The sequence below is a fragment of the Myotis lucifugus genome, unplaced genomic scaffold (genome assembly GCF_000147115.1).
Source record: "Myotis lucifugus unplaced genomic scaffold, Myoluc2.0 scaffold_27, whole genome shotgun sequence".
Taxonomy (NCBI): Eukaryota; Metazoa; Chordata; class Mammalia; order Chiroptera; family Vespertilionidae; genus Myotis; species Myotis lucifugus.
In genome coordinates this window covers 4295667-4367755 of record NW_005871075.1, presented here as the reverse complement: position 1 = coordinate 4367755, position 72089 = coordinate 4295667, and the positions used below count along the sequence as shown (strand labels likewise).

Here is a 72089-nt window from a genome sequence, read left to right as displayed (position 1 = left end):
TCACTCCAAGGGCGGATAGGTCCCTCTGGCCGCCTCACTCACCAGGCGCTCTGCCCCATTGTTATAACTCTAAAGTGTGGGGTTAGACAGTACCTTGTAAAGTCCCTCCCATCTCAAGATTCCTTGGACAATTTACCTTATCCTTTCTTATTAAAATGTATTAACATCAATGAAAAAAACCCACATTTTTTGTTGTTCCAAAAATTTGCGTCAGGTTAGCATTGCCAGTGTTAATGTGCAAAAAAAAAAATTTATTTCTGACTTTTCATTTCATGATTCTGGGCTAAGCCGTAGTGAGATGCAAGATCCCCATCTGCAGACTCCGATTACATTTATGACATCTGAAAGCCTGTTCCGCGTTAGAAATTAAATTTTACTTGACAAGGGCACACCATGGCTAAGATGCCCGAGATAAGGAGCGTGCTTGCCTTTTGAACTCCCCGTGTTTTGGCTCTGTGGCGCTGGCTGACTTCAAGCCCTGAACTTGCTCTAAAGAAGGTACATGTTGCAAGTTCTTTGTTCCAGTCCCTTTGCTCTCCCAAGGACCAGCATGTGTGGGCTCCACTCAGGAGGCCGCTCGGCTTTATTTGACGATCCACACATGGCAAAAGGTAGATTGCAGAAAGCTGTTCCATGAAAATCTTCCCTCGGCCTGCATTTCAGATCTCACAAATGTCCCTGAACTCTCTTTAAAGGCTGTAGAAAATTGTCATATAAACCCAATATAGTGATAACAGATGAATCATTGTTAGAACAAAAAGCTGACGAATCACCTGCTGACCAATATGCCATAGAAATGCCAAAAGGTAAAGTGATGAAGGTGACACATTGCTTTTTACCAGATAACTAAGGTTTCCTAACCTTTCCTGATAGTCAAGACTACTTTTAGAGATGTAATTCTTAAAGTAACTGATGTGATCAAGCATTACTCAGAATTTAATTAGTGCCTTAGATGCGCTGACAATTTCTCTTCCATAATTATTTTGTTAATCCTCATTTTAATCCCAGGGAGGATTAAATGATCAGTGAGTGGATGTTGGGGCGCTGTGTACCCCAAAGATGTTTAGTAGATAACTGAGAAAACAAACACACAGACGAAAAGTAATTATGTGCTAAGTAGATGCACAAAATAAACAACGATAAAAATTGCAAATGGTTCTTTTTCCACTGTAGCAAATATAAAAATCCCATTTAGATGGGAACTCATTTTCAATATAAAAATATTCATTTGTTGTTGATTCAGTGCAGGGCAACCCTGTTGAGTGCAAGTGTTTCAAACAAATTAGTATAATAAAGACCATTAAAAAGGAACATTTTTAGTTGGTTGAAAAGATATACAAAAACCTTCTTGTAGTCCAGCTGGTGTGGCTCAGTGGTTGAGCATCGACTTATAAACCAGGAAGTCACGTTTCAATTCCTGGTCAGGGCACATGCCTGGGTTGTGGGCTCAATCCCCAGTGAGGGATATGCAGGAAGCACATGATCAATGATTCTCTCTCATCATGGATGTTTCTGTCTCTCTCTCCCTCTCCCTTCCTCTCTGAGATCAATGAAAATATATTAAAAACAAACAACCTTGTAGAAAAATCAACTGCATTACATAGGCAATAGTAAAATTGCAGGTGCCTAATGATAGATATTATATACGCTGCAGAGCTTTTAATTTGGTGGAATTTTGTCTAGAGCCACTACCCAAGGTAAGCTTGTCCTGCGGTACCTGAGAGGCCAGAGAGGGGTTGGAATGGAGAGGAAGGCCAGAGATCAGTGTGCCTTGGGTTGGTAAGTGTGCCAGCTGGTAAAACATTATTTCTGGGTGTGTCTGTGAGAGTATTTCCAGAAGAGATTAGCATTTGATCCAGTAGGCGTGGATAAAGAGAAGGTTTGCCCTCATTCATGTGAGCGTCTGAATAGAACAAAGAGATGAAGGAAGGGCAACTTCCTCTCTCTCTCCTTGAGCTGGGATGGCCATTTTCTCTCGCTCTTGGCCATTGGAGTTCTGGTTCTCAGGCTTTCTGGCTTGGACTGAATTACACCCCCAGCTTTCCTGGGTCTCTGGCTTGCAGGGGGCAGATTGTGGGACATCTTGGCCTCCATAACTGTGTGGCCCAATTCATATCATATAAATGTATGTCTGTATTGGTTCTATTTCTCTGGAGAACCCTGACGAACACGTAAACATTTGTTAAAGCTGTGATATTGAGTTGAAAGATGGGCTTGGTATTTCAAGGTTATTATTACCCACCTCTGTGCTTCGTTCCACTTGCCAAGACTAGATGTTTCATAAAATCTGCTGAACTCACCTACCCCCTACTATGTGCTAAGCACTAAAGATAGAAGTGATAAAGTCGTTATTGGGGTCATTGATTGCATCATTATTGAGAAGACATGCATTCACCATCTCATTGTGGAAGGTGCCATGGAAGCAGGCCTCTGTGCAACTGGGCTGGGGAGTCTATGCCTCAGGTCACCAATGGGAGGCTGAAGACAGGAAGGAGCCAATAGATTTCTCACTCCTCTTACCCCACATAACTGTTTGGAGTTACAGTAGTTTCATATTGCCTCTTGAGAGGTGTCACACAGGACTAAGCAATGAACTGTGGTTTTAGCATGCAAGCTTTATCTATCTGTTTTCTAGAGAATGGGAGCTATGAGATTATTTTTTAAAAATTTATAGAATATTATCCCTGAGTGGCATGGAGTACCTAAGGTAGATGAGTGGGAGAGGAGTAAAAGGGAGAGGAAATCATGAAGGGCTTCTAGAAGAAGGTGACCCTTGAATAGGGTTTAAAGGGAAAAGTAGTTGGGCAAAGTATGGTTGATGAAGGAAGATGAAATGAGCAAAAGGACAGACATGAAACTTATTCAGGGAATAAGGCTTCTACTTGGAAGGCAAGTGGAAAATGTGGAAATCTTGAAGTCTTACTAATATTTCAGTTACTGATTTTTATTGCCACTTAATAATATTAAGTAATGTTATCTATCTATCTATCTATCTATCTATCTATCTATCTATCTATCTATCTATATAAAAGGCTAAGTGACCAACTGCATGTCCGTCCGACTGACCAGCCGGTACATATGACGCGCACTGGCAATTTAAAAAGGAATGTTGACTCACGAATGTACAATACATATAAAGCTCTCACTGGTGCCAATCACATGCCTGTGTTTTGATCTGTCATTGTCAATCGTGAATTTGGTTGACACTTCTATTATAGAGAAAGGGCAAATAGCAATATTAAAATATTTCTTCTAATTAATTTTCTTTCAATGTGCACGGATCCAGGCACCAGGCCACTAGTTTCTTAATAACATTGACATTAAGTAACAACATTGCTTAATAATATTAATATTATTACTAATGATATTATTACTTAATATTATTAGTTACTTGAATATCAGTAAGAAGGTTGCTTTACTTTTCTCTCAATCGAACCTTCCACTGTGGAGCAGGTGAAAGGTGAGAGGATTTAGGGATACCCTGTTGTTTGCATACAGGTGACCTGAGGACTGAATGCATGTGCTCGTCAATGTTGCCCCACACGATGGGTTTTCATTTGTTTGTTTGAATTGGTTGCCCATCAGTTTCACATAAAACTTAGAATTCCTGTTTCTCTTGAAAAATTAGAACTTATGAGCCCACAGGAAACACATGGGCACACTTTAGATGAAAGTCTGACATTCCCACAGTCACCCCTACCCCCTGCCCTGGATCATATTACTCATGTTCATGACTTGCCTACTTCCTCTAGCATTTGCATTTGCAATTCCGGGAATTTACTTGCTATTGGGCAATCTTGGACCAGTGAGAAAATCTCTGCCCCCTACTCTCCCAAGGCATCGTCTCTGTGGCCAAGAGAGCTCATCTTGTTGAGACTGAGATGGTTGACACAGTGCCTGCTGCTTTTGGTCACCAGCTCCTGAGTCAGACTCGTCACCAGCATGTCTGATTGGTGAAGCTGAGGTCACATGCTCATGTTTTAACTGCAAAGGCAGCTGGGAAAGAGAAAACTTGTCATATAGAGCTTCTTTGATTGGAGATGGACTCTGCCTTTCCAGCAGGATTAGTACAATGTTTAGATGTTGAGCAGCCAAATGAATGACAAAAAGTCCACTAGAAAGGGGTTGGCTATCTAATTGTGGCACATCTACCAATGGGGCACCTGAGATGATTTCAAACAACCTTGCATGATTTTATATATATTTAGAAAAATACAAATAAGACATCAAATCTGTGAAGGACTCAAAAAGTTTCTAGAGTATGATAATTTTAAGAAAAATCTTGAGTAAATAGAAGTTTAGATGATAACTTGGAAATAAAGTTATTATTCACATAACTGAACTTATGGGAACTGATCTAGATAAATGCAAATCATTAAATTTCTCTTTGTGCCAAGTAATAATAATAACAATATGTTTACATTTATTGAATTCTATGGGCCAGGCAGACCCTATTCTAAGCACTTCACATTTGTTTGTTTAAACATTTCATCAACTTTATGAGATAGTGACTATTATTTCCTCAATTCTATAGATGGGGAGCCTAAGGCACAAAGTGGTTAAACAACCAGAGGTCCCTCAGGAAATTGTCACATGAGGAATCGAATTCAGGTCACTGCTCTCCACTTGACAACTTCAGAACTAGGGTGGGTGTGGATTTCTGGGCAGTGATTGTACAGAAAATCTTCAGAACTGATGTGGGATTCAGAGTCAGGAATTTGGAGATGCATGCTTTTGGAGAACTCATTTTTGTGTCAAATGGTTTGTAGTCTAGAGGAGAGATCTCAACCTCGGTACTGTTGACATTTTGGGCCAGGTAATTCTCTTTTTGATGGTTGGGGGCTGTCTATGCATTTCAGGTAGCATAACTGGCCCCTATCCATGAAATGCTGGTAGTAACTTCTCCAGTTGTGACAGCCCAAAATGTCTCCAGACATTGCCAAATGTTCCCTGGGGACAGAATTGCCCCCTGTTGGGAACTCCTGGTCTAGAGAATTCCGAAGTACCTCAGAATTCTCAGCGGAGCCCAGAAGTAATTCCGGCCTGATGAAATGACGTGACTAAGCAGCTCTGGTATGTTTTCCCGGCTGTTCTTTCACAGTATCATGTCATTATTTGCTAATAGCAGGTGTGTCTAGTTTCTCATTTCAGAAATAAATACACGGTACCAGCTTGTACCAGCTATTGGTTTTTAATGTAGTATGTGGTAAATCTTTAACTTTGTGGTTTATTATTATGAACAACCAGCTTCTCATTTTTTCTAGAATCCAATGGCTCTACACTTGGCAAGAAACTACAAGTGACCTCAATCTCTTTAAATATTTAAGCCAGTCCACGTTTTTTTTCTTGACTTAATATTTAATCATATAAAGAATTTTTTGGGGGGGTGTTCTATGTAAAATAAACTAGGTCCATTGTCTCTATATAAATATGTTTTTATTAGGATTTTAATTACAAATATCAATATTATGATAATGAAATATTAATATATCATAACATTTTAATGAGCTACGAAAGGACAACTCACCTCTCAGGTGGGGCGTTTTGGTTATTAAATCGGTGACATCAGACTCTAGAGCGTTAGCTAATCCTTTTTATTTTGGTGTACCTTGGCCTCCGTGGCATCTCTCTACCATTCATTCTTTGCCAGTCAAAACTCCTTCCCCATCCAATCCCTTCAGATCTCTCCAAGCGTTAAAGCCCAGCGAAACCCCACCTGCTCCATGCTTGCTTCCAGAATCCTTAATCAGAAGAGCCACTTCCTTCCACTGGACCTATGCATCATCTTGTACCTACCATTGTGGTCAATGTTTCATTGAATTAAGTACCTGGATTCTCAACCCAACTAGACAGTAAATTATTGCTTTATTCATCTCTGAATCCCCCGATACGTAGTCTAGTATCTTGCACATAGAAACCATTTAGCACATTTTTGCTGAAAGAATGTATCCTTTTATTAAATTAATCCTTCTCTAGAATCAGAAATCACTATTTGACAGCAAGACAAAATCAGTTGCTTCCTCTGTTTCTGTTGTGGGGCTGCAGGAATCATATTGTGGTGGGATCTAGGTGTCAAGTCTTCCATCCTCTCCCCCTGTTACAGAGGGAGGGATTTTCCTCTGGGATTTTCTTTAATGCAAAATGTTCCCTGCTTTGTGTTTCTTTCACACCTGGGGGTTAATCACAATCTTTCGTGTTCATTTCATGGATGGAGTCCACAGGCAAACTTGCACTCTATACTCTTTGTAGCCCCAATCAGGGTTATCTGCCTAAAAGAATCCTCCAGGATCTTAAACCCTCCCAAGGATTCACACTTCCCTTTAGATACAGGCCCTTGTGTAAGTCACAGTTTGAGTCCTCTTGGTCATTCTTTTTTCTGAGTCGCCTATGGAACCTGCCAGGCTCCCCCTCCGGACAGGCCCTCCTACCCAAGGTTTGCTACCCGAGGATGGTACTGTGTGGATCCTGATGCTCTCTTAGAAGGAACATAGTGTGTGACTATCCCTCCACTTGAGTATTGCCCCTTATCTCCAATGTGCAGAAAATAAGTCTTAGCTCAGACTACAGCTGGCCGTTGTCTGGGGTTGAAAATGTTCATACGTGACTATTTCTGTAGACAAAGAAAACTGTGGGACCTAATCCTCCTCACAGTCTCACCCTGCTGGGCTCTGTGTGTGTGTGTGTGTGTGTGTGTGTGTGTGTGTGTGAGAAGGGGAAGGAGTGGGAGGGGTGGAGCCTTAAATCCACCAATTAAGATACTCTTCCTGTGTAAATACGGTCATCTCATTGGGTCAATCAATGGTTTCTATTCTGCAAATGCCCCACCTTAACGATTCCAGTTTCCTCCCTTGTTTCTCCTTAAGATATGCCCATGGGAACGAAAATAATTCAGAAAACAAAGACTGGCTTTCAAAACTATGTTTTACTCAAACTAAAAATATCCTACTTTTTATTTCAAAAGGTGAACCTTTCTCTTCGCCTTTCTTCTTAATAATTATTATCTTCTCAAAGGCAAATGGATGGTGCTGGCTTTTTTATTAATTTTTTCCTGCCTTCTGCTTTCCTGGGCCTACCTTTTACCAGGTGTACAATTCAGTTGGCTACACAATCAGTTGGCTTTCTGTATTTTTTGAAAGAAAAACAACAAAAAATGACTATGGATTAAGGCTATACAAGTTCTGAAAAGATATGACTTCTAATGACATTTAACTTAATCTTCCCAAATTCTAGACAAAAAAGAGTTTCACATTTCTATACAGCAAGGGAACAAATGCTTACACCGACCTGGGCCAAGAAAGAGCCCATTTACCCCTTCCCGGGATCAGCTGTAGTGTTGCCAAGGAAGTATCCTCTGTCTCACTCAGATGTCATTGATAGAGGTCATGACACAGCCGTACTATGCCTGACCTTAATTCCAGATCACATTTACTCTAGTAGACAAACTCACATTTCTTGTTAGACAGTTAAGAGATTATGTGTTGCTAACAGTATAAAAAACAGAATGACATCATGTAGAAGGAAACAAAAAGATTTCATTTCAGCCAAGTTTTAAGCCACTGTGACAATGCACCCAAATAAGTTAAAAGGATCTGAGATGGACCAATGCCATATGTGTAACACAAACTCAGATAATTTCCATATTAGTCCCGTGGTGTGTAATTCTTTATTTATCTCATGGCTCTTGCAACGGTTATCAAGGGGTGGTGGAATTATTCCCTTGGTCTGCATGAATGTTGAACAGATAGATGCCAGATTAATTCTCGTACAAAAAAGGGGGATTACTGGGGGGATTATTTTGCATGTCCAAAAATGTATTATAGTTGGCTGCATAATTATCATTATAGAGTTAGAATGAATGTTAGAAGGTATCTTTGTTCAAACTCCTCATTTTGCAAATTCAACAAATGCTTATTAAGTACCTAAGTCCAGAATAAGCCTAATAAGTGCTTGTCAACTCTTGTTGTGCCTTGAATCGCCTAGATTTATTTTAAAAATATGCATACTGCTCTGGATGGTTGCTCAGTGGTTAGAGTGTCAGTCCATGATTGAAGGGTCCAGGTACAGTTCCCCATCAAGGGCATGTACCTGGGCTGCAGGCCTGATCCTGGCCCAGGCCGGCATGTGTGTGGGAGGCAGCTGATTGATGTGTCACTCACATCGATGTTTCTCTCTCTTTCTCTCCCCCCTCCCTCCCTTCCACTCTCTCTAAAAATATGCATGCCTGGACTCCAACTGAGGAATTCTGATAAAATTGCTCTGGTGGGAGGCCTGTATATTGGTAGTTTAAAAACTTCTCGAGTGATTCTCATTCTCCTAGGACTACCCTCTCCCCCCATTAAAAAACAAACAAACAAAAAACACCTGGCATTAACATTTTTATTGTATATCTTATCTACTTACTGAAATTAATAAAGTAATGGAGGAAAAAATAGAGGAACTCTCCAGCTGCCTCCTCGCTTCTATAGGCTTTCATAACCTCATTCCTTTTACCTGTGTATTTTTTCAGCTAGTCCAACCTCTTTTAAGATAAAAAATTGAATGCCTCCTGTAGAATGCACAAGTTCCATTCACTCAAAATGTGATTTTTACTCCTCATCATGGATACTGTGAAAACATACTCAGGTAAGGATAAATCATACTTTGTAGCTGACTGATTTGTCTCACCTACCTAAGCTACCAAAGGGCACAAAACTTCAGGCTCAATGATGACCTGAGATTGTATAAACCTCAGCTGGACCACTGCCCAGCAGTCCTAAATGCATCATTTCCCAAGAAAGAATTGACTGTATTTGGTGCTATCAGACGTTAGAGACCAATTAAAGAAAGAATTTCAAGGACTTTAAGGCCTGAGAGAATGGTTTGGATAAAAGTCAATAGTCAGAAATGGGGGAAAGGAGAGCTTGCTGTTTTAGGTAAAGAAATGTTGTGTGAGATCAGCCCCTAGTGGGCATCTTGAGTATTACAGTGGTTCAGCATTTGAGTGGAGGTGATGTGGCTTGATAGAGGAAAGTTCATTTCTACCGCAGACCACGAGTGTTCTAAACACAGACTGACTTCAGATGGCAGAATTACCACATTCTCTATATTATACATCAATATATAATACTAATCTTTCACAGGCTCTATGGCAAGAGGCTCTCTCTGCCTCTCTCTGAAACAGGCTTGTAATTCTTCAGTTGTTTTCCACCATTTGCAGAAAAGAGAAACCCCAGGAAACTCCATGTAGGAAAAAATGGTCCCACATGACCTTTCCCCTTCTCATCTCTCCATCCTCACCTCCTGATTCGTCAGGATTCCATTCACAGATTTAGGAGGAGGAGGAGTTTTCCAGGTAGAGAAGGAGGAAAATGCATTCAGAGAGGAGATCTCTGTATGCAAAGACCCAACGTATGGCAGGTTTAGGGAATTGTAAATGTATTTTTGAAGTGTATAGGGCAAGAGAGGGTGGATGGCTGGGCCTTTTAGTCTGGTTTTCATTTCCTTTCATTTCCACGCTAAATGACAATTGGTGGAACAGAGACAAGGGCACAGAAATATTTCTCTGCTCCAAAATAAATCCAGAGCAAGCAAGATGGTTTTCACAACAGACAGCATCCATCCAGAGGTGGTGGGAGTCATGGAGAATGTGCCCCCTGGGAAGGTCCCTGTTCCATCTTAGCCAGACGGCCCATCCTCAGCTCCTGTCTTCTGGGAAAGGGGGTCTGATGCTGTGGGGTTTTCCACATTTTCAAGAGAATTCCCAAATCTGGATTTTTATGAGAATTCTGCTCTCTCCGCCCCATCTATTCATTCATTCATTCATTCATTCATTCAATATTTATCGAGTGACTACTATGTCTTGTTCTAAGCCTAAGGACACAGCAGAGAACAAAACAGACAAAAACCCCTACCTCAGGGCACTTCCAGTCTAACGGGAGAGATAAATAATTCTAAAAATGATGTAAATTATTGAACACATAAGATGGTAATAAGTGCTATGAAGAAAAATTATGCAGGGCAAGCAGCTGAGGAGGGCTGGAGCTGTGTGACAATGTTGAATAAAGTGGTCAGGGAAGAGAACTGAGAAGGTGACATTTCAGAGCTCAGGTGTTATGTAACTCGTTCACTCATTCAACACATTCAGTATATTTATCTTGTGTGCAAGGCAAGATTCTAAATACTGGAGATAGGCTGATGAACGAGACAGACAAGTTCCTTCCTACTCAGAGATTATATTCTTGCTGGGGAGACAGACCACAAATAAGAAACCAGATAAGATAATGTCAGAAAGTGACTCCTTGCAACAAAGGAAATAGACAAAGGTAATGTGTTAGACAGAGGAGGAGGAGAAGTGGGTAGGCTGGACAAAGTAGTTGGAGAAGGCCACGCTAAATGACAATTGGTGGAATAACGGGAGCCTGCTATGCAAAGGTCTAAGGAAAAAGCTTGCATTCAAGGTCTAAGAAACAGCATCCTGGCCAGTATGCCTCTGTTGATTGAGCCTGGTCCATGCACCAAAAGGTCCTGGTCAGGACTCGAGCAGGAGGCAACCCATGCATGTTTTTCTCTCTGTGTCTCCCTCTCCCTTCCTCTCTGTCTCTAAAAATCAGTAAAAACAATTAAAAAAAAAAGGCCAAAGGAACAGCAAGGGCAAAAGCCACAAGGTGGGAACAATGGTGTTGAGCATCAGGAGGCAGTGAATTGGTTCATGAGAGAGAGCAATGCATATGGGAAACCCAAGGTCAAGCTCAGGCAAAATGGTGAAATAGAAAATGTTTCCAGTGGCTTCCTCCCCTCCCTTTCTTTTCTCTAGACATCATTGCCTCCCCTACAGGTACTTCTCTGGCCTCATTTAATCCTGAGTTCTTTCTCTTTCAAACTTTCAGAAAAGGATGTAATAGTTCATATATACCCACCCCCTCAAAAAAAATACCCCACAAAACAAGCAAACAGAAAAAGCGCACGAAAAGGCTAAAAAGCTATTATTCCTCCTACGGGGATTTACATTTAAATTATAATGATTTAATTAGGAAATTTAATGCATCAGCTGTTGGGGCGTTGGAGTAGTTTATTGTTGGGGAAGTATATTAATGTCCTATGGCTGCTGTAACAAATTGCTGCAAATCTAGCGACTCAAAATGACCCACATTTATTACCTTGGCGTTCTGGAGATCAGAAATCCAAAATGAGTTGGCAGAGCCGTGACCCTCTGTGAGGCTCTGGGGGCAAATCTCTTTCTTTTTCCAGCTCCAAGAAACTGCCCCCATACCTTGCCTTATGGCCCAAAGTCACTCTGAGCTCTGCATCACTGTCACATCTCCATCTCTGACTCTGACCCCTCAGCCTCCCTTTCGTAAGGACCCAGTGGGTACATTGAACCCACTCAGATAATCTAGGCTAATCTCCCCATCTTAAAATCCTTAGCTTCATCACATCGGAAACGGTCCCTTTGCCATGTGAGGGAACGTAGTCTCAGGGCATAGGCATTGAGACATGGACATCTTTGGGGGTCGTTATTCTATATACACACAAAGCGATGTTCTGGAGGCTGTGAAATTAGATCACCAGAAAGCTCCCTATGTTCAGGTTGTTTCTGCTCACTATTTTTGTTGGAATTTCAGGAATGAAACAGTTCGGTAGTCTGTCCGAGGGGCAGCTTGCCCAAGCCATTTGGGTAATTTTCCTTAGTCTCCGTGGGTAAAGTCAGATAAGATTGAATCTCATTGCCCTTGAATTTCCGAACACATGGTTCACCCACAGGCTCATTTGCACGGCAGCTTCTGGGAAAGGGCTTCTCACACTCTGCAGTTTCTGACCGCTCTGGAATTTGAAAAGGAAAGGGCTAATGAAGCAGAAATAGCCGGGCCTGAGTCCGGACCTAAAGGGATGGTCATTATTGTTGACCAGTGAGCAGTTGTTTGTGCTTCCTGCTGTTGGAGGGAGCAGTCCTGTCCTGAACTTCCCAGCAGAGGGGCCTTTGAACCCTGTAGGTTGACCTGTTGTCTCTCTGAATTGCTTTGTTTTCCAAACTCTCAAAGACAGGTCACCTTGGGGGAAATGATTTTCATAAGCCAAACTCTGTCACCAGAGTCTACTCTGAAGGGCTTGTCATGTGGATTCTTCCCACACCTAGCTTTGACCCATTACCATTTCCTCCTTCAAATTCTGCCTCTCTCAGCCACTTACTAAGTTAGAGTCTTTTCTATTTTCATTCTTTCTATTGTAACTACTAAGTCAGAGTCTTTTCTTTTCCTGGCCCAATTTTCAAAGGTCTGTGTCTCATGGATTCAGCGGGAGTTCATCTCCACCATGTCCCATCTCCTTTTGTAGTTCTCGATGTGTCCACACTGTCTTCAATATTGTTGATAAAAAGATGAATGTAACAGGCGTTTGTCTGCTTAACTGTTATAATTAGCTAAAAGTCGTTGTTTAATAGGGGTTTAAAAATGATGTCGACTTTAATTTTTGTTGTTACTTACATTGCATTAAATCAAAGTTAGACTTTGGAAGAATATGGGTTCTATACTTAGAAGCATTAAAAATGATCTTTGAGGGCGATTTGTGTTGTTGACTTTAACTGGACATTGTCTGAACTGGAACAAGAGGCAGGGCAGTTCAGGGAGAGCCTGACTCGAGGAATTGAAAGGATGGCTCTGGCTCCGGTTTCGGTTTGGCTCCGTCACTACCACCTGTGTGAGCTCGCCAGCAAGTCAGGCAGCCCTGCCAAGCCTGTTTCTTCCTCCATTAAATCAGAATAGGAATAGCGTTATTCCTTCCTACGGTTCTGACGAACAACAATCTATTGCAAGTCAAGGGCTTTATACATAGCAGACAGGTAATCAATATTTGTTGAATAAATGTCTCATGGTCAGAGTTCTTTTAACTTTAGCTATGATGACGAAGGTCTGTAAACACAGGATTCAAAGCACTTAGTTGTGGGCTCTTATAGTTGGACTAGGGGCCCAGTGCACGAATTCGTGCACCTTGAAAGGAACTGTGGGCCGCCAGGCTGCCTTGGGCACAGGGGTGGGTCTCAGCCCATCCTCTGTGCCCCTGCCCAGCCCCTCCTACCACACCCCCGGCCCCCTGTCTGCTGGCAGCCCCCCTCCCAATGCCGCCGCTGCCAGGTGCTGATGGCGCTGACCCCGCTTGCACCCGCTGACAGTGCGAAGCAGTTGGGGCTGGCACCGGCAGTGTGTGCGAGAGGCAGGTGGAACCATGGTGTGTGGGAGCAAAGAATTTTCAGTAACCACCAGAAGCTTGCCCCAATGACAGCGACTGGCGCCCCGCCTTGGTCTGGTGCCCCTGCTCACCTGCTCCATATATCTGCCGCCTGCTGCCAACACCCGCCATGTTCCGTGCGCCCCCTGGTGGACAGTGCACATCATAGTGACTGGTTGTTTGGTTGTTCCGCCGTTTGGTCTATTTGCATATTAGCCTTTTATTATATAGGATAATCTCAGACCAATACACCTATGCAAGGGGAGTGTGGACCACATTTGTTTCAACACATCAGACACAGTGGGGTTCTTGCTATGAGTCAGACTGGTCTGCTGCTGAGATGTGGGGTAGGTATCTTATAAAAATTCCTGAGTATACAAGTTTCTGTGTATAAAAAACAACAACATTGTTTAAAACAGGAAAATAGTTGCAAAAATACTGAGCTTGTCTCTAGTTGCTGCCAGTCACAATAGTCATGGGTTTGCTAAGCCAGTGTAACAAATTCTGGAAGAAATCGTTCCCAAGCATCTCTCTAGAACTGAAACTAAATAGGCTGGATTTCTGCCTTTAACAAGTGACTCTGGAGGCATTCGTATGGAGAGAGCAGAAGAAAGCAGTAACCAAGGGGCTGCCTGCAAGGGTGTTTATCTCCTGGGTTCCCTTTCTGCCTCCCTCGCTTATCGGCACCAGCTTGTTAAAATTCTCAGCTCCCTGAATCTCTCTACGTTGTAGGAATTTGGATCTTTCAAGCAGATCCCAAAGTTTTTCTTCCACAAGATTCAGCTACTACCTGGGAGGGATGAAAGGTCATCAGACCTTTGCTCTGCTACTTCCCAGCTTCTCACTCAATGTGGGGAAAGCTCTGACTTAGAAACTCCCAAGGTGGTGGTGCCAGAGGTACAGGCCTGGGCTTGGCTATGGAGAAGCCCTCTGGGGGCTCACTGCTCTCGCACGGTTTGAAACCAGCCATTGGCTCTTGTAATCCCAGCTCTTGGGCCCCCTGGGTTCGCATTTGGGGGCAAGTGGGTCACCCAGCAATGGCAGTGCCAAACCAAGCGCCCTTTTTGATTCATCCCCAGAGCGACTGCGGGAGAGGAGGGCGTGGGCGTGGGCGTGGGCAGGGGGGCGCGGGTACCCGGGTACCTCTGGACAGCACCTCGTAGCCCCGCCCCGGAGTGCAGAGGGCGGGGCCAGAGGCCAGCCTGGAGCCCCGCCCCTTCGGCCTCGCGCCAGCGGGCGGAAGTGACGCACACCAGAGCCATTTCCGGCGGGCGAAACTAGGAAGAAACTTGAAGCTGCCAAGGTTTCCCCGTGCCCGTCCCCGCTGCTCCCGTGCCCCTTGGCCCGGGCCGCGCCGAGCCGTCGGGAGCCCTGGCCATGGGGCTGTGCGGGCGGTCGGCGGTGTGAGCGCGGGCCTCCCGCGGGCCCCCCGGACAGGCCGAGGGCGGGCGGGAGGCGGGAGGCGTCGTTGCAGCCGCGGGCCGGGGCGCCCCCCGCCGGCCAGGGCTCGGGGCACCATGAACATAGACGTGGAGTTCCACATCCGGCACAACTACCCCTGGAGCAAGTTGCCGGCCAACGTGAGGCAGGTACGGCCGCCCTCCGGGGCCGGGCCCCGCCGCGCCGTCACCTGCTGGCTGCGCCCGCGGGGCCGGGGCTGGTTGCTCTCGGCTGGCTCCCGCCTGTCCCCCCGCCGGGGTCCGGGGTCCGGGGTGAGGAGGGGACGGCTCGAGGGCCGCCGAGGCTGGAAGCTGTGGGCTGGGACCGCGCTCTGGGCTCGCCTGGCGCTTTTGCTTGGAGCCTCCACTTGCCCGGGCAGTGGGCGAGGCGCCCGGGAACAGATGGGAAACTGACCCCCAGAACTTCGGGGCGCGGGGCCGGGGCGGGAAACCAACGAGAGCGTTGCAGGTGACAGCAGCTCTGACCCACCCGTGTTGTCATATACACACCTTCTCAGAGGAGGGAGGGAGGCGTTGTCCAGGGAGTGTCGCGAGGATGTGTCCCGGGGGCATTCAAACAGGGCCCTAGAGGACGAGTAAAAGCGGGAATGAAGGTTTCCCAGGCAGAGGGCACGTCATGTCCAAAGGCTCGGGCGCGCGAAAGCGTGTCTGGAGAGAAGCAAGCGACCCACTGTCAGGGAGTTTGGAGGCGCAGGTCCAGGGACCTGCTGGGAGCGGGGGTTGTCTGTGCGCCTGGGCGTGGGAGCAGGTGAGGCTGGAAAAGCAGAGCCAGGGTTTGAAGGGACTTTGTCGTTTTTTTTTTTTTTAACTTTATCCGCATGACAAGATGGGTTTATAAGAGACGTTTCAGAAAGAGAGGTTTTGAGAGTCAAGTCTCAAATGCTTGAGGTTGATTTTTACTCCGTTGTTTCATGCATTTATTGAACACCTACTGCGTGCTATGCCTGGTTCCAGACAGACCCTGCCTTCATGGAGCTGACATTTTAGTAAAAAAAAAAAAAAGATCGTAGATGAATAAGCATAGAACATGGCAGGTGGTGGAACACCGTGGGAAGGTAGTGTGGTAGGAGCTGCAGACGCGCCACTGTTGCTCTGGTCAGAGGTTGACCTTCCGCTGGGTGGGGAGTGGAGTTCTGCTTCCCTGGGTGCTGGGCAGTCGCCTTGGAAAATTCGGGAGCGTGGTGGTGATTGTGTCAGGATTATTGCTCTCCCAGCTTGGAGACTTAGTTCTAGGAAATGAATAATTTAAGGTCTGGCGATGCATCACGTGGCAGAGAAAATACTTTCACTCCAGGATTTCAAGAAAGCAAGAAAGTGGAAGGATAAATTGAAGGAACTCCGAATGCTTGGTTGTCCGTGGCTGCCCGTGTAGTGCTTAGCTGGACCTGGAAAGAGAGAGGTCTGCATCCGAGGGAGTAAGTCCCTCTCGCTACGTGTGAATGAAGGCTCTGGTGGACACTCGTGTTCTCTAGGGTTCTGTGGCATATCTGAAGACGATTTCACAAACATGAATGTAGCATAATGGAAGATTGTGTCCAACATGAGGAACTGGCCTTAATTAGTATTGGTAAAAACATTTCTGAACCTTAGGCATGACTATTAAAAGTAATTTCAGAACACTGTTAAAATTAGGTACAAATGTGATACTAAATTTAAAGCAATTTTGGGGGGTAAGGGCACGTAACAGAATAGCTGTTTAGCTTAGGATAAGTTTCCACTGGTAGACGGCATTGCAAAGCCCATCTGCACAGGGTACGCCGTGGTCTTTCCACTGTCCCTGGGCCAGGCTCCGCAAGGGTGGCTCATCCGCTCTCTATCTCTGTGGCTTGCCCTGAGAATGGGACCCTCCCATCCATTCTTCACACTACACTGGGGTGAGCTTTCTAAACACAACCCCAGTTCGCTCACTACCCGTCTCCTGTAGATTTACGTGTGGCTTCTTCGTGAATCTCAGATACTCACTCCTCCAGGAAGGGGTCGCTGACCTCCTAAATCTGGGTCAGTTGACCCTCAGATAATGCACCACAGCACTGTGTTTCTACACTCCGATAGCACTTAGCCCCCTACAGTGCATTTTCTCCTTACAGTACTTGTTTGCTTTGGTTTTTTGAGCACCTATCACATACTTAGGTTTTAGTAAATATTTTTGGAGTGAGTGAATGATGGCATCAGCCTGAGATCTTGCCACAGGAGCTAAGTTAAAGCTCAGGCAATTTAAAAGTGGGGGATGTTCCTTGTGGAAAGGATTTGGACTTGGCATTAGAGAGCTACTAAGTACTTTGATAAAGTTTCCAGCAACTTCTGATAAGTTTAATTTGGAAATGACTCATTTTCCGGTTCTGAAAGCTGGGGGGAAAGGATTCAGATTGTTAAAATTTTTTTATTTCAAACTATTGTTTTAAAATTTGCTTTTATATGGATGAGATGAAATATTTTTATGGGTTATGGGTCATACTAGACTTAAAAAAAACATAAAAAGTTGTGGATAGAGCCATTATTTCAGGATTTTAAAAGTAGTTTATGAATATCTTGTATTCATTGTTCAAAACAATTCGTAGTTATTTTATTTTAAATCTTATGATGAGGTTCTGTATAATCCCAAAAGGGTCAATTAAAAAAAAATCTATATATATATTTTTTTTTTGAGTTGCACATTGAGGTTGGGGTTTGTAGGAACATCTGATGGTGGTTTTTTACGGCCAATGTCTCTGTTGCCCCTTCATCTGTTAGAGGTCCTTCTCTGCAGCCCAACTCCATTGGTTAGACCTGGTCAGCATTTCTGCAGGGTCAGCGCTGTCTGAGAGTGAAATGAGCTTTCTTTAGTTGCCTCCTGCAGTGGCAACAGTGTTTTAAAATGTGAATGATGGGAAATTTGGGGTAGGAGTGGGAGACAAGCGAAAGAATCTTTGTGAACAAAGCAGTTATCTTTTATGTAGTGGGTAGTGAAGAGTAAAATCGACTGTTAATGTAGTTCTCGGGTGTGTGTGCACACCAGTGAATTGATCAGGACCAGTCATTAAAGCCCAGTGCAGAGACTTAGATGTTTAATAGATTCTGCACTTTCTAATTAGCTTATAAATAATGGACCCTTATATTTTGTATGAGTGGCTTGAGTTACACTTTTTCTTCTGGAGTTACATTATCAGCACATACATTCCGACAGTAGTGTGAGTTGCGGTTTAAGCTGTGATAAATAATCTAGTTGCAGGAAGAAAGATTTTTAGTTTTCTCACATCACCTTTTTTTCCCCTTAAGATAGTATCCTCTAATTATTTGCCAGTTTATGTAGATGTGAGTTTTATCTGTTTTATGAAGATTGCCTTAAGTGAAAGTATGTGTATGGACACTTACCTGGGCTCTTAAAAACCTGTGAGTAGGAAGTATAATCACTCAACCCTCTGATCTTTCTGTTGTTAGTTTCCTAAGATGTCTAATTTTACTTTATAGCACATCGGAAGGATTATACCTAGTAATTAGAAGAGGGATAGCAGTCACATATTAAGTTTATGGTTACACATTGAATATAATTTGATTATAATCAGGCAAACATATTCTTTGCTTTCATGAGAACCCAACTTTGAGCTGAAAACACTATGTGCACAGCTGCAAAGAGTTTTTTGATCATTCCAATATATTGGAATTCTAAAAGTGTCTAAATGTTTTCTAAGGAGACCATAAGGAGATGATGTTTTAAAGAAGTAATCTTAAATTTAGAGGTACATTTGAAAGTACATTCTCCAGAAATCTTAATAATCATATTCCTCAGCTAAAAATAACTATCAGGCCAGAATCTGTTGTCAGTGGCCATTCTTAAATTTAAATAAATGTAGGTGCAAGAAACCATCCATCCATTAATCTTTGTAAGTAGAACTTAGTGCTTTGTTAAGTGAAACTATGCTCTCAAATTGCTCTTTTAGCCGAGGCCGGTTTGGCTCAGTGGATAGAGCGTCGGCTTGCGGACTGAAAGGTCCCAGGTTTGATTCCGGTCAAGGGCATGTACCTGGGTTGCGGGCACATCCCCAGTAGGAGATGTGCGGGGGGCAGCTGATCGATGTTTCTCTCTCATCGATGTTTCTAGCTCTCTATCTCTCTCCCTTCCTCTCTGTAAAAAATCAATGAAATATATTTAAAAAAAATTGCTCTTTTATTTTATTTTAAATACTTCAGATAATTTCAGTAAGTCCTTTTAGAATAGCAGACTGGAAATAAACACATTGAAATTTTGCTGTAAAACCATAGCAGAAATTTAGTACAGTAGTATAATATCTAGGAAAGTCTTCTCTATTCCGTTCTGGAAAGTTTAGCTTTCAGGATAAAGTTAGGGGACATTGTTTTGAAATCTTATGGGGAAAAAGTACTATAGTTTAGAAGCTATTTTAAATCTATTTGAAATTTTTTTTAGAGTCTTGGAAATTCACAGAGGGAATATGAAAAGCAGGTTGTCTTGTACAGCATCCGCAATCAGTTACGATATAGAAATAACTTAGGTAAGTAGAGATATTTTTACATTGAGATGGAATTGACTGTTGCTGAATTATCATTTCATAAATCTATCCTATATTTTCAATACATATTTTATAGTACTGAAATTATTCCTTGTGCAGACTTTAAGAAACTATACTGACCCATCCCACCTAACAATTTGCATTAGCAAGTAGATTTTTCTTTCTAAATCTGATGAAATTTATTTTTTAGAGTATTGTTAATAGATTTGTTTTACCTAGAGAATATTAGTCTTGATTCAGATGCCCTCTTTTTACTTTACATGCCAAAAAAGAAGTATATTAGTTCTTAATAATTTTTTCTTTGAGTTTGTTTTTGTCTCCATAAGTTTTCCAAATAATATAACTTTAATGAAAACTCTTTCTATAATAATTGGAATACTTTTTAAACACAGCTAGTTTCATGTTTTTATTTGTCAGGTTACTTCGATTAGTTTGATCTCTTGTACTAGTCTTCCCTCCCACGTGCTCTTCTCATTTTAAATATAGTGTTTCAGAGAGAGGTTTTCTTTTTAAACTTATTTCATGGAAGTCAGATGTCTTTTTACATTTAAATCACAAAAACAACAAATAATTTTTAAAAATAGACTTCATTTTATAGAAAACTACCATTCAGTTTGGCTATCTTGTAAAGTGGCATAGTAAGGGTTTGGATGAATTATAGATTATGTTTTATACCTTTTTTTTGGGACATTCCATGCTTTATTTACTTTTTGATTTGGTATTTGTCCTATCTGTCTCTATCTATCCTATTATACATTTTACTTACATATATTATACATAGTACTTATATTTCTTGTGGTATAATGTTTCTTTGTTCCAACGTAGTTTATTTTATTTATTTTCTTCCAAATTATATACTTTTCTTTTTAATTAATATTGATTTGTAAAGTATGAAATACTTATGTAAGTATAAGACATGTGAAAAAACTGGAGAATTTCTTTCTTTTCCTCAGTTAAACATGTCAAGAAAGATGAACGCAGATACTATGAGGAACTACTAAAGTACAGTCGAGACCATCTCATGCTGTACCCTTACCATTTATCAGATATTATGGTAAAGGGCCTGAGGATAACACCATTTTCGTATTATACTGGGATTATGGAGGTGAGTTTACTGTGTACCTGAACCATTAGGAATGGGATGGGACCACATGTCAGGCACACTTTGCAGATGACCAGCTCTGCAGCTCTTGAGACACTGGACATTGTTTCTGATTTTATACTGTAAAAAGTTCTGATGGTTACAAGTTAACTGTTTTAGCCACACTTGTACAAGTACAGTCAAACCTCAGGTCTCGAAAATCTCCCATCTCAAACAATTCGGTTCTTGGCCAAGTTGTGACCAAGTTGTTAACAGAAAAAATGTCTTAGTTGAACGAACAAACTTTAATTTTGGATGTGACAAACCTTTCATGGTGTGTCAGCGTGACAAAAAACATCTCTCAGGCCACAAACAAAGGAGAGAATGGGCCAGTATGAGTCAGTTTATCACCAATATCTCAGGAAATTGTGCTGTGAATATTTTTGTGTTTTTTGTTGCTTTTGTTGCTAGCTAAATGGACAATTAGCACGATTTTAAAACATAAACAGACCATCAAGAGTGCTAATGTTGCTAATGGTGTGAAAGAAACAATGATCACAGGCAATTGAAGAGGCAGAGAAACTGTTGCTGATTTGGATAAATAAAAAGCAGTTAGCCAGTGACAGCAAGAGACATGCAGCATACTGACCTCCTGAAAGATACCCCTGGAAAGAGTGCTGAAAGTGATTTGTTTAAGGCTAGTAGGGGGTGGTTGATAACTTTAAGAAAAGTGTTTGTTTATAAATTAAACAGTACATTAGACATGTAGTGTATACTAGCAAAGTTAAAGTGGAATCATTTGGGGGTCTGTAATAAATTAATTCAATTTACATTTCTCATGGGAAAAAATGATTCCGTTTTTGAACAAATTGCATCTCAGACAGCCTTCCAGAACTGATTAAGTTCAAGAATCGAGGTTCCACTGTAGTTGTCATTATCAATATTTTCACAGTACCTATTTTTATTCTTTTTTTCCCCCAAAATATATATATTTTTATTGATCAAGAGAGGAAGGGAGAGGGAGAGAGAGATAGAAGCATCAATGATGAGAGAGAATCATAGATTGGCTGCCTCCTGCACACCCCCACTGGGGACTGAGCCCGCAACCCTGGCATGTGCTCTTGACTGGAATTGAACCCGAGACCCTTCAGTCCACAAGCCGACACTCTATTCACTGAGCCAAACCAGCTAGGGCTGTTCTTTTTTATGCTATTACTAGAGGCCCGGTGCCTGAAATTTGTGCATGGGTAGGGCCCCTAGACTTGGCTGGCAACCAGGCTGATTGGGCCTTCTGGCTGCTGGCTGGTTCCTCCCTTCTCCAGCTGCTGGCCAGGGCCTTCCTTCATTTGTGCTGGCCCCTGGTGGTCAGCGTACATCATAGCAAGCAATAGAACTCCCGGTCTCCCGGTTGAACTGCGGGGACACTTTGCATATTAGCCTTTTATATATATAGATAGATAATATTAATCAGGCATTTATGTTAGCAGAGTTTGTATAACATTTCATTTAATGCATGACTAAGGTTAAAAATGTGGGTGACAGATTGAACATTAAGCTCAGAGAAACTTAATGTATTTAGCTGTTTACTACCTATAGCAACAATAAATGATGATATAGATCTGGTGTTATATAATACATGTGTCAGACTGCTAATCTTTTTGTAATTATTAACTTCAGATTATTAGCTGCAGAGTTAAACTGTTAGCCTTTTTCCAAAGGCAGTTTTTAGGTCTCTGTTGAATAACTGTAAATACCAGTTATATACTTTTTAAAACTGAGCTTTTTGTAAAGACTGGCAGCATTTATCTAGTATTCATTTGCTGTTTGATTATATTTGAGTGCTACTGTTTGTGTTCATTAGCCACTTTAAGAACAGAGAGAAGCCTAGAACTAAAGGAGTTGGGCACCTGTAGTAACAGTGAGGTTTGCTCCCTTTACTTATGTCCGTATGCTCCTTACTCATGGGCACTTCTACAGTCCCCTGTCTCCTGTGTCCTTATTTTGAAGGAAATACAAAGTAAAGCTTGAGGCCTGACAGCCTAGGTTTCTGTCAGTCCCTTCCCTGAGAACCAGAGTAGCATAATGGAGGTGGCTGCTAATCAGTGAGTAGAATTGTTGTTTCTCTGACTACATTTCTGGTGTTGTCCACAGGTTTGGGGGAGATATAGAGGGAAGTTTTGTCCCACTTACCAGCTTTCAGTTATGTCCACGTGCTTGCTGCTGTCTGGTTTCTGTTCTTAACACCATTGGGTATAGCTTTTGGGTTGAAAATGGGTGTTATCTCCACAGTAAACAGTTGGTTTAAAAAGCAGATGGGAGTTGGAAGAAGCTGGATTCTCAGTTTAACTCTGCAGCTGATTGGGACTTCTAGGAGCAGAGATGACTGTGTGGTCAGACACTTTGCTGGCAGTACATGTCTTAGATGTGTGTTGATGGAGCTGTGACACATTGCGTAGCCTTTTCTCAGGGTAGGAGTCTAGGATCAGGTGTGAAGTGTGGCGAGGTTGGCATCCTGAGCTCTCCTAGAGGTACTCCTTGCTTAGCTTCCACAGGGCAGAAGTGACAGGGCAACTGTGTGGGATTCATAGAGAGTGCTGGAAGGAACCCGGACCCGACAGCCTGATCTTCAGGTATTAGGTGGGGAGGCCAGGTGGTAAGTGCCACTGTGTGGCACACATGCTTTAGGTACCCAAACTCTGATCTCGGTGCTTCATGTAATAGTTATTGTTCCTCTTATTGCTATAGAACTATGTGTTTAGACACATGCTTTTATCTATGAACATTTTGCATTTAAAATTTTTTATTTTTATTTTTCTTTAAAAAGGATATTATGAACAGTGAGAAAAGTTATGATTCCCTGCCCAATTTTACTGCTGCCGACTGTAAGTATTTAATCATGCTGAAGGCAGTAATGTTTAGTGTGTCCTTGTGTATGCATGCTATTGTGTCAGTATTGTAATGTGTGAAACATTTGAAAGATGAGAACCGCAAGCATCATTGTTGATACAAGTCAAGTGTAAGATTTAGTCTAAATGTCTCAGAAGAATATTTTGGAGTGTTAAAATCAGAAAAATGGAACTAGTCTATTTATTTCTAGAGAATGAAGTTCTTCCTGATACTTGGGCTGTGTTGTGTATCAGATGAGGAGAAAAAAAGTTGTATATAATATTTTTACAGCATGACACACAGTTATAACTAACAATTTGCTGGTGTTTTATTATGCTTATTTTAATGAGTGTATATTTGAAATGGGACATAGTTCTTTTGTATAAGAAGAAACTTTTGCTGAGAAGTACACTTTGACTTCCTGAAATTGGGAGGACTTCTGCTTTTAAAAATTTTTCTCCTTTAGCATTGTCAATAGTGTTTACTTGAATTCATCTCTCTCAGTTTCATTTTCTTTTATATTCTGTTTGAAGAATTCCTTTTAATTTGATATTGCCAACCAATAATTAAAAGGGTTTATTCCCTAAAAGACTGATTGTCCTGACATGTCATGATGTATTGAAAGTCTTTACAGGACAGACTCTTCCTTCCAGGTCTAAGGCTTCTTGGCATAGGAAGAAACCAGTACATCGACCTGATGAATCAGTGTAGATCGTCAAAAGTAAGTTAGTCATTTCCCTTGCTTTCTCATTTCTTGTCCTCCTGATCACAGTCTGATTAATTTTTCATGTGTTAGAAATAATGAATTGTAATTTCTCTGATCAAATAAAGTATGCTTCATACAGAAACCGTACAAAAACTTAGTATTCTCTAGGCTAGCACTTAAATGATTATTTAATTAAAACAGTTGAAGGCATAGAACATATAGTTAATTTTTTATAATATTTTTATTGATTTCAGAGAGGAAGAGAGGAGGAAGAGGAGGAGGAGGAGAGAGAGAAAGAGAGAAACATCAGTGATGAGAGAGAAGCATTGATCAGCTGCCTCCTGCTCGCAACCTGGACATGTGCCTTGAGGGGGGAATCAAACTGTGACTTCCCGGTTCATAGGTTGACACTAAACCACTGACCCACACTGGCTGGGCTATTTTTTAAAATTAATTTTGTTCTGTTGGTCTTTTTTCTTGCTCATTCTACTCCCAGGGTTCACTTAGTGGGTGAAGCGAGTACACTTTTCCAGATGCATTTTCACATCCTGGGCTTCGTTTTAGTCTGGATTTAGATCCAGATTTAATGATTAGTCTTTTTAAGTAATTTATTGAAAAATAATTTGAGATTATTTTCTACATTCAGTGTATCTAGAATAACAGATTCTTAGAAATGAGAATTTAAAAAGGTATTAGCCTGTTAGAAACAGTCTTCAGATAGGATTGATAAAGAAAGTAGTAAATTTAGACCAATTGCAAACTGTACTATTGCAGAAATTTTTCAGAAGGAAAACAGCTCGTGATCTTCTGCCAGTAAAGCCGGTAGAAATTGCCATAGAGGCGTGGTGGGTGGTGCAGGCTGGATATATCACAGAAGACGACATAAAGGTAATCTTATAAGTTATTTTTTATTTTTAAAACTATTTTTCATTGTAGTTCTCTAATTTTTAAAAAAGTAACACTTTTGTTTTCTTGAAGAAAATAAAAAATTTAAATGACCTTATTAGACTAGAATATTGGTAGGTTCCCACGGTACTCTTTAATAATGAGGGAGACTTGACTTGGTTCATGTGCAATATGGGAATTTTAATTAAATAGCAGTTTCAGGTAAATTGATGGGATGCTGCAGCTACCGACAGTCTTTTTGGCTAACACTTTTGAGCACTTGCTCTGTGCTTAGATGTGCCTGGCACTATTCCAGTGCTTTTATGTTGTCTAATTTGTTGCTCAGAGCAACCCAGAGGTATGTGTGATTTGTACCCCGTATCACATATGAGGCATGTGAACAGAGAATTGAAGAGACGGCTCAAGTCATAGTGGTAATAAAGGTCCAAGATTTTCACCCAGGCAGTTTGCTATGGAGCCTGTGTTCTTAATTACTGTGCTAATTACTGTGTGAAGTGGTAGGTGCTTGGATAGGGGGATAGTATCAAGGTGAAGGGAAATGGTGCTGTCAGTGGTCAGACCACATTTGATATGAGCCTATGGATTTTAGAAGAGATGCTGTACAGGAAAGGGGTGGGGTGACGGACTAGGGCCCTAGAGACCAGGTCGGTCATATCTCTGTGTGGCTGAAGAAATGTAAGTGAGCACATGGATTTTTTGTTTGTTTGCATTTCATTTTACCCCAGAGGACAGATAAATCAAATGAGTGGAAGGCTTAGAAATTTTGTTTTAGTAAAGTATTTCCTAACAGAGCTGTCAAGCTATGTCATAAGATAGTGAACTTCTTACTCAGAATAATCATGTGGGGTTTGAATCAACTTTATTTTTGAGAGGTTCAGAATCACAGATGAATCAGATTCCAATTCAAAGAAGGTCAGTCAATACTGGTATTTATTAGTGAACATTTATTGCTTACCAGCAAATATTGTTATTTATAATTACTTTGGTTTCTGAGTTCTGTTGGTAGCATCTTTTGGCACCTTAATTGATGGTTATGAGCATACCTTTTTTGTTAGAGTTCTGAAGTGATAAATGAAAAAAAAATGTTGTTCATTCAACAAATGGCATCTAATCATTGGTTTAAACATGAATAGATTTGAGGAGACATGGACTAGTTAATTTGGACAGAACTTAATTGAAAATATTTTGCTTTTCTTAGATATGCACTTTGCCTGAGAAATGCGCTATTGATAAGATCATCGATGCAGGCCCTCAGCTCTCTGGATCACTAGATTACAATGTAGTACATAGTAAGTGGTTAGTAGAAATGGTCTTTTGTCAACATAAAAACGTGTTTTAAGGCTTCAACAATTAATAGCAATTACTTATTAATTAGATAAAAATAGTAATATTTCCTAAAGGCATGATATTGTGTGAAATGCGACCATAGTCCATTGTTTTCCACTGTGGCTATAATTAGTCACATCCACTAGAAATTTATACAAATGGATCATAGAAAAATGTTTAGTTCTGAGCATATGAGGGAAGCTGAGATTTGAAAACTATAATTCTTCAGTTTACTTTTTCACATGGCATTCAGTTGTATGAATCTTTACTACAGCAAATTAGGAATCAGTTGTTTTTTTAAATGTTTAGTATTCCATCTAAAAGAAGGTGCTTTTGCTTCTATAGGTTTATATAACAAAGGATTTATTTATCTGGATGTACCAATATCCGATGACAGTTGTATAGCAGGTAAGCATATGCTAATATTTTTCCATTTTTTTTAATGGCTCTGGGCACAGAATTATTACTCTATTAAGTTAGACACAAATCATTCTAGGATCTTTGATGTTACAGTTTTGCAAAGAAACTCTTTTTTCTCATTACTCTGTATTCCTTATTTTTATAGTATTTGGTGTACATACTATATTAAAGTAATAGAAATCTAAGATAAATGTCTCACAATACTAAATCAGAGTATTGTTTTTATAAATTTATGTCACATTTTAGTCCTTGCTTAGTGCATCACAGCTTTTATATATATTCAGTAATATCATAGAATTGTGTATTCTCCACTTCCACTTATCTGTGCCTTATATTTCATGTCACTACCATCTTTTTTATCTTCATCTTCTCACTTTCTACTTTACCCAAGTTAAATCAATATTTTGGCCCTTGTGTATTTCATTCTACACTTATGGGGTATATCAATTCATTAAATCATTCCCATATTGCTGGTTATTTAGATTATTTCCAGTGTTTTGCTACAGTGATGTGGTTAACATTTTTGAACACAGGATGGAGCTCTTTTTCTATAGGTTAGATTTCTTACCGATTTGTGGAGTACTTGTTATATTTAAGTTATATGTTACAAGTATGTATTCCAGAATTCTTGTTGTGTTATCTTTTATCATACTAAGGTATTTAATATTTGTGTGATCAATTATAAAGTGCCCAAAAATTCCAGGGAATGGCCTTACTATTAACAATTGACTGGTGATAGAGCTTCTACGAAAATACTTCCTCATATCAGTGTTGAATCTTTTTTTTTTTCTCTGCCTTTCAGTGTTGAATCTTGACTGGTTATCATGCACTAGTGTGTCCTGATCTTCATTTGTGTTAGCATGTGTTATGATTCTTTAATAATACATTTGTATAGACATGAATTCTCTTTTAAGCTTGGGAGACAGCTAAAAAACTCAATGAAATACTAATTCTGGTTTGTATAGTGGGTGCTATAACAAATAAAATACTAGTTTTAAAATTTGAAAGATTTTGACAAGGAATTAATTTCTGGAAGACAGGTGGTAGTGGCTTTCTGTCACCATTGGAAAATACGAAAGCTTTACTCTGGTCCCTACTCTCATTTGATAAACTGACTGACTCATCTGAGATCCACCTAAAGAGATTGGTCTTTGATTGGTTCATTTCACTCCATTTTGATAGTTTAAACATTGTATTGGCTCAGGTTATCTTTAAGTTTTGAAGGGAGCATCAGAGAAGGGCTGAATGGATGGCTTCTCTATTACAGTGTCATGTTCTGCCATGGCTCACACAGTATCTGGCAAGTTTTGGTGGTACAGACAAGACCCATGGTATTATAACTGCTGTTACCATGTTACCTCTGGCTGTTCCCCAAATTGGAATAACCCATGAAAGGAAAGCAGTTTGATAACATGGAAGTCATCAAATTCAGCACAAAAGACACCTGAAGGTGATTTCAAAGGAAGCAGTCCAGCTATGTTTCAACAAAAAAACAAGTACTGTGAATGGTGGAACACATAAATGTGGGGAGAGAAATACTTTGACGAGAATAATTATGAAAGGGTCTGTTGCTAAATAAAATCCATTTATTCCATCATCACATTTTATACTTGTACATTTTATGTCTACCCTTTCCTTTTAGCGCTTTTAGATTTATATTGTGCTTAGATAGAGTTCTTCTAGGTTATATAAACAGCCTAAAAATTCTTAAAAACCGTTGTCATATATTTTTAAAACTGTAACCTTGGACTTTTTTTACCTACGTGATGTGAAATAAGGGCCCAACTTAAATTTTCTTCAGTTGGATAACCCATAGCATTTGGATAAATGCTAGCATGTTTTTTCAGTAACTCATTATCACTGAATGGAAGTATAATTTTTGTCATATATTAAATTTCCCTCTATATTGGATTAATTATCATATCCTTTATTCTTCACTTATTTGTTTTTATTCTTAGACCATATTATTTTCATTACAGTGACTTAGAGTAATCTTTAATATTAGTTATAGCCAGGCCTTTGTTGTGTCTTTTCTTTATAACTTACTTGGCTATTCCTAGGTGCTTTTAAAAAAATATTTATTTTTATTAATATTTTTTGAGTAGGCAATAATTATGATATAAAATTCTAAATTTACAAAAGAATATAAAAAATCTGCTTCCCACCCCAGTTAGCAACCACTGTTAAGTTTTTGTATATTCTTCCAAAAGTATACTAAGCACATAGCATATATGTATATGTCTTTTTGTGTGTGTGGTTTTATTTTTATACAGATTGTGTATTCTAGCTCATACTTTTTAAAAAAGCAATATATATTGGAGACTATTCTATATCTTATCATATAGAACGCCCTCATTCTTTTTGCCTAGATGTATATTTCTAACCTCCCAGTGCTGTGGTTTTCTCATCTCTAAAATAGGGGTATAGTATTGAACAATTCATGAGGTTAAAAGGATCGAGTGAAATTGTATATGTAAAGTACCTGGCAGTTGTCTGGCATTTAGTAAGTATTCAATGAATATTTGTTATTACTAATTGTTATACAACTGGTAGTGTAGTAAAAAATTAGTTATATCAAATATAGGAATTGTAAAATATTTCTATAAAGAAACCTTTGATTCTTAAAAGTACTTGGATGACTGGAACCATGGGTAGCACTAACTTAGAAGATGATGTGTTCCAGATCTGAAGTGAACAACCCCTCCTGAAATGTACATTGTGGTTCTTCACGTGTCTTCATTTGGGCCCCTTGAATTTTGTCTGATTTTTCTCTGTTTGGAATAATTTAGATGGTGTTAGGGTCAGGGGACACAGGGAGACCCTAATTTTGCTATGGTCTAAGCACTTCTGCTTTCTCAAAATTTTTTCAAGGGAAATGTGCCCACGGGCAAAGGGAAGCACGGTGCCTCTGTCATCGCCTGGGCAGAGCGCTCTGCTAAATTGGATTAGAGCATCTGGACCAAAGAGAGGGAACCAGTGAGGGTGGAGAGCCAGGATTGGCTGTGGAAGGTCTTGACTTTCTTCCCACTGAGGATACAGAATAGAGAGCCCCAAAGAGCAATTACACCAGTGATGGCTGGTAAAGTGGTGGCAGTCACATAGATGTGTTTCCCTCTTCTCGGGATGGAGTGGGGATGATGGGAGAAAGGCAGAGAGCCCATACTTTCAATCCATCTGTTTTTTGGGTAGCCTAGTAAGCCAGTCCTTTGCTTTTCTGCCTTAGCCCAGTCCCCTCTGCTGCCTTCCCATTCTGAAGCAGCCCCAGTCTCCTGGCCTTGCTACCAAGCCCGTGTCCTCCAGCACTTCCTCTGCCTCTAGTGCTGAGAGGTCCATGGGGATCAGTTACTGTCTGTAGGATTTATGCTCTACCATCAGTCTTCTGTGTGTAGACAGGCTTGTACATGGCCTTAACTTTAGGAGTCTTGGTATCGAGTGAGTAAAGTAAATCAAAAGCTGAATTTCGTCTTTTAAGTGAGAGGTTTCTCTTTTTGAGTAGCTATTTGAATTACACATTCTTGTTTTATAAAATAACTGAGAAAAGCTATTTTGTTTATTTTAGTTCCTCCTCTTGAAGGTTTTGTAATGAATCGAGTGCAAGGTGATTATTTTGAAACTCTGCTCTATAAGATATTTGTTTCAATAGATGAGCATACTAATGTTGCAGAGGTGAGTGTACCAGCGTCTTGTGAAAGAATTTAACCTCAAGATTATAAGTTAAGTTTGTGTAAAGTAGGTAAAATTATTTAATGATACAGTTAAAATGTTTTAAAAACTTGTTCATGGGTAGATCATGGACTGTTAATATGCTTTAGTCACTATTCTTAAGTTTTTTTCTGAATATATAAAATTTGGTAAATAACTTTTTATAGGACTTTACAGTCTTGCTCCAGGTAACAACATGAGAGAGGGACCACATATATAACAGTGGCTGCATAAGATTATAATGGAGCTGAGACATTTTCTATGGCCTAGTGACATGCACATAGTACAATGAACTGTTTTTGTGCTGGTTTCCGTCTGTGGATACTAATGTTGTCAGCTAGACTTGTGCACTTTCCACAGCCTTTCCCCTTTCTAAACCAGTGTTACCTACCCAGTGGACCTACCCTTGTGGTTCTTGTTACAATTTTGCAAAATGCCCTTCAGCAATATCCATTAGCAAACTTTGAAGAAAACAAGTTTCTTACTTTTAGGCACTGGAATGTACAAGGCACCTGTTGGTTGGTAGGATGGGTGGGGAGGTTGGGCAGAAAAAAACAAGTAGCCCAAATGGTTAGTTATGGAAATCAAGAGCTAAAACACAGGAGTCTGGAGGGGTGGGCAGGTAGGAGGTGGCGCGGCTCTTTATCTAGTCCAGTGCCTGGCAATGTGTTTATTCCAGTTAGCCTTCTTTGGAATGGATGGCTCTGCACTCAAAGCTTAAACCAGGCACTTAATTACAAAAAGAAAAGCCAGCTGTAGGGCTTAAACTACAGTTACTCAATTACTCACATGTTTGTGGTGATGCCGGTGTGAACAAACCCACTGTACTGCCAGCAGTGCAGAAGTACAGCACACACAATTACAGTAGGGGGCTGTATCATCTAGGTTGGTGTAAGTACACTCTGATGTTTACACAAAGATGAAAGTGTCTAATGTCGAATTTCTTAGAATGTACCCGTCTTTAAGTATTGCATGACTATATAATAAAAGGATTGTAGACTATTTCTTGCTCATGGAAATTTCTTACTTTAAATTAGATAAAATTAAAGAGGAAGGTATCTTAAATTGTTAAGGTCATTACCTGAATTCATACTACTCTAAACATTTTAGAGATATGGAAAGAAGAAAGTTCTGATTTCAAAATTTATTCAGTCTTCCAGATGTTCATAATTTAAAATGTTGCTGAGTATAGTTAAAGTGTCTTTTGCAACCATGTAATATGCTGATAATTCTAACAATGTAAAACAATTTTTTATTTTATTTTCCAGCTTGCAAATGTCCTTGAGATAGACTTATCCCTGGTGAAGGTATATAATTTTTATACTCTTTTTACTTACAGTGTAAATACTGAATGGATTTTATCATATACTAGAGGCCCAGCGCATGAATTCGTGCACGAGTGGGGTCCCTCAGCTTGGCTGGCAATTGGGGCTAATCGGGGCCGGCCAGCCCGGGGGAAGGACCATGGGAGGTTGGCTGGCTGTGGGAGTGCACTGACCACCAGGGGGCAGCTCTTGCATTGAGCGTCTGCTCCCCTAGTGGTCAGTGCGCATCATAGCGACCGGTCGTTCGGTCGTAATGGTTGCTTAGGCATATATATATTTATCTTGATAAGCTACCAAGAAACAGAGGCAGTGAGATTCTTTTTAGCTGTTGGAGGACGTGTGCAGAGGACGTGCTCACAAGATAGAAAAGAGCAAGATAAGGGCCCCCATGGAGTGAAAAGGAGGGCGCACCCACACTCTTTGCTGAGCAGGAAGCAGGCTGATCGGTGTCTCGTGATGAGATAATTAAAGCAACAGCTCCGATACTGGGGATAGATCTAGGGAGGGCCAGGCCGGAAAATTGGATGCCTTCCCTCTCTGACACATGTGAAGTCAAAGGGACAAACAGGCCTACTGAAAATTGTTTTTTCTACCTGTGGAGTAAAAATGCTTGAGGATCACTATAGGTGTAGTCTGTGATACTATTTTGTCTACAAAGGTTCTGATGTCTGGTTTATTTTAAATGCTCATTTCCTATTTCTTTCAGAATGCTGTTTCAATGTATTGCCGATTGGGCTTTGCCCATAAGAAGGGACAAGTAATAAATTTGGATCAACTTCATTCATCGTGGAGAAATGTTCCATCTATAAACAGATTAAAGTAACTCATTTATTTAGTATGAGATATTAGAATTTTCATTTGGAAAAAAAGTATAGTCTTACACAGTAAAATTTTACCTATTCACTCTGTCATTTGAGGTGAACCCTATATATTAGTGGTCTTTTTAAAAAATCTTGTGTGTGTGTGATGAATCGTTTTTAGAATCTGAAGAAAATTAAGAATCTCCCCAGAAAAAAGCATGTACAATATTTCACACATAATTTTAACGGCTTCTCGAATTCCCTGAAGTCTGTCCGTGGGTCTTGGTTCAGAACCCTTGTTCTATGAGGCACAGCATTTTGGGGCTACATCTCAATTTCAGACTTGAAAATGACTGGATTTAGATAGGTTTTTATAATTTGAGTACTGACTTCATTAGCTACTTTATATCATCATATGATTTTTCATCAATAGGAGTACGTTAGATCCGCAGAGGATGCTGCTGTCCTGGGACGGTGGGGAAAGCAGGAGTCCTGTACAGGAAGCGTCATCGGCTACTGACACCGATACAAACAGTCAGGAGGATCCAGGTCAGCAGTCCCTCAGTTTAATTTGGAGTCTCTCTACAGATATGGCGTGTGTCAGCACATACCCCCACAGAGTGGACTCTCTACACCTATTTTATAGTTTTGTTCTAGATTTCACTCATTCAAGATGCAGTCTTTGAATACTTAACAATATGTTGGGCGCTGGTCTAGGTCTTTAGGGTCTAAAATAGACAAAAATGTGGTACCTTCCTTCTAAGAATTAAGTCTAGGAAGAGAGAAGGCAGTGCAACCACAGAAATCACAATGTGAGGAGTGTTGTAGTGCTTGTGGGAGCAGAGAAGAGCCCTCTTACTGCCTAGAGAGGTTCTGGAAGCCTCAGGGAGAAGATGATACTGGATGGTGAGCGTGGGGGCTGTGCCTGGTTTTATGTCCAGGGGGAGGGCAGCACAGCATGGGCTCCCAATTCTCCCCCAGTGACTTGTCTGGAGAGGTTAGGCTAGTTGGTCTTATTCATCTGGCAGTTATCAAGTCTTGGTTCATTATTGCTCTTCAAGAAATTGACTACAAAAGTGAGTGCCTTTAAAATACATGGGGTTTTTTGTGTTTGTTTTTTGGTTGTTTATGTTGGAGATAGTACCGGGACCTCTTAGGTTGACAATATTGCTTATACTTAATTATGTACTTTCTGATTATTAAATAAAGGCAAAATGAAATACATTCTTATTCCAAATGATAAGCAAAGTATACTTTTCATTTACTTAATCTTAAATTACGATTTTTTTCCCCCCAGCCGACACAGCCAGTGTAAGCAGTTTAAGTTTGTCTACAGGATATACAAAGCGTATTGCATTTCTGTTTGACTCAACTCTCACTGCCTTTTTAATGATGGGAAATCTTTCACCAGTAAGTCAAATTCTTGTTCAAATATAAAAATGTTTCAAGTAAAGATTAGATATAAAATAATTCAATGCTCTATCTTTTTTACAAGTACTAGATTTATTCTTGAAAACATAACTGCCTTTATTTTATATTCCTTAAAGGAGTATAGTAACTTTTTAGTGATGGTTACGTTTGTAATTAGAAGAATCAGACTCTCACCTCAAGATTAAATATATTGGAAAGCATAATCTTCTATAATAATAAAAGTATAATACACTAATTAGACCAGACGTCCTTTCGGGCAACCTTCCGGACGAAGTCTGGGATGCAAGGGAAGCCCAGGTCCCAGGTGCCTACCAGTGGCCAGAGGGAATCCCGGGACCCGGGTGCCTGCTGGTGGCTAGAGGGAAACCTGGGTCCCAGGTTCCAGAGGGAAGCTGGTGCCGGCAGCCAGGGGAAGGAAGGCCTACTCTTGCATGAATTTCGTGCATTGGGCCTCTAGTCCTATCTAATAATAGACAAACAGGGTAATTGACCGTACCTTCGCTACACCTCCCATTGGCTAATCAGTGCGATATGCAAATTAACTGCCAACAAAGATGGCGCTTAATTTGCATACGTAGGCTCCAAGCGGTGGAGTGAAGACTGAAGGTGAGCCGGAGCCTTGAAGACGGAAGACGGAAGGCGGCTCCAGCCGGGGCCGCAAAGACGGAGGACGAAAGGCGGCTCCGGCTGGAGGGAAGGCCTGGGTCCTGGGTGCCGGAGGAAAACCAGTGCTGGCAGCCAGGAGAAGGGAAGGCCTATTGCACGAATCTCTTTGTGCAACAGGCCTCTAGTCCTATCTAATAAAGAGGGAATATGCTAATTTACCCTCACACTGTTGCAAAGATGGCGGAACCCACAGCCAATAAGGAGGGAATATACTAATGGACTGCCCCCCCTCAAAGATGGCAGCGCCCACAGCCAATAAGGAGGGAATATGCTAATGGACTGCCCCCCTCAAAGATGGCGGCGCCCACAGCCAATAAGGAGGGAATATGCTAATTGACTGCCCCGCCCTCAAATATGGCAGCTCCCACAGCCACAAGATGGCAGTGCCCAGTCCCCTCAGCCCCACCACCAGGCAGGCCTAGCCTTGCCACATGCCTGCTTCCGGGGTCCTCCAGTCTTCTCAGCCCCCAGCCGCCCAGGGCTGCCCGAGGTGCAGGTAACCAAGGCCAGCCGAGGCTTGCACTGCCGGCAGTGGCAGCAGCAGAGGTGTGATGGGGGTGTTGCCTTCCCCTGATCGCTGGGTCGCCTCCCGCCTCTGAGGGCTCCCAGACTGTCAGAGGGGGCAGGCTGGGCTGAGGGACCCCCTCCAGTGCATGAATTTTCATGCACCAGGCCTCTAGTATAAATATTAGATGCTATGCGCAGCATAAAATGGGAAAACTAGAACTTGAGTGACTTGTATAAGGCACTGAAATACATCTTAGTGTTTTTATTTTTGCTTTATTGCAGAACTTGAAAAGCCATGCAGTCACCATGTTCGAAGTTGGCAAACTCTCAGATGAGTCTCTGGACAGCTTTCTTATAGAACTGGAAAAGGTAAGTCTAGATTGCTGACTATGGGCTCTCAGGGCATTTGGAACATTTTTTTGCTTGTTATTGATTTATGTAGATTTTTCGTATATTCTTGCTTGTTCCTACCTCATTTCCCACCTGAACATTGTGGTAGTCATTGAGATTTAAACCTATTGAGTAGATGAATAAATTTTGTGATTTTAAAAATGATTTGTCTATCTCATCTAACAGCATAATTTGATATAAAGAAAAAATAGGGTATAGAAATCTTAGTCTAGTGTAGTTTTTTACATTGCATTTTTCTAAAATAGCCTTTATGTATGTATGTATGTATGTATGTATGTATGTGGGACTCTCTAAAATCTCTTAATTTCATTTGAAGTTTTTCCCCCCACCTATTTTAAATTTGGAACAATGTTTCTGGGTATCATGCCATACAGGGTGGGGCAAAAGTAGGTTTACAGTTGTTCATGTGGCAAATACAATCCTATATAATAAAAGCCTAATATGCTAAGTGTGCTGTCGTCCGGTTGTCCGTTCAACCAATCAAAGCGTAATATGCTAATGATATGCTAAGGCCCCTCAACCGCTCGATATGACGTGCACTGATCACAAGGGGGCAGATAGTCGACCGGTCGACCAGTCGCTGTGACATGCACTGACCACCATGGGGCAGATGCTCTGACTGGTAGGTTAGCTTGCTGCTGGGGTCTGGCCAATAGGGACTGAGTGAGATGGGCCAGACATGCCCTGGAGCCCTCCCGCGATCCCTCCCCAGCTGGCCAACCTCTTGCATCCCTCCATGGCCCCAATTGTGCACTAGTGGGGTCCCGTGGCCTTGCCTGTGCCCTCTCACGATCTGGGACTCCTCGGGGGATATGGGAGAGCCAGTTTCGGCCTGACGGTGGATTGACTGGTTGCTATGACATAAACTGACTATCAGAGGGTGGACGCTCAATGCAGGAGCTGCCCGCTAGTAGTCAGTGTGCTCCCACAGGGGCAGCGCCACTTAGCCAGAAGCCGGGCTCATGGCTGGTGAGCGCAGCGGCAGTGGCGGAGCCTCTCCCGCCTCCGTGGCAGTGCTAAGGATGTCCGACTGCTGGCCTAGGCCCGCTCCCTACCTAAGTTGGCAGTCGGACATCCCCCAAGGGCTCCCAGATTGTGAGAGGACGCAGGCAAAGCTGAGGTACCCGCCACCCTGAGTGCATGAATTTTCTGCACCGGGCCTCTAGTAGTTAATAAATAAGAATATAAGAATAAACTCTGTGTTTCGTGTATTCACAACTGTAAACCTACTTTAGCCCCACCCTGTATTTGCTCTTAACCACCTTTTTTCCTATGAGTACAGCACTGATTTCCCTGAGCTCTAAATCTTGATTGCTCTTCTGTTTTCATGCCCTGGATATTTTATTCTGTCCTCTGCTCTTAATGCAAAAAGTTTGTGTACTTGATCTGTTTCTTGACTAGTAATTGTGGTACCTTTTGTGCTTTAGTGATGAACACTGTGTATTAAATGGGCTGTTTAGAGAATTTTTGATGAACATGCATTGACATGTAAGCCCAGTCAAGGCAAGGGCTTTGTTTCAGCACTCAGTTCTCACATCCTAGACAGGTTATAGCACATAGCACATAAGAGGGACTCAGTAAATCCTTGTTGAATGAATTTAAGTTGTATTTTCAGCAATGATGAACAGCTATGTTGACTCATATACCTATTGTCCCTTGTAACGAGTGATACAAAATTGTGAAGAGGGTGATGAGAATTAGAGGCACAATTGGTGACTGTGGATTGGAGTACTTTCCTGGATGAAGCCAAATGTATATCTTAGAGGTTTTTTAGTACCCTATTTGAATCATACATGGGACATACAATTTATTTAATGCTATGATTTAGCATTATTAGCTTGCTAAAGTTGTTAGTTTTACTTGTTGGGGTAATTCTGTTCTCTTGAAAGATGTTGTCAAATGGAAAATCAGTAGAGATTGAGGTTAATATTTGTTTCAGTATTGTCTGGGAAAAATTTTTATTTAATAATTTTTAATAATGTCTTAATATATCTATTATATAGTTACTAGAGGCCCAGTGCATGACATTTGTGCACTTGGGGGGGGAGGGTGTCCCTCAGTCCGACCTGTGCCCTCTTGCAGTCTGAGAGCCCTTGGGGGATGTCCGACTGCCACGGAAGCAGGAGAGGCTCCTAGCACCACCGCTGCGCTTGCCAGCCATGAGCCTGGCTCAGGGCTTCTGGCTGAGCGGCACTTCCCCTGTGGGAGTGCACTGACCATCAGGGGGAAGCTCCTGCATTGAGCGCCTGCCCCCTGGTGGTCAGTGTGCATCACAGTGACCCGTTGTTCTGCTGTTTGGTTTGTATATTAGCCTTTTATATAGGATACTAGAGGCCCAGTGCACAAAAATTTGTGCACTCTCGGGGGGGCGGGGGAAGGTCCCTCAGCCCGGCCTGTGCCCTCTCACAGTCTGGGACCCCTCGGGGGATGACCATCTGCTGGCTGAGGCCTGCTCCCCAGGGGATTGGGCCTAAGCTGGCAATCAATCAGACATCCCTCTGGCAGCCCGGCAGCCATCGGGGGATGTCCACTTGCCAGCGGGGAGCAGACCTAAGCTGCAGTCGGACATCCTTAGCGCTGCTGAGGAGGCAGGAGAGGCGCCCACCACCACCGCTGTACTGGCAGCCATCAGCCTGACTTGTGGCTGAGCAGAGCTCCTCCATGTGGGAGCTCACTGACCACCAGAGGGAAGCTCCTGCATTGAGCATCTGGCCCCTGGTGGTTAGTGTGTGTCATAGTGACCAGTCATTCCCAGTCTTTCTGCTGTTAGGGTCAGTTTGCATATTACCCTTTTACTATATAGGGTAGAGGCCTGGTGCACGGGTTGGGGCTGACTGGTTTGCCCTGAAGGGTGTCCCGGATCAGGGTGGGGGTCCAGCTTGGGTGCCTGGCCAGCCTGGATGAGGGGCTGATGGCTGTTTTCAGGCTGCCCGCACCCCCTTCAGGGTGAGGGTTCCCACTGGGGTGCCTGGCCAGTCTGGATGAGGGGCTGATGGCTGTTTTCAGGCTGCCCGCACCCCCTCAGGGTGGGGGTCCCCACTGGGTGCCTGGCCAGCCTGGATGAGGGGCTGATGGCTGTTTTCAGGCTGCCCGCACCCCCTCAGGGTGGGGGTCCCCACTGGGGTGCCTGGCCAGCCTGGATGAGGGGCTGATGGCTGTTTTCAGGCTGCCCGCACCCCCTCAGGGTGGGGGTCCCCACTGGGGTGCCTGGCCAGCCTGGATGAGAGGCTGAGGGCTGTTTTCAGGCAGGCCAAGCCTGCAATTGAAGCTCGCAGTCTCTCCTTTTTTTCTTTTTTCTTTTTATTCTGGGATTTATTTAACTTCTGTAATTGAAACTTTGTTGCGGCTCCAGCTCTGAAGCCGGCTGGCTGAAAGCAGGTACCTGGGATTTGGTTAGCTTCTATAATTGCAACATTGTTGCTTAGGGTGCAGCTCAGAGCCCAGCCGCAGCAGGCGGGGAACCTTGGCTTCCTCCATCACTGGAGCAAGCAAGCCTCATGTTCGCTTCAGCTGCCTGGCTGCCGGCCGCCATCTTGGTTGGCAGTTAATTTGCATATCACCCTGATTAGCCAATGGGAAGCATAGCAGAGGTATGGTTAATTACCATGTTTGTCTGTTATTAGATAGGATATTAGAACGAATGGCATAAGAATGATATTTGTTGGAAATTTTATTTTCTCTTGGTTTAGGTTCAGAGCACTGGTGAAGGAGAAGCACAGAGATATTTTGACCATGCACTTACTCTGAGAAACACGATACTGTTTCTTCGTCACAATAAAGATCTAGTTGCACAAACTGCACAGCCAGACCAGCCCAATTATGGTATGAGTTTTATACTTGATTTTGAAGACATGATCCTATGGAAGTTCTTTCTAAGAAATTAAAAAGGTCATGCCCACTTAATCATCATTTATTTAATACATTTTTGTAAGTATAATGAACTTATAGCTAGAGGCTTGTCATGTGAATTTCTTTGCTTGTCAACTGTTTCTTATCTTATTCTACTATTTCTCCTCTCTTATGTGCAACTGACATTTGTAGTGTTTAAATCTGATGAGTACCTACAAACAGGGTTGGAGTGTCAATTTGTTTAAGTAGCTGAGTGGAATTTGGAACAGGCATTGGTTCTGAGGGGTGGACAGATGCAAAATTGAGTTAATATATTATGTAGCATAAAATTTCAAGAATGAAAGATTCCATTGCATTAAAAACAATAAATAGGAGTTTCTTATTCAAATGCTGCTGGAATGTTTATTTACTAAAGTACTTTACTTTAAAAAATAGACTGGGAACAGAACCCCTTTTTAAAGAGTAAGAGAAAGTGGTGGCAATTTTAATGTATTGGTGAACTCCCGGCGGCTGTTGCCTTAGGGTGCACTCTCAGTTTTGTGATAGGCAGGGAGTGTTCCCCAACCAGAGTTGAACTGATGGTATCAGGATTTCAGATTCTGATTCAGTAGGTTCTGCATTGTGGAATGGCACCCAGGAATGTGTGTTTTTAAAAGGTGGAATGGCTTGAGCACCAATGTAAGAACATTTGGCTCAAGTGCTTGAACATTCACAGGAGTTGCATCTTAGGACTTCGTGAATTCTTAGCACCACTGGAACATTTAATTTCACTCATTTTTTCAAACCCGTAACCTTTTTTTTTTTTTAATCTTTTATGACATTCCTATATTTTGAGAAAATAGTCCCCTTTTTTTTCCCTTTAAAGATAGAATATTAAAAGTTCCAAATGTCCTAAGGGACCACTAAGAAGACACTTTTAAGATTTAAAGCTAATAATCTTTATTCCTGGTCCAAAGATAACTGTCTACTGGTGTTTCTTTAGGCCACCTTTTACTTTTTAAAAAGTGCTTGCTTTGCCATTCTTCCTCTCCATCCCCAGCCACCCCGGGCAATGGCATGATGAAAGCCCGAGTGCCACAGGAAAGCTGTGTCCTTCCCTCCCCCAATTCCCAATCTCTACAAACAGCATCTCAGCCAAGTTCTGAATTTAGTTTAGGAACAGGAGTTCCGCACTTAGATATATGTGCCTAGACTGCTGGTCCATAGAGGTAGGTAATCAGTATTTTGTCTTGGACATTTTTGTTTCATATTGTCAGTCTTTCATTCTCTGTGTGTGTTTGGTCACAATTCAGGTTTTCCTCTGGATCTCTTACGCTGTGAAAGCCTTCTTGGTTTGGACCCTGCAACTTGCAGCAGAGTTCTAAACAAAAATTATACACTACTTGTTTCCATGGCTCCTCTCACCAATGAAATTCGGCCTATCAGCAGCTGCACCCCTCAGGTAAAGACCCACTTGGCAGAAGGCCGGTGCTGTCACTTCATTCGTACTCGTGGTGACTTGAAGAAGAGGTTTAACAGTCTTACAGAGTTAATTCTCAGTTTGCAGATACCAGATTCAAATTGCTGACTCAGAAGGCAGTTTTGTATTTTATACTGATGTAAGATGTTATGTTCAATTTGTGAGGTATAATCGGTACATTTTATTTATGTATCATCTGGTGACTTGCAACATAGCAGATTAAAGTTTTCTTCTTGAATGCAGTCTTTTTTTTTTTTTTTTAAATATATTTTATTGATTTTCCACAGAGAGGAAGGGAGAGAGATAGAGAGTCAGAAACATCGATGAGAGAGAAACATCGATCAGCTGCCTCCTGCACATCTCCCACCGGGGATGTGCCCGCAACCCAGGTACATGCCCTTGACCGGAATCGAACCTGGGACCTTTCAGTCCGCAGGCCGATGCTCTATCCACTGAGCCAAACCGGTTTCGGCATTGAATGCAGTCTTTTAAAGAGAATATTTTTGGAGGCTCTGAGAGGGGAGTCTGTATTGCCTTGAGGAATAATATAAATTTAAATAGGAAAAATGAAATGCTTTAGAAATGGGGTTATGACTCTGACTAAATGGAAGAGAAACAATTGTACTGGAAAGGAAGTAGAACTTTGGTTATCTTTAAAATTTACTTGTGACTTCCAGCTTTTACTTTTAAAAAATAAATCAGTTCTGTGGATTTATATACTTAGCAAGGGCATTGTGGTCTGTACCATTTTCAAAGAGTGGGGATTGTGTTACTCTTTTTCAGTGTTACATCCTGCCTGGTTTCCTAGCTGTGCGAGGTTTAATGGTGTAGAAGAAAGGAAGGGATTCTTTTACAGGGGTGATTTTGTTACCTGTGCTGATCTAGCTGCCCAGTGAGCACACCCTCCCCCCACATTTGTCCTCTATTCAACTGGAGTGGTTATAGGTTTGCATTCACCAACCTTTTTTATAATTCTTTGTGTGCTACCTCCAGTACCACTCCACTCCCCTCCACACTCCCTCCTATTCTGTAATGCAACCTCTAGACATAATAGTTCATGAACTGTAAATGAATGGGAGGACAGTCCCTTTTGGGAGAAATTGTATGTGATTAATAATCATAATGACAAACATTTTTATATAAAGCTTACTATATACCAGGTACTATTTTAAACTTTTTAAACAACCCTACAATGTCCCTATGAGGTAGATGTTTTATTGCTACCTTACAAAAGAGCAAAATGAGGGAATAGAGAGCGTTAAGTAATGTTAGAGGTGATACGGCTGAGGGGATAAAGCCCAGATTCAGACCTTGGTGGTCCTTCAAAGTCCATCCTCTAACTGCAGTGATAAGATGTGCTTTCTCAGTTCCAGCACAAAAGAGAAACTATTTGAACAGAGAATTTAAAAGTTATTTTCATAAGGATAATAGCAATTAACATTTATATGAGGAATTAGCTTTTAATATGAATATACTTGGTCACTTGGGAAATTTGGCTTTTTTAGCTAAGTATTACAGCTTTACCTTACCTGCTTTTTTGTTACAGCATATTGGACCAGCTATCCCAGAACTGTACATTTACCATGTCACTGGGCAGGGACCACCATCTCTTTTGCTGTCCAAAGGTACAAGACTTCGAAAACTGCCAGATATTTTCCAGGTATGTTGTGTGAGATTTGTTTGTTCTAATTGTTTTGGGGGAAGATATTAATAATGTCTTATTAATAATGTCTTAATATCTCTATTATATAGTTATATATTAGAAATTAGTAAGTGGCATTATAGATAACTTAATTTTTTGTCCATATTTCTAAGCGCCATTTTATCTCATTCATTTCTCTCCCACAGGGTTATGATCGATTACTGATAACATCATGGGGGCATGATCCTGGGGTAGTCCCTACATCCAATGTGCTCACCATGCTGAATGACGCTTTGACACACTCGGCGGTTTTGATTCAGGTACAGTTACTTTATTGGAATCAACCCATTTTGGGTTTTTCTTTTAAAGATTGTAATTTGTCCATCTTTCTGCTGAATTGCAATCAGATGTCAGTAATTTGAAATGTGTGAAGGTGAAACATAAGGAATCAGATCTAGGCTTCAGTCCTGGCCTTTGGCTGGCAGTGCAACATGGACTTGGAAGTTAGACTCAGCTTTGAATTCTAGCTTCACCTTTTGTTACCCTTGTGGCTGTTTTTTTTTCTTTTAGAAATAGCTTTATGAAGATATAATTCATATAGCATACAATTCAACAATTTAAATTGTACAGTTCATTGTTTTTTTTCAGTATACATTAGTTCTCCTTTTGCATGGTTCCACTTTCTGTGGCTTCAATTACCCAGGGTCTGCCATGGTCTGAAAATATTAAATGGGAAATTCCAGAAATAAAATAATTCATAGATTTAAATTGCATGCCATTCTGAGTAGTGTGATGAAATCTCGAGTGGTCCTGCTCCATCCCTCATGGGGAGTGCATCATCCCTTTGTCCAGCATGTCTACACTTGTGTATGCTCCCTGCCTACAGCCACTTAGTAGCTGACTTGGTTATCAGAGAGAGGGGGGGGAGAGAGAACATTCACGTAACTTTTATTACAATATATTGTTGTAATTTATTTTATTATTAGTTATTATTGTTAGTCTCTTACCGGGCCTAATTTATAAATTAAACTCTATCGTAGGTATGTATGTATAAATAGGAAAAAAAACATAATGTATGTAGAGTTCAATACCATCCTTGGTTTCAGGTATCCACTAGTGGTCTTGGAATGTATCCCCCATGGATAAGGCAGACTACTGTAGTCACACATATCTGCAGCCATCACCATACTCAATTTTATTTTATTAATAATTTTTATTGATTTTTAGAGAGAGAGGAAGGGAGAGGGAGAGAGAAACATTGATCAGCTGCCCCTGCACACCCCCTACTGGGGATCAAGCCCGAAACCCTGGCATGTGCCCTGACCAGAAATTGAATGGGCGACCTCTCTGTTCATGGGACAACACTCAACTCACTGGGCCACACCAGCCAAGGCCACCATATGCAGTTTTAGAACATTTTCATCGTCTCAAAAAATCTGCACCTTTAGTTCTCACTCCCCTATTCTCCCAGCCCCCACACCCTAAACACTACTAATCTACTTCCTTTCTCTAGAGCAGTGGTTCTCAACCTTCCTAATGCCGCGACCCTTTAATACAGTTCCTCATGTTGTGGTGACCCCCAACCATAAAATTATTTTTGTTGCTACTTCATAACTGTAATTTTGCTACTGTAAACAATATGTAATTATATGTGTTTTCCGATGGTCTTAGGTGACCCCTGTGAAAGGGTCGTTTGACCCCCAAAGGGGTCGCTACCCACAGGTTGAGAATGGCTGCTCTAGAGCCTATTCCTGGCATTTCATATACATGAAATTATATAATATGTGGTCTTTAGGGACCAACACTTGATCTCATTCAGTCTCCACTTGGCTGACACCTGAGTTACCTGTTAAATTAGCCTCCTTTTTAAAATTTAGCCCATGCACTCAATTCGAGACACATTACCTTATGGATTCATATATACTTTAGATCAGGGGTCCTCAAACTACGGCCCGCGGGCCACATGCAAATACAAATATTGTATTTGTTCCCGTTTTGTTTTTTTACTTCAAAATAAGATATGTGCAGTGTGCATAGGAATTTGTTCATAGTTTTTTTTTAAACTATAGTCCGGCCTTCCAACGGTCTGAGGGACAGTGAACTGGCCCCCTGTTTAAAAAGTTTGAGGACCCCTGCTTTAGATTGTCTTTGCTTGCTGTAGAAAAATAGAAAATTGTTTAAAGCACTTCAATGGAGTATTAATGTGGAATATACCACCACGTGGCACAGTCTTATTTGGTGCTTTAATATCTATTGTTGGAAATGTCGTTTTCTCATACACCTTTCAACTTGTGTGTCTTCACGTTTAGGGACATGGCTTCCACGGGACAGGAGAAACTGTCCACATACCATTTCCATTTGATGAGACAGAACTACAAGGAGGTACCTCACTTCTGATTTGTATCTATTTCATTTCTTTATCACTAATCTTTGTCACCAATTTGGTGGAAAACATAGCAGGAAGTGAATGCTTAAAATTTTGAAGTTCTAGGGTGTTGCCATTTTATTTTTAAAGAGTATTGGCAAAAGGTAGTTTTCTGTTATATGCCTTTTCCCACAAAGAATCGATAGTGTAAGACCGACTTAGGACCTTTGGAGGAATATGAGTCTGTCTTGGAGATGAAGAGAATACATAGGCGTCTGCCCAGATGGAAGACTAGGTTTTCTGTATGTTTAGTCTTTCAGTTTCTTTTTATTGCTTATTATTTGAAGCAAGTCATAGGGAAGATTTTATGCTTAGAAAGATGTTTAGAAAGTTGGTCACCCCCGATGTTACACACTGGTTTTCTTTTAGGGGCTTTTTTAGTTATTGTAGAAATGGATCCTAATAAACGTTTGTCGCCTACTTCACAGTTTATAGAGCACTTGCATGTATTTCTTGTCTCAGCATTTTTATTATAATAAATTTTTTTTGCTGTTAAATTTTAGTTTTGCTGATGAGAGGATTTGAGTGGATTGCAGTTTGAGCTAAATTAGCTGGTTAGCACCAAGGGGAAAGCCCTGGTTAATATTGGCTCCTGCATTTGACTGTGCAGTCTCATAGTTGATAAAGATGCAGAGAAGTTCTGTAACAGCCAGTTCATTCTTCCTTTTGTCTAATAGAGAAGATACCTTTTCTCTGTTGAATATTAAGAAAATATATACATTCAGAAGAAAAATACTATCTGATTAAAACTTTGCATATATTTACATAGCACTTAAGTTTCCTGCTCCATGTAAAACTGCTGTTCTGTAATCTATTTTTCTGATTTTTAGAGTCTTATTGCTTGGAATTCAAGAGAGCAGTGAATGGTTCAAGTAATTTAACCTGTTATCCCATATAAGAACTTATTGTTCTTTCAAAATGTTGCTCACCACTGCCCCTGCCCCCTAAAGCAAGGAAAGGCAGAGGATTTTTATAGATATCGTCTCCTTTTCGCATGGCCAGACTGGGGGAGCCTCATGTTTGAAATTAAGTGCTCTGTTTTGGCTGTTGTAAGTGTGTACAAAATGTGGGGAAGAGAGGACTCAAAATAGCCGTTTTTTCAGAAATAAGTACTTGTCTGCAACTAAACTGTGCTACTTAATCCTCTGGTACTTTATAAATTCTGTGGGGGAAAATGTTCACCTGAGGATACAGGGTAGTGACCACAGGACATTAAAATGTAGAAAATCTCAAGAACTAATTGGTAGTTCTCTTGCCTTGGGAGATTATTGTGAATTATAAAAAAGAAATCTCCATGTTTGGACATAGAGCATCTTTCTCTTTTGTACGTTCACAGGTAAAAACTTGAGTTAAAACTTAAATAATTCATTAGGACATAATTTCAAGTATATTAGCTTTAATTTCAAAAATATATATATTTAATAAATTTCCTGGTAGAAGCCCACCAAGTATTTGAGGCAGAATAGAAGCACAAATAGACGCCTAGAGAATTTACCACTGACTATTTGCTTCTGCTATACCAAATACCTCCTGAAGGCTATAAACATGTTATATGTATATAATATCCTTTTATGTTCACAGATATTTCTTCATTGGAATCAATCTTGATAGATTAAAGTATAAAAGTAATTCTAAGAATTGTTTAATAAAAATATTTTTAAGTTTTTCATGCTGTATTATTTTACAAAACTATTCCCTTATAATTTGATGTCAACTCTTTGTTCTTAGAGTTTACTCGTGTCAATATGGGTGTTCATAAAGCATTGGAAATATTAAGGACTAAGGTGGACTTGCAGCATTTTTGTGGCTATATCACCATGTTGAATGCTTCGAGCCAACTTGCAAGCAGAAAACTCAGTGATGCTTCTGATGAAAGAGGTTAGATAATAGTTGGGTTTTGAATTAAAGATCATTTGGTATTGAGTTAATTACAACCTAATTATTTAAAAAGCACGGAGACTTTTGTAGGGATGTTGAATTATTTAACACTTAATGCTTTTTCACGAACGTATGAGAAAATATTCTGTGACATCATTTGGACAAGTATCAGTTGTTTAAATGGAGAAAATATTAAGTGCATAACTACAGAAGTGATGACCTGGGTGGGGTTGGGATACAGAAAGGTTATCAGGTTTTAGCCCTTTACTGTCATATCTATGTTTATAGGCTTTAAATTAACTTCCTTTATGGGGTGATGGTTTCAAAGTTTTAGTCTCTTTGTAAAGATGTCTCCAGTTCTTCCCTTTTGACCTTTCTCTTTCTGTGAAGGCACCGTTGTCTCAGTTACCCAGGCCAGAGTCCTATTGCCGTCATCCTTCTCCTTTTCTGCACTGTCCAGTTGTTTCCAAGTTCCGTGAATTAATGGTTGGAAAAGTCTCTCATATCCGTTTCTTCCCTTCTCTTTTTATTCTCTGTAACTGCCATTCTAGTCTGAGTCCTGGTCCTTGAAGCAATCATTGTCTGCTTAGCTTTCCTGGCCTCATTCTCTTTCTTTCTATCTCCAGTCTGTCCTGCATATTGATGATGGCTAGTTTTCCTTTGATATCTTTTTCTCTCCTTTCTTTCTTTCTTTCTTTCTTTCTTTCTTCCTTCCTTCCTTCTTCTTCTTCTTCTTTCTTCTTCTCTTTCTTTCTCTCTCTCTCTCTCTCTCTCTTTCTCCCTCCCTCCCTCCCTCCCTCCCTCCCTCCCTTCCTTTCCTCCCTTCCTTTCCTCCCTTCCTTTCCTCCCTCCCTCCCTCCCTCACCCAAGGATATTTTTCTTCTGATTTGTAGAGAGAGTGAAAGAGAGAAGGAAAAACAGAGAGAAATATCGATGTGAGAGAATACATCGATGGGTTGCCTCCTGCATGAGCCCCAACCTGGGCTCTGTCTGGGAGGAGCCTGCAACCGAGATACATGCCCTTGACCAGAATTGAACCCAGGACCCTTTGGACCGCAGGCCGACGCTGTATCCACTGAGCCGAACCAGCTAGGGCCTCTTTTTCTTTCTTTTTAATTTAAAATTTTATTTTCCAATTACCTTTTCATGCTTACTAATTGTTTCTGCTCTGTCCTAATTCTGGCTTGTAATGTGGCTGTGGTTGCCATGGTGCCAGCTCTGGTCTATGACTCCAGGAAACATTTCAGTTCAATTGTCTATTGTCAATTGACTACTCCTTGAGCCTCTTACTTTGAAATCCTGAGAAAATAATTATTGCTAGCCATCCAGTGTCTTGGATTGGCTCCCTTTGAGTTAGGTATCTATTTGTGGTCCATTTACCTTTGGCCAGAGGATTTGGGTAACTTTTGATTTTTGACATAGCAGGTTTTTTATATTTATTATTGCTGTGTAATAGGCAGTTTTCAACAGTTAACTGCCAAGTATCACAGGAGCATTTTCCAGAGAAGAAGGCTATGGAGTTAAGCAGTCATTTCAAAGCATGTCTGCTACTGCTGCCGTGTTTTATTTCATTCATTCCACAAACATTTACGGACTCTCTGCTTAGATGCTGGAGACATTTAAATTTGTAAGGCCTGAGGAATTATACCCTAGAAAGGGAGACAAGCAAGTGAACCAGGCTGCTGTGCTGTATTAAGACACTGGGATAGGGCTCTGCCTTAGCTTGCAGTGCTGAAATAGGACAGCTGAGCTATCAGAGAAGGCCTCTTAGGGAAAGGAAAGTTTGGACTGAATTTTGAATAATGAGGAGTTATCTACACAAAAGATCATTGTTGTTTATGTGGAAGGTAGCAGCCTTTCAGGCAGAGGGAATCATGGAATAGAGTAGCTTGTGGCAGCCAAAAGAAAGGATCTATTGGGCAGAAGTAGATGAGAGTAGAGAAGTAGGTGCAGTAGCGAAGTAGGTGAGCTCTAGGAGCATCTTCTGTGCTGAAAGATAGGGAAGTCAAAAAGACTTTTGAAGAGGAACGATGTAATCAGACCGCATATTTCCATGGGGTAGAAATGACTTTAGTGGTGAGCTTACTGATAGTCTAAACTTCTCTTCTGCCATTTGAATCCTTGTTTTTACAACCTTAGCACTATTTACGTTCTGAGCTTTGTTGTGGGGCTGCTCTGTGCATTGTAGCATGGTTAGCATCCTTAAATATCAGTGGCATCCCTGTTCCCATTCATGACAACAAAACCTGTCTCCAAACATTGCCTAGTGTCCCTTGGGGGACAAAATTATCCCCCAGTTGAGAGCTACTGTTTTAAGGTTAAGGACTATTCATTGTTTTCCATTGCCATTTCTGTTGCCTGAATCCACTTTTATATTAGAACTGATTTATTGACAACTTATACCAACTATTAGAATCTTAATATTTGTGTTTGTCCTTAAACTACAAGGTGAACCTGATTTGGCTTCTGGCTCAGATGTAAATGGAAGTACAGAGTCGTTTGAAATGGTCATTGAGGAGGCAACTACAGATTTAGCAACTAAGCAAAACTCTGGTAAGGTTTTAAAAATTATTTGCAGTCTTTTTAAAAAATATTTTTTTATTGATTTCAGAGAGGAAGGGAGGGGGAAAGTGATAGAAACATCAATGATAAGAGAGAATCATTGATCGGCTGCCTCCTGCCTGCCCCCTACTGGGGATCGAGCCTGAAACTCGAATATGTGCCCTTAACTAAAATCAAACCTGGGACCCTCCAGTCCACACTCTATCCACTGAACCATACCAGCCAGGGCTTAACTTTTTTGTTAAGTCATCTGGATGTCATTTGTCCATAAAGGACCTTGTAATAAGAATTTTCTAGCAAACATTTTTGTATATTTAGAATAGTCAAATATTATTAAAATATTATTTAAATACTAGAGGCCCATTGCATGAAGAGATTCGTGCAATAGGCCTTTCCTTCTCCTGGCTGTGGGCACCGGTTTTCTTCCGGCATCCGGGACCCAGGCCTTCATTCTGGTCGGAGCCTTCAGTCTTCGCGGCTCTAGACGGAGCCTTCAGTCTTCGCTCTGCTGCTTCGCCCCTACGTATTCAAATTAACTGCCATCTTTGTTGGGTTAATTTGCATACTCTCCTGATTGGATGGTGAGTGTAGCAGAGGGACAGTTAATTTACATATTTGTCTATTAGGTAAGATGACCTGAGAATAGTGACTTAAGTTTTGTATTTCCTTTGTTAAATATTTCAGTTAATTCTCTCATCTTGTAGATATCTTGCAATTGGGTAAAAGACCACTTTGAACTGATGAAAACTAGTACCTTCTCCTCAGAAGCATGTACATACATCCTCAAAAAACATTCTTTTCTATTTCAAAGATTCACTGACACTCCTTCCCTCTCCCCCTAGTTCTCTCTCCTGTTCAGCCGATTGGTGGGTGAGAGGAATCTATGAAAATCCATGGACCTCAATTAGAAACCCCGGTCAGTTATAATATCTAAATTTATGCATGTCTAATAAGTTTACATGTCCTTTTATAGTTGCCACAACAGAAGCAGATTGGGTTCCTCTCGAGCTATGCTTTGGAATTCCACTGTTTAGTTCTGAATTAAACCGGAAAGTTTGTAGAAAAATTGCTACCCATGGCCTTTGCAGGAAAGAGAGGTAAGGGTTTATGTTCATTGTCATCTTTTCATCTATGAGACTTTTAAGTCAGTAATATTTGATATATCTTTCTTGTATTTTATACATGAACATAGCAATTACCTGTGTATATTTGTTTATTGAATAAAGTTTGCTAGTTTAAGGGTTTTGATATATTTTCAAAATTAAAACTTTTATACCTCAGAAATTAGGCACATACAAACATTTTAGGCACATGTTTTGGTTAATTATAATTATATTTACGTAGTTACCCAGATTTGGTGAGGGTGTGGTAAACGGAGAATGCTCATGAGAGTATGAGCCTGGTTTTTTAAAATATGTAAATGTCTGTAGAGAATTTTTCTTGTGGACTTCTCTTACTCCACAAACACACACTCAAGTTATGTTATCTTAATAGTGATTATGTCTTGTGGTGGAATTATGGCTGACTTTCAAAGTTGTCTTCAATTTCCACATTTCCTAAAATGAGCATTTATTACTTATCAGAGATGACATGTAGGTTTTCCCTTATGACAACTCTGATCCATTGGTCGTGGCTGCTAAGAGGTAGTATTGTAAAGACTCTGAGACTGACTGGGTTAGTTAGAAAAGAGCATCATTGAATCTGATGGTCATAGTGGATAACTTGGAAAGGTGATATCTACTGATCTGTTTTACTTATCTAGGAAAACAGAGTTGGATAATAAATCATTCATTTAACTGGCTTAATGTAGCTTATATCAGAAGATTAAAAGTGCTTAGTTGACAAGTAATTTTATTTATGTATTTATTTATTTATTTTGGTTAATCCTCACCTGAGGATATTTTTCTACTGATTTTTAGAGAGAATGGAAGGGAGGGGGAAAGACAGAGAGAAACATCGATGTAAGAGTGACACATCGACTGGTTGTGTCCTGCACATGCTCTGACCAGGGGAGGTATGTGCCCTTGACCAGATTCGAACCTGGAACTCTTCGGTCCAGTGCTGATGCTCTATCCACTGAGCCAAACTGGCTAGGGCGACATGTAATTTTTAATAACTGTCCTCTGAAAATAAAATAAGATGAATAAAATAGAAATGCTATAGCTTTGAAGATTGTCACTATAATTGTTACCTATTTATATATTTGAAAAATATTTAATTTGGTGGGTTGATGTATGTTAAATATGTCAGACTTCATCCCTCCAAGTGCATAAATTTTTATTTAAAAAGGTTTATTTAGTAAACATTTATATTTGCTAAACCTTATAACAATAAATTTTAATTTTGGTAATTTATGATGTTTTATGTCAAAATGGTCTTTTTATGTACTGTTACTCCCTATTATTAAAAGAGGCAACAATTTCATTGATGAGAGCCATTGAAATTGGTTTTTAAAAAATGTTAGTGTGATTAATCAGGATTTATATGCTGATATAAATGTTTTGAAATTAGTAAAATTAAACTGTTGAAATTAGTAAAATTAAACTCTTGTCATTATATTTGTACTAAACTTTCCCCCCTTTCTTTCAGCCTTCAAAACCTCTTACATTCCAGTAGAAAACTTTCTCTACGAGTCCTTAACTTTGTTCACTCATTCCAGGTAATAAACCAGAAGATCCAAATGTTATTGGTGTAGAGCTTTAAATACAAAACACTTCCATGTTTGCTTTGAATCTCCACTGCAGTAGACATGAAATAAGCATTAATTTAAATTTATACCCAAAGACACCAAGATTCAGGAAGTAAACTGACTTGCACCGAGCTCATGAGCCAGGTCTTCTGGCTCTAAAGCTTGAACTCTGTTCTGTGCCAGTGCTTCATTCAGGAGTGTGTTCAGCATGTTACAGCCATGCATCATACAAGGTGCTGGCTCTTGAGTCTGGTACTCCATTAATAACTGCAGGGAGCTCCATTGTCTCTGTGGTAGTGAAAGCCAGTGCTCTAGACCTTTTGTGTCCTGTGTCCCCATCCACCTCCACCCCCCCCCCCCCCCAACACACACACAGAGGATAGAATACCCTAGATTTAATTTGTAGATAAACTAGAATGGAATATTTCTGCTCAGAATATCTGATCTAATAATTTGAAATTAATATTTTAGAGTTTTGTTTCATTCATTCTTTCAATAAATACTTGCGTTTACTCCATGCCAGACCCTTTACCAAGTGCTGGGGAAACAATGATCTCTAAGACACTAGAGGAGCCTAGAGGGTTGTACGAGACACTACTCAAGTAAACGTCGATTTCAGTAGGTACTTTGAAGGAGTTAGGATCCTTCAAATCTGATGGATTCCAAAGCTAGACCTACTTTAAATAGGTAGAGATGCTATATAATCTGAAACCTAAGGGATGGAAAAGAGTATTCCAGGCAGAGCTTAGCAGGCACAAAGGTCCTGTGTCAAGAAAACAGAAGGCCAGTGTTGCAGAAGCCTCGTGAAAGAGGGGCAGTGGCAAGAGGGGTGGGGAGGGCCTTCTAGAATGTATTAAAGCATTTGTGGTTTATGCTGAGTGCATTCAAGATTTAAACAGAGAATGACATTATTTCTTTAAAGATTAGTTACTGTTTAGAGAATAAATTAAAAATGGGCAAGCATAGAAGTAAGATTAGTTTGGAGACCACTGTAATAGCCCAAGTGAGAGATTTCAGTAGCAGCCTTTCTCATTAAAAAAAACCCCTGAGAGATTTCAGTAGCAGCCTTTCTCATTAAAAAAAACCCCACAAAAACACAATTTTGTAGGTATCCACAATACAGGTTTGTTTATTACACATATATACTGTTACACCAATAAATTATATATATATTATAAAACATACACAAAATAGAAATTCTTAAAGGATGCAATAAGTAGATACAAGATTTTAAAATTTTCATGGTACCATACCCCACTTTGGAGTGAGTACCCCACTTTGGAGGCCATTGGCCTAAACTGGCAGTGGCTGTGGTGAGTTAGGTAAATTATTTTGGGATCCATGTTGGAGGTTGATTGACAGAACCTGGTGATTAGTTAAATGTGAGGAAATATTGAGGGTGTGATAGGAAGGGAGGAATCCGAGAGATTCTCGTATTTCTGAGTAGCTTGATGTGGGGAGTAGGGGACACGGTCAGTGTGGCACGTGTGGTGCAGCATCTGAGCGCGACTGTCGGGCATGCTTGAGCCCGGAGTTCTCGGGGGAGGTCTCTGCTGAATATGTGCCTGTGAGAGCCCTGGGAGTGGATGGGCTCTTCTGGTGCTAAATGCTGCGTGAGGGTTTTTAGAGATTGTCTGAGAACTAATCTCTTCTTATACCAGAGTCTCACAGCCTAGTATTTCTATTCATTTCAAAGCACTTAGCATAGTCTAACTTGTGGTAGTCATTTCTGCATATGTTAATACCTCTCATTGATTATTTTGGGTTTGTGAGGTAGGTCTTTGCATTTCCATTAGTACTTTGCATTCCATAAACATTTCTCCGGTAATCAAGGTCTGTTTTCCTCATTAGCTATAGTAAGTGGTTTGGTAACATGTAGAATACAGAATTTTTCTCTTGTTTCTTGATCTTTTAGGAAGGTGCTTCAACACTGGATATTCACACAGAGGCCAGCTTTTCAAGTTTGCTCTCCCAGTCATCCCAAGCAGATCTGGGAGTCCCACTGCCCGCAAAGAACTTAATATTTAAAGATGGCATCTTATCAGAATGGAGTGGACGGTCACCTTCCTCACTGCGTATTGCTAGTCTCCATTTGCAATGATTTGGTTACACCATTTGTTGCTCACACTTTCTGCCTTTTTTCTTTCTTAAGGTTAGCTTTATAGTGCCAGCCACTAAAGAAGCATCCTGCCGCTGCCGTGCGATTCATGCTTACCTGATGTTTGAAGTTTGGGGGACACGTTCACGGTTTCTGAAGTTTTCCTCATCGTTGCACCTCCTAATGCAACCAAGAGCTTTTTAGCAGCCTGCACTGTATTTTTTACCTTGAGACAATCTGCATTTCTTTTATAAAACAGGATATACTTTATAGGCTTTATGATGACTGTTATGTTTATAAGCGGTCACTATGAATATTGCCGTGGTAATTTTATATGTTAGGTTATCAAACGTAAATCTTGTTTAGTTTTATATTTTGTTACCTACTCTGTAGGGGATCATGGGAAGAGGGGAACTCTTCCTCTGCGAAGGCTTCTTGGTACTTCAAGTAGCAAAACTATGAAACATACACAGCCAGGACTGAGAACTGATGTGACGGGGCATTAAGAACTCCTGTGGCTGTCTGTAAATTATGTAGATCAGTTGGACATTGTTGAAGGTATGTTAATCAGCATAGTTCTGTGTAACTTACCCTTGATTTATAAGGTCTTAACTCCGACTCTGACTCTACATTGACATCTCATGAGAAGCTTTGGAAAGCATTCTATTTTTAAACAACATTTATATGTGGACTTCTGTTGTCACTCACTTTGGACTTTATATTTTCATAGAGTCTTTCTGGAAAAATAGAATTTATTTTCCGTTCTTGTAGCTGTGGCTGCTGCACATTTTCACTGTGACTTATTTTTTGTTTGTAGTTTTACCAATTAATTGTTATGAAATTGAATTTGATGTTCTCAAACCAAGGGTTATGATTTTAGGTTAGAATTATATAAGAGAAGCATTAAAGCTATGTCTTCTGATCAAAATACGTTAGTGAAAAGCCTACTTTGAAGACATTCTTAGGTAGTTTGGATCTTAAATTTATGTGAATAGTTCGGGGAGGAAATGATAAAGGAAAATTGAGTATTTCAAAATGTTTCTTAAGTCATTGATTCTTTTAGTGTCTCAAATATTAGAATAATTGGAATCACTTTTTAGATTTTTCAGGTTACCTTGGGAAGTTTGTGCAGTGTTATAGTTTAGTTTAGCTCTTCTCCTAGGATAACGGTTTGCTAGTTTAAAACTGTAACCAAATGAACTGATCAAAGAACATATATCTAAAACACTTAAGGCATTAGAAAATTTGGGAATGCTAAAACCTAAACTTTCTTGCTGATAATTTTTGTTATTTGTAGAACTGATATTTGTGGATTTTAACATACTTCTGGAAATATATGCCTTTTTAAAACTGTTAACATAACCATGCATTCAGCCCCATGGCCTACCCACAGAACTGAATCTTTTGGAGCAGGTTACCTGTGGCAAGTCAGTGCCGTGTTTAGGTAAATGCAGTTAACTTTTAGTTTTCTACTTTCTCTCTTATATGAGGTAGAAATCAGTGTATCTTATAAATGTTTGTCTATAAAAGGAAAAATACATACTATTAAAATTATTTCTTATGACTGTGAATCATTCATTCCCCCCAATAATTGATATTGGACATTCCTAGTGCTATTAGGTATGTATGTAACTTACAGTTTTTCAACCAAAAGTTGAAAATATTTCATTTGATCAGGGCTCTCTAATCTCATTTGCTTTGTTTGAATTAACTGTAGTTATTTTATTTATTCCTGTATTACCAGTCTAAGTCTATTGTAGTGACATGTACACTAATAAAGAATCAGATATTTGTACTTGTTGGCAGTGAACCCAGTTGTTGGTGAATTTAAAACTTAAAATGTGGGAGTGATTTGCTGCTGCATTTCCTTTGAGAAATAATGGAAGAAGAAATAGAACCTAATCATGATCATGAATTTTAGGGGAAGTACTGAAAAAGCATGTGGCGCGCTCTGGTTTCTCCTGTGAATAAGGAAAGATTCTGGTTCCCAGCTGAAGACCTCATTTTTAAGGAGGGCAGTCTGCTTTTTTATTTTTATTTTGTTTTATTTTTTCGTTAATCCTCACCCAATGATATTTTTTCCATTGATTTTTAGAGAGAGTGGAAGGGCATGAGGGAAGGAGAGAGAGAGAAACATCTATGTAAGACAGACACATCTATAGGTTGCCTTCCGCATGCATCCTGGCCAGGGCTAGAGATTGAACCTGCAATCCAGGTATGTGCCCTTGACCTCGAATCGAAGCAGCGACCCTTTGGTGCACAGCCTGGTGCACTAACCACTAAGCACCACTAGCCTGGGCAGCCAGGCAGGCGGTCTGCATTTTAGAACTGTTAGCAAAATGTGCAGGCTGCTTTGTGCTTTGCTTTATGAATTTGGCTTTGTCTCATTTATATTTTAACTCATGTAAAGATGCATCTCTTAAATCTTATAAGTATTGATCCATTTCAACAAAAAGGTAAATGTAAAATACAGACTTTATTATTTGCCAAAGATGATTTGTGAAATAATTTTTTTGCAGATGTTTAAAGTAATTTCATTGGCTTTTGCTACCTCCCATTTCTTTCCCCCTGTAATGTAGCTTAAACCATGGCAAACATTCCTTGGAAACTAAGAGAAAAAAGATATCAGGAAGGACATGGAATTTTGTGTGACACAATTTCACCTCTCAAGTGGGTCTAAAGAGCCGAAACTTTGTTATTAAAAAAAGATGATCATCTGATTTCCTTTCTTTTAAGTATGTAATCAGATGATTTTGTGGGTTTTTTTTTAAATATTGGTTTCTTTTATTTGATGTATTTAGTTTTCTGTTATCTTTCTCTTTTATGTTCAGTGTTTCAAATACAGTTTGTATTTAAAGATTTTTAAAGTACCAAAATTGTAACTAAGTACAGTGGATTGTTTTCTGGTATGATATTAAATATGAAATGTATAAAGTGTTGTCAATTTGATTATTGACACATATACTATGTTTACAAATAAACTGGTGGTGATCAATTACTGAGAAAATGTGTATAATCTTCTGTAAGTCCCTTTCTTAATTTTAAGTACAACCATGCTGCTGTGGCTTTCCTATACATTTTTTTAAACAACCGTTTTATTTTATAAGAATTTCACATTTACTCTCTATCCCCTTCCCTGAGCTTCCCCTAATGTTAACATCTTATGTAAACTATAGCACATCTGTTAAAACTCAGATATTCGCATTGATACGCTATTTACTAAACAGCAGACTTGATTTGGTTTTCACCTCTTTTTCCACTAATGTTCTTCAGTTCCAGGATCCAACCCAGGATACCACATTGCATTTATTTAGTCATTAATGGTTCTTTAGACTCCTCCTACCTGTGACAGTTTCTCAGTCTTTCATGACCTTGACACTGAAGGGTACTGCTTGGTGGTTTGAAGGGTGTTTTGATATTTGAGGTGATGCTGTGTCGGGAGGGACAGCACAGAGGTGATGTGCCCTTCCACACTGTATCGTATCATGGGTATGTGGTGTCAGTGGGCAGCGCTGGTGATGTTCCTTCTTTGGTTTAAGGTGGTATCTGCTAGGTTTTTCCACTTTCCTTACTTTCTTTGGAAGTGAATCATTAACTTGAGCCCACATTCAAGGGGAGGGGGCAGTATATAATATTTACATTAGTATGTGATCCTGGCTACTTATTTTATACTTTAGTTTGAAATCCAATACTTTTATTTTATGCAAATTGTTTCAGCTTTGGGTATTGGGAACATTTGTGATCTGCTCCTAAATTCTTTTGACGTGCCCTTATTATTTTTTTTTTAAGACCGTATTCTTACTTTGTGGCACTACAAGTATTATCTGGACGCCTGCCCAGGAATGAGCTATTCCTTCAAGGATCCCTGATTCCTTTTACTGGCGACGGTATTTAGAAACCAGGATCTGGGTGATGGGTGTGCTTGTTGCTACTGGTTGTATGCCTCTTCAGTGGAACAAGCTGAGAGATACAAATATGTATACTAACCAATATAGGTGCACATCTCTGTATTATTTCTAGATCTATCTCTGTGTATATTACATAAACATTAACTTAAACTGACTTCCATCAGCAGCACAGGTTCATTCTGGTTTTGCCCTTTGCTTATTTGTAATTTTCCTTCCTCTGAGAGGGAGTAACCTGGCTCCTGTTATCTGCAATTTATTTATTTGTTCAGCCCTAGAATACTTGTAAAGTGGTTTCAGAATAGTTAAGTTGTACCCTGTGAGAAACAAATTGACCAACTAGAGTATAGTGTTTAGGTGCTTTGTCTTTAGCCCTACAGTATCTACTCAAAGTACCATTTCCCAAGTAACTTAGTTTCACTTCTTTTATTCCCACTCCTTTCATTGAGGGTATGGCATACATTTGTAAAACATTTGTCACACTGCATTCCACCTGGAGTCTGACATGCCAATTGATTTTTTCACAGTAAAATGCATTCCGCTTGGGCTTTGACACACGCATAGTCCTGTGTCCACGGTCTCAGTGCTATTCAGAACAGCTCCATGACCCTAAAAACTCCCCTGTGCCCAGCTCCCCACCCCTGGCAACCACTATCTGTTTTGGTTCCTATAATTTTGCTTTTCTTCAGAATGTCATAAATGGTAGAATTGAAGAATTTATAGCCTTTTGAATCTGGCCTCTTTTGCCTACCAAAATTCATTTTAAGTTCATGTGTGAATCACTAGCTCGTTCCTTTCCATTGCTAAGTACTTCATTGTATGGATGTGTTAAGATTTGGTTATCATTTAACATTCACATATAAACTATAATAATAAAAGCTTAATATGCTAATTAGACCGGACGTCCTTCTAGACAAAGCCATGGCAGCAGGGACTGAGGCAGAGGCGGCGGCAGGGGCCGAGCCCCTTGCATGAATTTCATGCCTCAGGCCTCTAGTAAAAACAATTTGTTTTGCTTGGGTAAATACCTAGGAGTGGGCTTACTGGGTCTTGGTAAGGGTATCCTATATAATAAAAGGGTAATATGCAAAGTAACCCTAATGGCAGAACGACTGCTCAACCAGTCACTATGAGGCACACTGACCACCTCTCGGTCCCTCCCTCCCTCCCCTCCCTCCCCTCCCCCTCCGCCGGCAGGCAGGCTCCGATCACCCAATGGCAAATGGGGAACCGGGGGCCGGTGGTGGGGAACGCCAGCAGTGCCAGGCCAAGGCTCCTGCCCCGCAGGTCCCACACACAGGCAACCCGCAGCGGGGGCGGGGGTGGAAAGCGGGCGAGAACGGGGAAGATGGCCCTGATCTAGGGACTGTACCCCCGCACGAATTTCGTGCGCTCGGCCTCTAGTATTTTATAAGAAACTGCCAAACTGTCTTCCAAAACGACTGCCATTTTGCATGACCACCAGCAGGGAATGAGCTCCTGTTGCAGTGACATCATGTGGTCGGTTTATTCGTTTCTGTACTGAGAAATGATGTTGACCATCTTTTTGTCTGCTCATTTGCCATCCACATACCTTTTTGGGGGAAGTGTCTGTTCAGATTTGTTCCCCATATTGAAAAAATTGGGTTTTCTTGTTGAGTTTTAGGAGTTAATATAGGTTCTGAATATAAGTCCTTTATCAGATATGTGTTTTGCACATTTTCTTTCTCCCATTCTGGCTTGTCTTTTCATTCTCTTGATCATTTAAAATAAGAAATCCTCCCAGCCTCTTTATATTTTGTTTCTTTTTCTTTTTTAACTTGGGGGACAAAGAATGCCACCCTCAAAAGAAGCCACTGTAGTGGTAGGTGTAGGGCATGAAGGTGTTGCAGTTTAAAAAGTTGGCATTCCTGTGGGCTTGCCCCCATCTGTCTCTTCCTTCCACGTCACTAGAGGGCCATCTTGCTCTTTCTCTCCCTGTTAGATGCTCTCTCTTCTTGCTCGGTCATTGGCTGCCCTGAGAATACTGAGGCCCAGGCTGGAGAGCTGAGGCCCACCCTGTAGGAACTAACAGCTGGAGGTGCCAGATAACCACCTTTTTGCAGCTAGAAAGCAAGTCCATTCTTGAAGCAGGTTCTGAGGGCTGCATCTCTGTGCTTGATACATTCACTAATCTCCTATATAATAAAAGCCTAATATGCAAATCGACTGACTGGCGTAACGACCAGTCACTGTGACGCGCACTGACCAACAGGGGGCAGACGCTCAACACAGGGAGCGCCACTTAGCCAGAAGCTAGTCTCACGGCTGGCGAGCTCAGCAGCAGTGGTGGGAGCCTCTCCCGCCTCCATGGCAGTGCTAAGGAGCAGTGAGCAGGCGGGCGGTAAGGAGCAAGGGGTCCCGGACTACGAGAGGGATGTCCGACTGCCAGCTTAGCACGGGGAGTGGGCCTAAGCTGGCAGGTGGACATCCCCTGAAGGGTCCCAGACTGCAAGAGGGCGCAGGCTGGGCTGAGGGACCCTCTTCCCTCCACTCCCACCCTCCCCCCAGTGCAAGAATTTCATGCACTAGGCCTCTAGTCCTATCTAATAAAGAGGGAATATGCTAATTGACCCTCACACAGTCGCAGATGGTGGCACCCACAGCCAATAAGGAGGGGATATGCTAATTTACTGCCCCACCCTCAAAGATGTCGGCATCCACAGCCAATAAGGAGGGAATATGCTAATTGACTGCCCCGCCCTCAAAGATGGCAGAGCCCACAGCCACAAGATGGTGGCACCCAGTCCCCTCAGCCCTGCCGCGCACCTGCCTCCAGAGTCCCCCAGTCCCCTTAGCCCCCCAGCCGCCCAGGGCCACCCGAGGCTCAGGTAACCAGGGCCAGCTGAGGCTTGTGCTGCTGGCAGTGGCAGAAGCAGAGGTGTGATGAGACGTCGCCTTCCCCTGATCGCTGGGTCGCCTCCCGCCCCTGAGGGCTCCCAGACTGTGAGAGGGGGCAGGCCGGGCTGAGGGACTCCCCCTCCAGTGCATGAATTTTCATGCACCAAGCCTCTAGTAAAACAATAAGAAGGCCAGTGTCTTCATTGCTGGCGTTTAAAAGTCACCCAAGTCCCAGGAGTGCTGGCGTTAGGCCAAACCAAGATGTTTACACTCAAAGCTGAGGTCCAGGCTGCTGAAGGCCTGAGGAGCTTGCTTGCTCTGCAGCCTCCTCTCTTCCTGGGGTGGTGGTATTTCACATTTTAATCCTTTCTCTCTGGGAATTCTCAACTTGCATGAGGACAGCACAGATTTTCTTTTCAAAAGAATAAAACAGAGTAGTTACAGAATAGTCACGAGGATGTAAAGCACAGTATAGGGAATGTAGTCAATAATGTTGTAATAACGATGTATGGTGCCAGGTGGGTACTTGAAATGTCAGAATGATCACTTTGTAAGTTATATAAATGTCTGATCACTGGTTGTTCACCCGAAACTAGTGTAATATTGTACATCAACTGTAACTGAAAAATAAAAAATATTTTAAAAAAGAATGAACAGAATTTGTTTATGGTTCCCCTTCTTCACTTGCCACCCCCAGCCCTGCCAACTGTTGGTGGAGTTCTCTTGGAAAACCACTTTGACAACATCTGTAGGTCGATTATGAATAAATTTCCAGAGGAAAGGAGAGAGGGGAGACAGGAAATGGAGAGAGGAGAGGGAGATCCTGAGCATCCAGATGTCCTGACAATGATTTGGTTCCTGGTTCCTGTCCCTGAGCTCACTGGCCTGCCCTCCTGGTTCCTACAAGTCTTCAGTTCTCTGCGATACTCCAGCATCCTTCCAATGAAGCCCCATTTTGGCACAGCCTTCTGAGCTGGGTCTAAGTCTCATAACAGAGGGTTCTCTTTAATACCCTAGAGGTGTGAAAGGGAAAAGGAAAAGAAAGAACAGACTCTCCTAGGCCATCAGTCACTATCCCTGTCATCACCCCAATTCAGCGTGCTTTCCTTGAATCTAGATACATTGTCACCAGAATCCTTAACACGGTGCTCCAGGCCATTGGAGTTCACACTAACTGAAACATATTTGTCATCCCTGATGTAGGGACTATTCTTGGATTATCAAATGCATTCCTTGCCACGATCCCATGATGGTGGCACCCTCACACCACAAAGGAGAAACTGATGTCAAAGCGGGTCGGTGAGTTGCCTAAGGTGACAGCTAGGACATGGCAATGCTGACGGGTGTGATCATCAAATCCAAGCTGCTCCCACCAGGCCCCACTGATGTCACATGGGATGTCACTGAGCCAGGCCTTCAAGCTGGGCCTTCAGACCATGCTGGGACTCCACCCCTTCTCAGTGAAAGAAGCTATTCCAAGGGAAGTAGCTCTGAAAATGCAACTGTCACAAAGTCCCTGTCTGAAGATGGCCGAGAAAGGCAGCATCCTAGGAACCTTAGTCACACGTGCAGTCTGCCTGCTGAAAGTCTCTTTGGAGAAAGAGGGTTATTAACGAATTCCCAATGCCCCACAGGAACACAGTGAGATACATGGGAGATATACATATTCCTGCAGTTGTTTATGTCTTCTGCATCTTTACGTTGGGTTAATTTTGTTGTTAAAATTAAGCTGTTCTCGCCGAAACCGGTTTGGCTCAGTGGATAGAGCGTCGGCCTGCGGACTGAAAGGTCCCAGGTTCGATTCCGGTCAAGGGCATGTACCTGGGTTGCGGGCACATCCCCAGTGGGGGATGTGCAGGAGGCAGCTGGTCGATGTTTCTCTCTCATCAATGCTTCTAGCTCTCTGTCTCTCTCTCCCTTCCTCTCTATAAAAAATCAATAAAATATATTAAAAAAAATTAAGCTGTTCTCCCCTCCCGGCCTATCTTGTAAAGGATTTAAACATGATTTCATTTTGCTTGGGAACAAATGTGCCAAATAAATATATTCTGAGTAGCCACTGTTTCTTTTCTAAATCCAAGTGAAAATCCAAAGTAATGAATATCTGCAAAGGAAAAATGACCTAAAATGCCTTTACTTGTATTGGTGGATTTGGGGGGTCATTTTATAAAAACGTATGCAACACACCTCATAGGGGTTGCTTTGAGAAAATAGGCTGCCTTAGAACCAGAGTTTGAGTGACAGTCAGATATTTGGGGCAATATATTAGTGATCCTCACAGCAGCCTAAGACCAAATTTGCAAGTCATTTAGTTAGGCTAATTTGCATGTAGCCTGGAATGAAGGACCCAATTAATAAAATTTTCTTTGTTCTCTATTTCTTTTGTCTCCAAAATGATTAATTGACCGAGAGAAGGAGAGAAAGAGAGCAGAGTGTGGACTGAGCCTTTAGGAGGCCTAGGTCCAAACTGTTGCTCCACCAAAGTGGTAGACATTAGGGCTTGCCCCGAATGTCCCATTTCCTCTTCTGGCCCATGGCTGGTTGCATTTCCCACCTCTTTAAAGTCAGTCCCAGCCACACAACTTGCTTTGGCTGATGAGATGTGGGCAGAAGGGCTGCGTGTCATTTCTGGGGTGAAATCTAAGAGCCAGCACCCAATTTGCTCACTTCTGTCACTTCACAAATGAGGTTGCAAAAGAGGACTTATCAACCTGAGTCCCCAGGTGAGGGCGCTGTGGATCCAAGCCCCCTGCCACTTGTGATGGATGGAAGGGAGCCTGAGTGGGGAAACCTTTGTCTTAACCACTGAGATTTGGGAAATGTCCTTGCCAATGCATATACCCTAGTCTATTCCTAACTCACATTGGGGCCCTGGGCCTAAGTGCATAACCTCTCATTTCTCAGTTTCTCCTGCCTCTGCTACCACCCCTAAAATATAGTCCCTGTTTTTCCTCTCCTGTTTGTCCTTTCTTCCTCCTCCCTCTCTCCTTTCCTTCCTTCCAAACTTCCTAGTCCAAGGCCCCTACCTTGCCAGAGGGCAGGTCTAGCTTTTGTATTCCAGCCCCTGTGGATTCCTGCTCACTTTGCAGACCTTCTGGACAGACTGGTCACCTGTGCACCGTGATCTCTTGTTTCTGTGCCTTTGCACATGCAGTTTGAAGCCTGGTCTTCCCATCCCCTGGCTTATGCCTCCAGGTTGCCCCCATCCAGAGCAGGAACTCTACCCCTGGGCTCCCATCACACTTACCACGCTGCAGCCCATTTGCCTGTGTCCCTGTCTAGTCCTCTCACCAGACCACGGTCCTTGAAGATAGGCTTGTCTTGTTCACCCTGGTGCCCCAGGTCCTATCACAGTTCCTCGTGCACCTCAAGGCTCAACACATATAGATGGTGCAGGAAATAGAGAGGTGCAGGCTGGCTCCTTACTTTGTGCTGTTGGGAGAAGCCATTAAGAAGCTCAACTCTGCTTCTGGCAGGAACACAGTGGGGGTGAGCAGCCTCCTTTGTCCTTCATTCTCTCCCACGGGTCTGGGCCACCCTCTCACCTCAGAGCTTCTCCTTTCACCGCTGGCTTGGAGAGTGTGCTGATTCTCCCCCCCCCCCCCACCCCAATATATTTTATTGACTTTTACAGAGAGGAACGGAGAGGGATAGAGAATCAGAAACATCGATTAGCTGCCTCCTGCACACCCCCAACTGGGGATGTGCCCGCAACCAAGGTACATGCCCTTGACTGGAATCGAACCTGGGACCCTTCAGTCCGCAGGCCGACGCTCTATCCACGGAGCCAAACCGGTCAGGGCAAGTGTGATGATTCTTGTCCCGATCAGAGGTCTTCCCAGAAACCATCGTTTCAGCCCAAATTGCCTCTCTGAGTAACATGGCCTTTGCATTTGTTTCCTGGGGCGGCGGTCCCCGATCAGCACAGGGGGTGTTTTTAACAAAAAAAAAAAACCGGTTCTCGCGGTCCAGAGAGCGGGACGCCCAGGTGTCACCGGGGTTTGGTTACCCCCCCCCCCCCCCCCACGTCTCCAGGGGAGAGCCCTTCCTCGCCTCTGAGATCCTGGGGGCTCCAGGCGTGTGTGCCTGGTGGCTGCACCGCTTCCGCTTCCGGTCTCTGCCTCCGGCTCTCACGTGCCTTTCTCTGCTCTTCCAAGGACGCTCACTCACGATGGGTCCGGGCCCAGCCTCCCCGGGGTGACCTCACCTGGAGATGGCTCCCCACAATCCACCCCGGGATCTGCAGTCTCACTTTCTGCAACTTCAGGGACCCGCAGCCCGCCGAGGCCCGAAAACACGAAGTGGAACATTCCGGAAGTAACTTGTTCGTTTTAAATCGCGCGCCATTCTGAGTCGCGTGATGAAGTCTCGCGAGTCCTGGGCTGTGGCTCAGCCCTTTAACCCGCCTCCTTGCTGCCGCCGCTCCCTGACCAGATCGCATCACTCGCGTGGAAGTAACCCTCGTTTTCCACATGAATGGCCTCAAAACGCAGGTGTAGTGGTGCTGGCAGTTCAGACGCGCCCCGAGGAGCTGGGAAGCGCTCGCTGCCCGAGGTCAGAAGGCCCCAGCAGCCTCGGGGCCATGCACCCACCGCGCCATCTCACATGTGGGCGCGCCATCCTCACGTCACCCCGGCGGGAGGGTGAGTGCGTTTGGGCAGGAGGAGCCACGTTCTTATAGCTTTCATTACAGGACGCGGTTATTATGGTTCTGTTTTATCACTGGTTGTGGTTATGAATCTCCTCCTCGCCTAGTTTATAAGGTAAACCCCACCGTAGGCGTGTGTACAGGAAAACACAGAATGCGCAGCGCTTGGTTCTCTCTGTGCTTTCAGGCATCCACTGGGGTCCCCTGAGGATGGGGGGGGGGGGCGTTTTCCAACAAGGTCACGGCACAGCGTCGGCGTGGTGGTGCGTCTTGGTGGGCCCACCGCAGGGCTCCCTCACCCTCTGATGGGCGCCCCAGGCCGGCCTTGGTGTATGAGACCTCGGAACACCGGACACATGGGTCCGAGGCCACCTGTCACCACTTGAGCCAAACTAAGCAGACCCAGGGTTGAATCGTGTATGAGCGTTTATTCCAGTAATGCCGGCAGGATGGGGGCAGTCCGTCACCTGGAAGCTCTGCTCTGACCTCCAAGCCAGGTGGCTGATCATACACATGAGGGAGAAGATAGCTGCGTGCAGCTGTGAGTGCAACATGGCAAGGGGAGGGGAGGGTCTGCAGTCCGGCCGGCAGGAGCTCAGAGTCCCATAACCCGGTGGCTAATCTCCTGTGATGCTACAAACAGCTCGGCCCCTTCCTGGGGCCTGAGAAAACTCCCGGAGGGGGTCGGAGGGAGTCGGGGTCCTGCACAGCCACCAAATCCAAGCGTGTCCTGTCCGTGGTCTGTTCTCAACATGTATTTCTTTTCTGAGTCGTGGGCCCATCGAGGCATCTTATCTTTTTACATCCCCCAGTTTTCCCGGGTCTGTAAGAAAACTTCTGGTCTAGAGTTAGTAGGTGAATCATTATTAGACAACTGTGGCTCTCTTCTCGTTTCACGCCCTTCCCCACTATCGCTGATATTCACGTCTTAAGAGGTATCAGTTACATGGCCGATGCTATAACAAAAAGAAAAGCATTGCTTTCTGCAACGAGGAAGCTGAATGCCGCTGATCGTCTTATATATGAAAAGTAAGAGTCACGAAAATATTCTGAATGTCGCTAGAACCTTCGTTGCTCTTGTGTTTACATCATTGGTAGAAGTAGGTGGAAGCCTAGGGCAGCACTTTTGGTGCCTTACGTCCCATGGGATCGCCAGACACTGTGGTCACATTGCTCTCCCAGTTCTTTGCGGTAAGGATGAGTCTTACTCATTCTAATCGTGCACAGTCTCGCTGGGGGCCTGGCTCGCGGTTGGTGGTCAAAATGTATTTGTTGAATTTGAGTTCATTTGAACACTATGGTGTTGTGAAAGCAAAGGGGATTACAAGCCCCATCTTTGAAAAGGGAAAACAAAGACAGTCACTTGGCTGTAAAAATACACTGTTTTCTGAGGAACGTGCTGTGTATGGTTTCTCTGGGCTTTCAAGATCGCCGAAACGGCTCAGGGAGCTACACAAAGAACCTACTTGAGAAATAAATCAGGTTGAGACAACGCTCTTGTAATTAAATTCAACCATGCTCTGTTTTTCATCATTTCCCGATATTTTATATACAGAGATAAGGATTCTCTTGTGAAATTGTTTTCCTTCACAGCCCACCTTTTAGCCCCCTGAAATATAAACTTCTATGCTTGCCGGATGTCTGGGTTTGTGAAAGATAATTTACATGCTAAGAGTCATGAAACATGTCTAGTGTGAGAAATGATGGTGATATATTCTACCACTGTTAATCTCTTCAGCTGTGTCTAAACAAAAAATTTCCTTTTTCTGCATTTTTTTCTGTTTAGAGTTAAGTCACTTGTTTTGTATGTTTAATGCGGCCTCTGGTGTTTAAGGGAGATATTTATAACTGCTGTCTCATGCTGCAGAGGTTTTCAAGAAATTCAAATTACATAAAAGTCTTTTGGACAGTTTCATATTGCCAAGTACCATTATCTACAGTACTCAAAAAATTCTTCTAATTTTGTAGTTGCCTGGATCCTATCAGAAGAGCTGTGAGAAAGAAAATAAGAAGCCCCATGCGTGTGGTTCAACCATAGCTGATCAGAATGATATGCGGTGGGGGGCTGGGGGGGCCAGGCATTCAGCGTTTTCCTAAGACTATGTTTTTCTCCTAAAGGAAACAAAGAAGCAATGCCAGTACTGATTCTAGTTGTCATGGTGATGATCTTGACAGTTTTCACACCTAAACCGTATAGAAACACAAGAAATGCTTCATTAGAAACTTGATCAGAAAAACACCAAACTGTCAGAGGCAGTCAAATTCATGTTTTGGAGCTTTAGTTCAAGTGATACAAGTCTTGTTTCTCTGTGTACCATGCTTCCCACATTTCCATGTTGTTCACCCACCAGAAGCCCATCCTTTTGGGTTTCTGTGGAGGCTTCATTCCACAGGGACAATGAATTAAATCATTGGCCATTGTGATAAGACTCAACCACCAGCCCCTCTCCCTCCCCAGAGGTGGGGGTGGGACTAAAGTTCTAACCCTCTAATCACGTGGTTGCTTCTGGAGGTGGGGGTGGGGGTGGGGGTGGGGGTCTCGGGGAGAACAGCTCCATTCTTAGGTAGCCTAGGAACTTTTCCTAAGGCATTTATTAACATAACAAAAGACACCTTCATTGTGCTCTGGGCCCAGAATCGGATGAATAGCAAATGTATATTTGTTATAACACACAACAGCACACACCTAAACTGTTATTTAAACAGGTCAGGACCTGCTTGATGAGCTGATGGTCCAGGTGAGTTGAGCATGCAGGGTTAGGACTTTTTTTTTCTTTTTCTTTTCTTTTCAAAAAGAGGAGGGAGTAGGTTGGCACTGGTGGACAGAGTGTGCAGTGGAGATGGGCAGCTTGGGTGCTCTGGTACAAAAGCACCCTTGGCATGGACATTCTCAGGATGGGTGCAAGGGAAGTAGCAGTGTGATATTTGTTGATGAGAGAGGTGCTGGAGAGGAAAAGTGTGCGGTAGACTTTGAGAGGTGAAGGTATGTCTTAGTTAAAACAAAGCACTGTAGATTGTGTGGCCTATCAACCACAGAGATCTATTTCTCACAGTTCTAGAGGCTGGAAGTCTGATGTTAGAGTCCCGGTGGTTGGGTTCTGACGAGAGCCCTCTTCTTGTGTCCTTAGGTGGCAGAAAGATGACGAGAGAGTGCTGGGGTCTCCTCTATACAGGCGCTGATTCCATTCACGAGAGCTCCAGTGGAATGACCTAATTACCTCCCTCACTGTTTTGTTTTGTGTTTTTATAAAAAGTCCTGTCGTCCTTTTCACCAAATTTAAATAAAGACTCAGGGCCACTGTTATGCCCAGATTTCAAGACCCCCCACAGAACCACCAGGGAGCGCCGAGTCCGATGCAAAAGCATAGAGCCTTTATTCAAGCTAGCTTGGTCCCTCTCTGCCTCCATTACTGGATGCGAGAGAGCCTGGAGTTTCGAAAGAACAAAGATTTTATAGGGCTTGGGGTTGGGGGGTGAGGGCTCACTCGGACCACTGATTTGGCCGATTCCGGTTGGTTGAGTGAGGGCTGGGGGCTAATGACGCAAGGGCAGGGTGCAGTTAGGGTCTGGTTACACAAAGACAGGGGGTGGCTAGCATTCTCTTGGCCTTGAGTTTGTTTTCCCTTGCATTCCCATTGGCTGAGATAAGGGCAGGCTGAGTAACTGATACATTCTATGGCTTTTTCTTGGATGAGGGGTTAGGGACACAGCTATCAGTCCTGTTCTGTCCTTTCACCACTTCTTACAGAAGGTGGAATTTTACTTCCTGTACATTTTTCTCCTCTTTAATCTTCTTGGCAACTCTAAAGTAGGTTTGTCAGATTTAGCAAGTAAAAATAAAAGGTACCCAGTTAAATTTGAATTTTTAGATAAGTAACAAATAATTTTTATATATGTCCCATTTACATGAAACTCAAATGTTACCCAATAAACTTCTATCTTGGGAGTAACTGACTTGATTTTGTCTGGGAATCTACCACTCACTGTGTGGATTTACTTCTGGATTAAATACTGATTGGTCCGAGTGACCCTTAATAGTCCAATTCTCCTTGGCAGTGATTGGTTTAGACAGGGGTATGTAACTCAATTCTTGAATATGGGGTTTGAGAACACATTCTTATTCCTCTGAGTATTGTCCTGATGTGACACCTGGATCTGTGGCAGCCATCCGAGGACCGTGAGGGCAGCTAGACTGGGACAAAGCCGACATTCTGAGATTGGCCAAATGGAGACTTGGAAAGAGCCTGGGTGTCTAACGATGTCATTGACCCACTGAATTAATTAAGCCTGAAGATACCTGACCTTGGAACTTCTTACTTGGGGAGATAAGTTCCTTATTGTGTAAGCCATTTTCATTTGAGTTTTCTATTACATGTAACCCAAAGCATCCTAAATGATAAGTTATTTATTAGGCCAGAAACCTAAAGCTCAAGTTGGTAAAATAAATTATCCAATATCACCAAAAAAAAGAATTACTGAGGTTGATCAATGCTGCTATGCCAATGCAACCATTTCCTTATAGTATAGTATAATTCTCCCATGTCTCTGATCTGTAAAATGGGGAGGTACGCCTTCCCTCTTTGTGATGTATTAAAGATTTTAAGACATAGCATGAATAGAAAGGTCCACATGAAGATGCCTAGTAAGTTTCCTCCTTTCTTGTCTTTTTTGTGCTATTATTCTTGGGAATTTTCATTTACTCCTTGCTGTGAAAGATGACTAGTCCTCTCATTTGAAAAGGGCTGGCAGCCCAGCAGTTGTTGCTTAGTGGTTGAGTGTCGACCTATGAACCAGGAGGTCAGGTTTTGATTCCCGATCAGGGCACACGCCTGGGTTGTGGGCTTGATCCCAGTGTGGGGCATGCAGGAGGCAGCTGACCAATGATTCTCTCTCATTGTTGATATTTCTATCTCTGAAATAAAAATATATATATTTTATAAAAGGGCTGGCATATTAAAAGGACTTATAAAAGATAAGTGAAGTTCTTGTTCCATGGAATTACTTGGACCCCTGAGTGACTCACTGCTCATCTTTCTTAATGAAGCTCGTCAGTTCAATGAGTTCTTCAGACCACGGGGATCACTCCCAATTGTATCCACGCACTGGAGCGTTTCCTTCCATCTTGCTGCAGTTCTTCAGTCCCACCAGCACCAACTTCTGGCACCAATTTCTAGTTTTCACGCGTGGATGACAGTCCCAGTGGGGAACAGCCCCCACAGCAGCCTAGGTTAATGGTTCCCGGGACCATGCTTTCTGCAAACGGAGGCAGGCCCTCATGGTGAGGTACTGGCTTAGGGACCTTGCACAGGTGGCCTCATCATTCAGAGCTTCACTTTTCCCATCAGGAAAACGGGGGTAATAAGACTTAACTTGCAGATTGATGCAAAGATTACATCAGGTAAAGTGAGAGCATAGGGTGCATTGAAGGTGAACCTTCAGTGAGTCCTGCCAAAGACAGCTCAGCATATTACTAAGATCCCCTGCGCAGTCTCAATCACCTACCAAAAGGTTCCCTTTTATAAAAACAAACAAACAAAAAACGGAGATTCATGAAGAGGGGTTTCAGCTTTTCTTTCATTCATGTATCATTTATCTTTGGAGACAGAGTAGCAATCAAGTTTCCAGAACGAGTGTATTCTATGGGGGGGGGGGCAGGCCCCGCTTAATCAGAACCTCAGCCTGCACCTCCCCACTGTCTCTGTTTGAATATAAACAGGAAAACCTGTGGGACTCAGGAGGCTCAAATTTGGAGTTTGAGTAACTCTAAACCTGGGCAGATAATTACGTTCCCTCCAACACAGCCCTCTAAATTAACTTGTGCCAGTTAAGATCACTCACTCCCTTTCAGAGGGTAAGAAAAATGATGAAATAAAGTTTTTCTTAGATTCAAGGTAAAATGTGTTTGTAATGAGAAGTTACAGAGAAGATAGACTAAAAGGACCCTGGCTAGTCACTCAGGCTGTATCCTCCCTTAAATCATTGATCCAGTTGGTGTGTATTTATGGAATACACCCTTTCCTTTCCCAGATCTCTTCATGAAATTGGAAGGTCAAATAATGTGTGTGTGTGTGTGTGTGTGTGTGTGTGTGTGTGTACGTGTTCGCGTGTGCGTGCACTTACAGACATCTGAATTGAACATTTCTAACACCCCAGAAAACTCTCCCGTGCTCCTTAACTAAAGCCCCCTCTGGAGGTAACTGCTATTCTATCACCTTACTTTTCACTTACATGGAAGCATGCAGTTTGCATTCTTTTGTATGTGGCTTCTTTAGCTCATCTGTTTGTATGTTAGACTGATCCACATTGTTGCGTGTAGTCATAGCATTTTAGATAGAATTTATTTTTAGAGCAGTTTTAGGCTCACAATAAAATTGAATAGATGGGGGGTAGATTTCCCATAGACCCCAGCCTCCCCATTATCAACATCCCCCACCAGAGTGGTGTATTTGTTACAGCTGATGAGCCTACACTGACACATCGTTACCACCCAAAGTCCCAAGTGTACATCAGGGTTCACGCTTGGTGTTGAGCATTTTACTTATCCACCATTATGTTCCATTCAGAGTATTTTCACTGCCTAAAATTCCTCTGTTTTCCTCTTACTCCAATCCTGGCTCCAACGTGTTCTGTGTGATGCTGGGCAGATGACTTAGCTAAGCTTCAGTTCCTTCACGTGTAAAATGGGGGCACACTTGGTACTTGCTTCGTAGAATAGTGTTTTTGAGAAAAAAATTAAGTTGATT

The 72089-nt window shown here is 41.9% G+C and overlaps 1 protein-coding gene across 3 annotated transcripts; it reads left to right on the top strand.

Moving 5' to 3' along the window:
- Positions 1-14460: 14460 nt before the first annotated feature.
- FAM91A1 (family with sequence similarity 91 member A1) lies at positions 14461-56941 on the top strand. 3 transcript variants are annotated; one of them, XM_006086320.3, is made up of 24 exons: positions 14461-14789; positions 19063-19147; positions 20119-20270; positions 23071-23128; positions 23786-23853; positions 24613-24726; positions 25943-26033; positions 26416-26478; positions 30050-30156; positions 31461-31499; positions 32224-32336; positions 32751-32866; positions 33615-33727; positions 35204-35290; positions 39022-39154; positions 40474-40622; positions 42187-42300; positions 42489-42602; positions 44592-44664; positions 46436-46585; positions 49034-49138; positions 50121-50244; positions 51737-51806; positions 53752-56941. In XM_006086320.3, exons 1-24 carry the CDS (start codon positions 14718-14720, stop codon positions 53935-53937), a joined length of 2496 nt encoding a protein of 831 aa, XP_006086382.1. In that variant the 5' UTR covers positions 14461-14717; the 3' UTR covers positions 53938-56941. The 3 variants fall into 3 exon arrangements, with proteins under 3 accessions (XP_006086382.1, XP_023607721.1, XP_023607722.1); XM_023751953.1 differs by lacking the exons at positions 14461-14789; positions 19063-19147; positions 20119-20270; ... (1 more) ...; positions 23786-23853; positions 25943-26033 and having other exon boundaries at positions 24665-24726; positions 53752-53937; XM_023751954.1 differs by lacking the exons at positions 14461-14789; positions 19063-19147; positions 20119-20270; ... (3 more) ...; positions 25943-26033; positions 26416-26478 and adding an exon at positions 27924-27940 and having other exon boundaries at positions 53752-53937.
- Positions 56942-72089: the final 15148 nt, after the last annotated feature.

Bases quoted from the DNA above. Each gene is read 5' to 3' on its own strand.
- FAM91A1 (XM_006086320.3), top strand. From the start codon at position 14,718: ATGAACATAGACGTGGAGTTCCACATCCGGCACAACTACCCCTGGAGC. The intron at 24,727-25,942 runs GTAATCTTATAA...TGCTTTTCTTAG, and splicing joins TCACAGAAGACGACATAAAG to ATATGCACTTTGCCTGAGAA. The intron at 39,155-40,473 runs GTATGAGTTTTA...GTCACAATTCAG, and splicing joins GCCAGACCAGCCCAATTATG to GTTTTCCTCTGGATCTCTTA.